The following is a 64,331-nucleotide window of genomic DNA, read 5'->3' as shown; positions in this document are numbered from 1 at the left end:
GAACAATACGTTTCAAGGACTGTTGTGCATTTGTCGTCGTCTTTGGTGACTGGTGGATGAAATGATTTATGTACAACCACATTTTAACAAACAGAAACTTCACACAATCAGGTTGATGTCAGAGCCTGAATCATTGGTTTAAATCCACAAATAAGCTACTCACGAGTTCCGTTCTCTAGTACCCTAAACAGCAATTAATGGAAGAAGTATTCACAAGAAGCAACGCTTCAAAACGGTGAAACTTTACTCTGTTAATCGCCGTACCGAGACTGCGTCATTGGTCCGATGTATTAGCGGATAGAGAGATGCGGGCGATCGCCTCCACCCTCAAACACAGAAAAGTAACTTTAATTATGGTGTATTTGCAAGTACGGATTAATGAAGATGAGGGATGTCCAAACTTTTTCCCAGGCTGGCCTAATTTGATAATGCGGAAGTTCCCTCGTGCCGACAGTTTCCGACAATCTTGCTTTGCAAAAAGAAAGGTGTAGCCTACACAATATAATATTATACTGCAGTATATCACTCAGGGATGATATCACTATTTATTGTTTAATGTCATTTTCATATTAGCCTACAGCAAAGCAAATATGCCGGTTTTATTATTCCATTGTAGCCTATACATATCATAAGTTAGGCTGTATAAGTTATCTGTTTTTCAATCAGAAATTAACACATCCAAAAATATTTTAAAACACAGCTATATTAGTGTCAAAAATAAAACTGACGTCTTGATTAAGTTGATTTGTATACCCAAGTCAAGTCTGGTTCGAGGTTAATGGATTGGTAGATAACCGTACAATATCACGTAAATGGGAGTCTATTAGCTTAGATCTCCAGCGGTTCAAGTTAATAAACGAGAACGTCTGCTCACACAAATAAGTTGAACCGAACAAGCTTAACATAGGCTATTTTTTTTTGCAAACTTTTGCATTTCTGGAAATTTGTTTTTATCCAGCTACTGATAAAAGACACGAGAGAAAGGTGTTGCTGTCGGCTTCGCAGAGAAGCTCAATTAGCCGCAGTCGTTAGATTTGCTAACAAGAAAATGAATGAATGCACGACTGTATTAATTAGCCTACTCATGAGAACACTCAGGCAATAATAGTTGATTTTGCGTTTATAATGATGCAACAATGATTTTAACTTTTCTCGCCTACATTTGTCGGTGAGAAAATACAGTCTTTATCAATTTCAAAAACATGCAAGTTGTATTTGTAGGCTATCATTTATTCTTTGTGTCTGCGGCCAAAAATAACAACAGACGCGGCCATACAAAAACATCTCCCGCCGGATTTTGGGTACCTCTGAAATGTACACCTGGCTCCATTAAAGTATTTCCAAAGGACGTGGGTTCGACACCGCTCCAGAGCACGCGGCTGTGTCTTGGCAAGGACATTTAATGGCAAGTCAAAATAAGGGGAGCAGCTGACTCGAAGACTATATGTCACTTCGCTGCTTCCGGTTGTCTGTTGTATCGCATCTGTGATCGCAGTGTTTTGTATGTTATCGCAATGGGCGCAAATAAAAACACGATTATTATTATTACAATTTTTAGTTACCAGAAGGTGCTCGTATAATTGTAGGTTTATAACAAAAATGAATGTAGACATCACTGAATAACGAAGCAATAAGAGGTTACGAACTATCACATTTTAACAGTCATCCGAATTGCATACGTTCTAATCGTCCCCGGTACTAATTCTAATTTTTATTCTCTCTCGTTTCGCTGTCCGTTTCTCCACATCTCTCCATTCAAAGGACGAGTGTGAACAGTTTTATTTTTTGTTACCTTTTTTCTATTTGGATCAGCTTAAATGGAAAAATACAAAATCTTTAGGAGATTACGCATGAGTTAAAAATTAAAATGGTTCACTTGTTAGGAAGGAAAACGTGTTCGGCATGATATTGGATTGCTGCACCTTCACAGCATCGTGTTTTGTTGAAAACACCCCCCTTATAGATTGCTTGTTGGATCCTCCTCTAGTTCAATGTCTTGCAACCAGTGGCGTACGCAGGATTTTCTCAAGGGGGAGGGGAGCCATTGAGAGTAGCGTAGCCAGGAATTTTGAAAGGGGAGTTTTGACGACCGGCGGGCAAAGCTCGACGGCGTTTTCGCTTAAGACGACACCCAGCGGCGGGGGGTCTGGGGGCCTCCCCCAGAAAATTTTGAAAAATTACTTTGAATTTGGTGCATTCTGAGAGCATTTTCAACAAAAATGTGGGTATGAATATTCCTGTAAAATGGTGCTGTCAGGTGGCATAGCAAAAGGATAAGATCATGTTTTCTTCGGCATTTTTCGGAAATAAAGCTAAGTCTCTATGTTTTCTTGTTGTTAATTCCTGGCTGAGATGTTTGAATGTTTGGTAGCCTATTGGCAAAACTCGCTCTTTAATGCAGTTTTGTTTAAAATTAGGCAAGTTTTTTTTTAGACTGAAACCATCATTCCCAAGCATAAAGAAACTGAAAGCATCATTCTCAATATCGTGACCTCACACGCGTGCCAAAGTGGGGTTGTAACCCCCAAGGCCCCCCCTTTTGGCTATGCCACTGGCCATTGATATCCCAGACGTCTTCATGATATCCCAGTATGGTTTTAGGTTAGACTTCATCTATTTCTCTCTCACTAATCACTATAATAGGCTTACAGAACACTATGCTACATTGGCATACCTGGGGTGGGGTAGGTGGATTGGGCCATGTATTTCGTATTGTCTTAGTCAATAAAACAACATTGTTACAGGAATTGCTTTGACAGAGCAATGCAAAACATATTAAATGCCTTAATCTACGTCGTTAACTACTAAAACATTTTTAAGGGGGGGGGGGGAGGCATGGCCCAATGCCCCCCCCCCCCCCTGCGTACGCCACTGCTTGCAACGATTCAAGTTGAAACACAGCCGTTGACAAAAGCAGCTATAAAAAAACAGCTATAAAAATAGGAATATGTGAAAATGCAAAGTCGCAGTCGTTAGGCCTACAGTGTTTCAAAAGGTTTCAGACAACAAGCATGCAAAATTATCAGGATCGGAAAGCTTTCTCCATCAGTTCGAGGACAAAGATCACCAGCTGAGCCAAGTAGGCCTACCGGTAGGCACTATAAATCGGAATAACGCAATAAATACAGAAAAAAAATCAATAACTTTTGATGGCTTAAAGGATTTTCTTTGTGACCAATGTTTGGGTTATTTATTCACGATTTTTTTCCTATTTCAATTTCTTTGTTTGATGAAACGTTATGTCATTTATGTCAAGTCAATTTATTTTGTTTCAATAGCGCCTTATATAAACAAACAAGCAGAGTAAATAAAGTAAAAACAATGCATAGTAAGTTAGGCTACAGCTGTTGGTAATTATGGCTCAATCAGGATGATAGCGAAAGACCATAAGCGGTCATTTAGTCAACCATTACCCCACAACAACAAATCTAACTACACATTCATGCACACATAGCCTATGTGCAGAGACAGGCACACTACTTCAATAAATAAAAAAGGTTTAGCTACTGACACTAAAAAAAAACAAAAAAAAAAACAACTAGCCTACTGGTATTGGTTTGAATTTTCATCCTCAAATTGAGAATACCGCAAATAAGGATTCAAACTAGCAACCACGATCAAGCCAACGACCAATCTGTGACTCTGTGCTAGAATTAGCGTTTGCTAAAGTTTTAGTAAAATATAACAATGGAAAAAACGTCGGCTATAGGCCACCATCACAATGTATCAATTATTATAAAAAACAAACATAAATAGGCTAGGAGGATTTGATACTGCTGTAGCCTAGATCAGGGGTGTGCAACCTTTATTACAGGAGGGCCAGATATGAATAACTGGGTGAAACCGCGGGCCGCACGTTTATTTAACATAATAATGATTTCAATTAGTTGCAGGCACAAAAGAGTAGTTTTTTGTTATTCATATTATTTTTATATTAGGGGTTATCTCCTTCCAGAAATAATAAGTTAGGACGCATACATTTCTGAAGAAAACTGCTATTCAAATTTATTGTCACACCGTCTTTAAACGAGCTCAGTGAGAAGTTTGCTGCTGGCTTCTTTTCCCGACGGCTTTTTCCAAATTTACTTTAATGGAAGTGATCGCAATTCAAAGTCCATTTTCCAAGTGTTCATCTGTCAGAACCGATCAATAAAAGAGATTTCATGACGCCGGTTTTAGAAAAAAATGTTCGCACAAATAGGGGAGGGTGGGGTAAGATGAGCACCTTTTTGCTTAAGTCGCTTTTACAAAAGAACGGTTTGTTTTGGAAAATTTTAATAGGGTAAACTTAAAGCACTAGTGAATCAGCTACATTTTAGATTGAGTTTTATCACCTTGCGATTTTTATTTTTTTTATATTGATACTTATTCGCGTGTTGCTCAACTTACCCCGGCATAAATTGTATGGGGTAAGTTGAGCAGTGACCTGGGGTAAGTTGAGCAATTCGATTAAGTTGAAGCATTCCCCTGTCAGTTAGTTTGTATAATTGCGAGGCATTATGCTTCACAACACAACACTGTTTTTTTTATCCAATACGAACCTAAAAAGACACAAATTCAACAGTTCAAACATTAAATAAGCTAAGGCTATTTCTTTTGGGGTAAGTTGAGCAATTGCTCCAAGATACAGTACTTCAACTAGCATTGCACACTTTACCCCATCCTGATTTTTGTGACAAAATTACAAATATTTAAAAAACTACAAGACTAACCAACCTGAACGTTTTATTGAATATCCTCACACTTTATACTTACCAATACAAAAAAACAGGTTTGATTTACATAGTGTAACAATAAAGTTATTCAGTTTTTGGCAAAAAAATAAAAATTTCGAATTTTCGACATACCGTATGCAATATAATCTGATATAATTGCGTGCCATTGTAAAATGCAATTGTCAGTGGACATAACAAATACATTGAGTGAAGTGGCATTATGAGTGATACATCCAAAATAAAAATAAAAAAATTCCGCCGACTCGTTTTTCCAAAAACAGGGGTTGCTCATCTTACCCCATTGCACACTTTACCCCAGTCTCCCCTACGTTGAGCCAAACAATGCCATTTTTGAAGCCATGGATTTTTCAAATGTGGAAAGTTATCTTAGTTGAAATGTTTTCGGTAAAAATCGCCAATATTCATTTTTAAATACTTTGCTTTCAAATCCGTTTTCTCTTGAAGATCAATCAGTTCAAGTTATTACTTCTGGTGCTTTGTTAATGTCTGTGTTGAATGGCGAAGCGAATATACCAAACAAATGTTCATGAGATTTGAAGTCCTTGAAACGAGCCAAAAATTCATACAACAATTTTTCAAGTTGGTCAGCAAATTCAGTTTTCTTCTCAGGATGCATTCCATAGTCTCTTAAAGTTGGAAAGTGGAAAACATTTCCTGTCTGTACGTGAGCTTTCCAAAGTCGTACTTTGTTCATAATGCTTTTTATGTGACCATACATTTTTACGTTCTAAATAATTAAATACAATGGATTAGCGGTGGCCGGTGGGAGACTTCTACAATGGTTAACAGAAGGTGCAAAATCTACAATAATCCACTCCACAATGAATTGTTCACACGTACCAGACTAAACTAAATTATAAACACGTTTCGCGGCCGCACACAATTCAAAATTGGCACATCTTCGCGGGCCACATAATTTTTCTTCGCGGGCCGCATTTGGCCCGCGGGCCGCACGTTGCACACCCCTGGCCTAGATGACAAAAATTAGGAAAAACGATATTGAGAAAAGTTGTCCGTTACATAAAGCACTATAAGGTGTGCATGTATATCTATGTAAAAGTTGGTGTTTGACCATAGTGACGTTCGGTGGCTTAAACTGTTGGGAAAGCAACTTGGAAATACGCTGCACCAAGGTAGTATAGGCACGAAGGGCGTAACCGTCGGGCAAAGCCCGAAGGTATGTTGGCGAAAACAACACTTCCAGCGGGGGGTCTGGAGGGCCTCCCCCAGAAATTTTTGAAAAGCACTTCCAATTTGGTGCGCTCTGAGAGCATTTCCAAAACAAAGCAAAAATAAAAATCTGTCAAATTGTGCTTCGCCTATGTCGTGATCATACATCCATTTAATGTTTAGAAGTCATGAACAATCTTAATTTTAACGTTGCAGGACCAAAATCCAGTGTTAGACATGGAATAATAGTTGTCTAAATATTTAATTCGTCATGAACGTTCATTCTCAGATATTCAGTTAGGCCTACACTACAAAAACTAACACTTAGGCCTAAACATTACAACCGCAAGCAATTTGTACAAAAAGCTGGATAAGTTTGCCTCCTGCGTATAGAACCTTCAATGCTTACTTGACACGCTGGGGCATAAGGGACTCTGCTGCTTGTCAGTGCGGTGCGACGGAGCAAACAGCTAACCACATCATCTTTGGGTGTCCCATCTATTCCCCTCCCAATGGAATAACAGGCCTCCGCACACTAGATGACTTGACGAAAAGTTGGCTCCAAGTCCTTCCATTCGGCTGACCACAAACTTTCTGCTTCATACGAACGACGACGAACGACGACGACGACGAACTAAATATTGCATCCGCACCTGAACGTTCATTGGAGAAGTAACGTTATATCAACGCTGTAAAAAGGGCAAAGGCATGACTATGAAAGCTAGTAGGCTAAAATACATGGCGAGGAGACATCAAAAAACAGCAACAATTATTTCGGCATTAAGATGCTGTGCTCTGCACCGTGACGAGAGACCATTCTGACGAGTTAGTCTATCCGCTCTAGCGAATGTTCGCATTGACGTCACTGGGAAAGCACAACTAACTTAACCATAACCATAACACATCTGATTGGCTAAGCAGCTGGTGACGTTTTGCAAAACGATTGAGGATTGGATAAAACGAAGGCGTTTTTTGACATTTTTGAATCTGGGAAAGCAAGTTTGATAGTTGCTTACCTGGAGCCTCAGTGATTGTTTCTGACAGAAGCGTTTGCGTTAATTGCCATTTATAGGCAAGACATGCGGTTTGGTGAGGACTTAGACTACTCACAAGCGTTACGAGTAATTCTAGTCACGAATACAGTAATTTTCAAGCTAAAATAGACGTGATAAAAATAATAAGAAGTTAAACCTAGAATTCAGTCATTATATTTTGCATAGTTTTCGCTCAGGTAAGCACTGCTTTCCTTGCTTTCCCTCACCGATCGTCACTGTGTTTGACATTGCTCACACACAAATTCACACAAGCAAAATTTACTGCAAAAATAGTCGCATCTTGATACGACCAAGACAGCTCTGTGCTAGAGTTGAGCATGGAGTAGAGTTGGAGTGGCGAAGAGCCTGAGTTTGTCCGATTTTTAGAAAGTGAGTGGATTCGGAGTTTTATTTTTTACAAGAATTCGGAGTGGATTCTGAGTTTGGATTAGCAACTTCGTATTTTAGTTAATCAAATAAATTCCGTACCGATAGTTTTGTTTGTTCAAGAAAAAAATAAAAACTATCACCACGATTTTTTACCAAGTGGTAATGCTTATTAGTGTTTGCCACTGCAAAATTTACATGCCACTAAAGCGGACAAAAGATTTTTGTACCCTTGACCTATTTCGTGTTATACGCAATGGCTAGAAGCCTATCACGTTAACTTTAATTTGGTTTTGGAATGGATTCAGAGTCTACAATGATGAAACTTTTTCGAGTCGATTTAAAGTAGAGTCTGGTTTCATGGAGTAAGAGTGGAATCGGAGTCTCAAAAATCACACTCCGCTCGACACTGCTTTGTGCCGCCTCTGGACAACTCGAAAAGCAATGCAATCATGTGTGACGTGTGTCAACAATTGGTTGGCCGCTGAATCTGGGCACAGGGGAATACAATCATTCAATCATTTTATTTTTGGTCATTAACGCGTTCGGGACGAAAAAGATACTACTAGTACTAACTACAAAAGTCGATATAGACCTACCAGCACGTTAATGAACAGGAAAAGGTGGAAAAACCTTGAAAGGTTTACAACGTGCCTGAATGGAAAATGCACAGCCACAAAACCCAAAAAACAAACAACAAAAAATAAAACAAAAACGGAGAGAAGCACACATGTAGTAATGAATGACAGCCTAATGAAAAGTGTTGTGGATTGAATTTGCCGGTTCCAATATTGATGTGGATGAGCAGTTATCATAATAATAATAGGATAGAGAAAGAAAACCGGATATAATATACGGTAGGCTAAAAGAAACCCATCCTCAGGCAAAAGCCCGTTTCGATGTGGCCCAGGAGAGCAGGTGTTCGAGCTCTTTGTATGGTCAGACTGCACATCACACAGCAGCCTACGACGATTGAGGTTTGAGATCCAGTTCAAGTTATTGTTTCTTGTCCGGGTGGGTGATGGAATGGATGAGCTGGTAGAGATAAGATGATGGTGTTGATAAAGCTCTCATCCCCTTTTGTGACGGTGTCGTGTTGGTTATGGAGTGTTGCGTTTGCTGTTAATATCTGCAAACATAAAAGTACAGCACAAGCAGTCGACATTATTGTTAGGTATTAGGCCTAATCGTTTGTAAATTATTTTGGATTTTAACTGAAATCTTCACCAGAATGCAAAACAGCCTTTTTATGTTGTCTTTCTATTGTGTAATGTGTATATATTTGTTTTGCTTTAGTTTTGTTTCAGTTTGTGGACAAAGGGTGACTTTGTATCAGTCTTTCTAATCGAAGAAGGAAATTCGTTTCATGTTTTTGCTTCTGCGATTTTTATTGAATGCTAAGTAAGCGTTTTTGAGAAGAACGGAATGTTTAGAGAATCATTATTCTGGTTTCTTGTAGACAGGTTGTGAACCTCTTTGACATATTTAAAAAGTTTGGAGAATGGAGAAGCAATCTGGTAGTAAATTGTTGTAAAATTTAAACATAAAAACATCAATTTCCAGTTTGAACAATTGCTCAATTGATATCGGGATGTTTTTACAACCATCATCAACAGGTAACGTATGTGCAGGAGGGACATAACCTTCTAGTTTATTGCATAATTGATTTGATTGAATGTATATATATAATTTTTATATATTGTGTTATCAGGAGCACTGTTTTTTTTTGTAAGCTTAAACATTTGCTGTGTAACAGAAAAATGGGAAAACGAAAGATATCTTCAGCAGCACTTTCACTAGCTGCAAAAACTGAAGCACCAATGGCTAAAAAGCACAAAGAGCAGGAAATTACTCCTGATCGTAATGCAGAAGGCAAGTTTATGTTCAAAGATTGGCCCAAGTTTCGTCCAAATATGTCACCGAAAGAAGTGATTCAAGCTGGCAGTTTTGGAGGAACATATTTTCGACCTATTCAATCTGGTGTTACAAAACAATCATATGGGGCAGAAGTGTGGAAAGAGCTCCCAGAAGACTGGTTAAAAGACTTAAACATCAAAAAATTGGTTGCCTCACCAAAATATGATGTAACTGTCAACACATATAAAGTTAAGTGTGGTTCAACTTTAGAAGCATGGGAGAGTTCAAACTGGATAAAGGCCCAAGATCCATATGGTTGGTTTCAATGGTATTGCAGATTTTTCCTGGGTCGCAGAAGTGAAGATGATGATAGGCAAGTCGGACGTTGGCTTCGATGTGCAGGTGAAACTGGACGATGGAGAAACAACCTCATTACCAAAGTCTTCAAAGCTAACACAACTTATGATGATGCTTCAATTTCACCAGTGGTGCGGCAAGTCTTGCAACATTGGGCTTATAAATTAAATGAGAAAGACTTCAATGCTAGAATAAAAAATATCAAGAAATGATCAATAGATCCATATATTTGTCCAACCATCTTACTGCAAAAGAGGATCTTGTAGGTTTTAAACTTCTTGCAATGTTGCTATAGAAAAAAAAAGTTGTGGCTTGAAATCTATCTTACCCAGACTCTTTGTGTGCTTTGTATATTCATTCAGAGGCAAGAAAATTCGTACTCTACAGGGGTCGATCTTAACTTTTTTTTTCACTAGCCCACCGGACTAGTTGCTCCTCGTTTTCACTAGCCTGCACGATTTTTCACTAGTCCGACCAGTTTACTGACTTTTCACTTGTCTGATAACGTATTAAGATAAGTGTTTTGGCTTAGACTGAAACTAACTAAAGTAAAGGCTTTCAGATTTTAGTATGCACAAGAGAGCAACAATACACACAAAAACACCTTCTCGTAGTACAGACGCGAACAATGCAATTTTAAAACATTATAAAACTTTTCATCGGCTAATATTTTCACTAGCCGATCGGACTAGTACTGCAACATTTCTACTAGTCCGCGCAAATTTTCACTAGCCATTGGCTAGCGGACTAGCGTTAAGATCGAACCCTGGTCTATAACTTTTTGACACTAACATTTGAAGCAACAGTTTTATAGGTTTACATGCTCTGATTAGGTTTGATCGCTCTACTAGGTGGGAATTCGTTTTACTTGTGATTTCAATTGAATTACATGAAGTTGTGGAATGTTAGCTTGCATACATAAAGTGTGTTACAATATTGCTAGAACTATTATAATGTTTAGAGGTGAAGTATCACTGCCATTTAATTGCATAAACCTGATAGGCCACTTTCATTTGTCACGTTGTATATATGAAAAATAAAACCAATTGTTGTGGTTTATGTTAGGTGTAAACTGAATGTTTTTATACTGTAGCATGTGTAATCAACTAATCATGTTCTTGACAATTTATACTAGATCAAGTTAGGTCTGGTATCATATGACATTAAATTATTTTGCCATCCTAAAATCAAATGTGTTGAATTTCAGTTCACATGTAACTGTAACTTTTCATTAAGAAAGTAAACATTTGATGGTGGGACCCTTTTTCCTTGGACTTTAAAATCCTTTTTAGAAGTTTCATTCTGGTAATTTCATATACTTGTGACGGTTTTAAGTCACTGGTGCAGGCCTAGTCACCGGGATTGACACAGTGACGTTTCTGATTACTGTAAAGTGTTGTTTGTGAATTTTCCTATCCACTAGGTGCCACTGGATGGAAACTGGAGAGCTATCATTGAAGTATGTTGCTCAAGAGCCCGATTGCACGCCCTTGCAGTTAACGATTGTCGCTTGATCTTGCGATTGGGGAACTATAGGGCATCACTGAATTATTAGATTGTATTGTTTTCATTGTAAACCAAGAAAATCATCAAACCCATTTGTTACACAGTTAGACACTTTCTGTATTATGGAAAATTGTTTAGTTGCATGACTGCATGTACATTGTACACTGTGCAGTACGGTATATACCGCAATTATATGACTAGTCAAAATTTGCTTCTTTTACATTGTCTTGTTTACCTAGAAGTTTAATTTTGTCTTTACATCATGTGTTTTTAGGAAAAATGTACAAAAACTTATTTATTAAATAGTCATACTTTTATATCTTGTCAAGTGAGATATGATGGAGATAGATGATGAGCAGCAACTTTTGCTCATCAGTCAATTGAAAGATCTGATCCGAGAGAAAGATCAAGAAGTTGAAAAGAAGAACAAAGTTTTAAAGGTCATGTGCATATTTGTCTCTGTTTTCATGTTTGCTAGTTTGTGAGTTTTATTTGATATCTGCTGCCAATACAAAAGCAAGTGTATAAATGTACCAGCTTTTACTATGAGTAATTTCCTTATCCCTAAACCAGTACCTGAGTGGTGTTCACTTTTTATTAATGATGTGCTCCTGTCATCTGACCCACTTTCTGTGTCTGGAGCCCAGCATAAAGTTACCAGCTTACCATGTCTTTGTGGCAAACTATTGTATATTTTAGGCAAACTATTACTGTATATAATTATACAATTGGGGACTGTGTTAATGGACTAATGGTGTTAAGTTCTATCCAGTTTCATTTGTAGTAATAAAAAAATTAAGTGTTTTTATTTTCTAGATGAGTTTTAAACGGATTATAATTCATTTTCATATAGTTGGCAATGCAGTTGACTACAACAATGATGCAGCATGTGCTCACAGGTTTCAATAATGGAAGCAATAGTACTATATTTACTTTTTTAGTAAATTGCTTGTGTTGCAAACTTAAGAAAGAAAAGGATTGTAAATATAGAAAAAAATGTCTAAAATGACATAATTTTGAAATAGGCCTAGCCCAATCAATGTGACAGACCAAATAGTTTTTTTCCAGATTGTAGATTTTTCAACAACTATTGTATTCTTTCAGGATGTGGAATCAAAGCTAAGCAAAGCCCGCTTGCAAGTGAAGGCTAAAGATGCCAAATTATCTGCATTGTTGAAGAAAAAAGATGCTAAAGACTCATCAGAGGCTGGAAATAGCAATTCTGTGAGCTTTTTTTTTTTTTTTGTAATATGGGTGATTAATCATATATTTTAATCATTTTCTTGCTATTTTTCAGCATGGCAGCAGTGAACAAAGCAACAGGGCAAAATTAATGATGCAACAAAAACGTATGGAAGAGAAAGAAGACCAAATATCGCGACGTCATTTAGCTCTTAAAGAACAAGTAACATCTTCAGGATTTATTTAAGACATTTTAAAATGTTTCTGTATTAGTTTATATATGCTGTGTCACATAGTCGTTTAACGATTTCTGAGAGTGAACATTTCTGGATTACCCAAGTATTTTAATGGTAAATAGCTGAGTTATCATTATTTAGAAAAAAAGAATAAACTAAACTTCATTTTAAAACAACGAATTTTTCTTTGCAAGATTATATTATCTTCATTTTGTTCATTAGGTAAGTCATTGAGACATGGAGATGTATCAGTAGTAAGCTTTATTGTTAATGCTCTATGCTGACAGCTATTTAATCTAGCTTTTATAGAAGTCAGTCGTTTTATTGCAAAATTTTTCAATAATATTGTCTGCGCCAAAACATTTTTTATGATCATAAGGAATTGTTGGCTTTTGGGCACATCCGCATTATAAAATGTGGCCCTGCTGAAAAACCACTGCTCTCGAAGTACTAATTACTAGAAAGTGATGTTGTTTTACTGGATACGCTAGCCTCCATAAGATAGTTTTGGATTGGTCGTTGTTACTGTAGTGTTGTATTTAAAGCATTTTGTTTCATTTGTGAAACTTAATTTTCCGTTTCAATCATAAAACTTATTGATTGCAAGGAGGAGAGGTTTTCACGCATGGAGATGGAATTTCACAGCAAGCATGCCGAACTGACCGAGCAGTTGAAATCTGTTTCCACCAACAGAGGAATTGATGTTGAAACCAAACAGCCGGTAAGTCTTTTCAGCTAATTAGTGTTGTGATTTTGTTTCGTGAATTGAAGCATGCTTTCTGATGGAACAGCTTTGACAAATGTTTGATGGATGCCAACTGCATAAATGTCATAGATTTCCTCCATTTAAATCATGAGGTTTATTTCATTACCAATCACGTCATTAGCAAAAAAATGAATCGGCAATTTGCCTTTCAGCCTGGTGAATCTCGTCTCCCACTGTCTTGTTCCGACCAACATGGAAATCAACTTCTGTTCTTTGATTTTCTGTTTAAATTCTGTTGTTTGAATTTGTAGGAAGAACGCCATGTTGAAGAATTATACGGAGCCATTGTCTCTAAAGACCAGAGACTTGCTGAACTAACTGCTAAGTTCGATGAGAGAGAAAATCAGTTGAAGAATAAAGACAAATTATTGAAGGTAATAGATAATTAGATATAATATTGATTGCATTTTCAATGTTTTTTTTTGTGAATTCCAAAACAGACTTTATATTATCACAGTTTGTTTTAAATCACTTGCATTTGAGTTTTTGCTGATTTATTGTGATTCTTTTTCTTCTATTTGATTGGCTGCTGTATATTTTGGTGTTTTAACATTTTCCCGTTGCGTATTTATTACAAATATATATTTGTGTTAAGGAAAAACAATAGCCTACTGCGTTTGGAGACTTTTAACTTCATTTTGAAAATATGCTATTTCCAAAAGAGGTTAGAAATTCACCAAAGACAATGTTGTTTTTGAAAAATAATAATTTTGTGTGATCATTGGCAATCTTTTGAGATGGTGGTTCTAGGATCTTCACAAAATTGATATTTTACTGTGTTTTTATTTTAAGGATTTAGAGAAAAATTTCCATGAATCATCATCCAATGAAGAGCAACAGCGCCTACTTTTGGAAAAACTGAGCAGCCAGTTGGAAGCGCAAGAAGAAAAACTCACTGTTACATCCGATGAACATAACAACGAAATACGTGATTTAAAACAAGAAATTTGGCGATTTCAAGATGAAGTGAGTGAATTTTGTGTCCTAAGACTCCTAATACTAATCTATTTTTCTATCCTTCCAACCATTTCTGTGGGTAAAAAGTTGTGGATTTTTAAAGCTTTGCATAAGTCTACAGATTTAGAAGCGGATTCTAAATGGTTTGATCAAAAGTAAATGGATTTGTTTCCACAGGTCGATCACCTCAAGCAACGTCTTACCGACAAAGAGGAAACTGTGGAAGTGAAAGTAGAGCAAATTCTCCAGATGAAAAGAGAACATGACGCCAGTCTTATTGACACTCAAGAAGAGTCTCAAGAACAAGATCAGGTGAATCAGGAATTTCTTTGATAAAACTTAGCAAAAGTTTGCAACTACTGTCGTCTTTATTTTTTCATTTCTCAAATGCACATAAACGAAATTTTAGCATATCTCAGTAGAAACGTACATTTTAGTTTGTTTTATATATTTAATGACGGTTTCTTGTAAAACGTTTATCAACTTTTGCTGGTTGTACACACGCATACTGTGCACCGCTTTTTTCCAATTTAATGTGTAGGTAATTTTATAGCAGAAACATTGCGTGCATTTTCTTAGGCTTTCTTCTTTGAAAACGGCCGTACCGTTCTAGTTGATAAGTACTGATCGTTGCAGGATAATTAGACAATTCCTCTCTTTGTCTCATTAATATTTGTCGTTTTTTTAGTTGATACGTTCATTGAAACGTAAACTTCATGAGCAGGACGAGGTATTGCTCGGAAAGGATAAAGTTGTCCAACTTCTGCAGAACGAGCTCCAAGATAAAACGCAAGAACACGAGGTATTGTTGTGGTGTCATGAAAGCGATTTCTTTCTCTTTACGACTCAAGTTCAGGCACGATTTGACCCGAGCAATATTAATAGTTTTCGATTTGTAGTACGTTTGACAAAGTTGATTTACCGTAATAAGTTTAACCTGCCTGGGACGAGTAGCCTACTCATAACATTAGAATTCCACTTCAACGTTTAAAAGGTCTACCGGATCTTATGTTCTCGCATGTTTTGCGCTACCATTGTTATTGCTGTATCGATACATTTTGTAAACACGTCGTTATATTTTCAAGTTATGCTTTCATTCAGGAGTTTCATAAAACGATTAATATTCTTCAACAAAACCTTCGTGAGACTGTGGAAAGTCGACAACTACTTATGGAGGAATCAAAACAATTGCAAAAGCTGTCCACTGCTGTAAGTAGGCGCTGTATTTTCATATTGCCGTTTCCAATAATTTTTTGTTTGCTGACGGTTTTTCCCCGTTGTGCTTGAAATCACAGTAAAGGGTGGTCGGTTGTGCTTGAAATCACTTTTCTTCATCGATGTAGGTCGTCTGTATTCGGAATGGCCCGTTTCGGTGAGCCCGTTTTCGGTGAGTCCCTTAACAGGGGATTTTTTCAATTTTTTGTTTTTAAATTATCGGGTACCGCAGCCTAATTATCATTGCCGTTTTAGGGTTAGGGGTTTGGGGTTAGGGGTTAGAGGTTAGGAACTCACCGAATCGGACTCATCGAATAGTAGCAGACCCGTCTGTATCTCCTCTTTGCAGCCCAAGGCTGGTATCATGACTAGTATCCATTTTACATATCTCTCTAATATGCGGCATGTGCCCAGTTTAAACTTGGCTTTCTGCTACCGTCTACTTCAAAAAGCATCATATTTGTGATCTAGCTCTATCATGCTTTTGCACTACATAGTACATACCCTTTCCTTCTCAACCACCCTCTTTTTAACGCATTTCAAAATAGATTCAACATTAATAATAATATACTCACTCCATCTTGCTAATGTCACCTTCTCCCTTTACGATGTATCAGTCACTCACCCTAATTTCTGCGTGCAGGCTATTTATTACCAATACCATTTACAGATTGCATCACATTAGTTTAAACCATTTGTTTTATTGGGCATTGTACACGACTGTATTTTGAGCAAAATGCTGTAAATTATTCTTTGTTGTCTGCTACAATACAAACAAGAGTTGACTGTTTTTTCATTTGTTGGAAAATGTCAAGTGCCATATAAGGTTTTCTATCACAATCGTTTGTCATTGTCATGATTAATAAATCAATGGCGATTTCATTTCAGAACAACCTTGGCCAAGGTGAAACCAATACGGCTCAACTGGTGCAAGCTCTGCAACAGTATGAGCAAGCATATAAGCAAGCTGGAGAGAATAATCTTCTTCTTACGGCAGAGAACAACGATTTAAAGGTAGTTTACAAGGAATAATTTAGCAAGGAAGCAGTACTTTATGAAGCTTTCAATAGCTCATAATAAGTTACTGTGATTCGTGTGTGCAGGAAAAAGTTCAGTCTTTAGAAGAAAGTTATGCGAAGATGAAACAAGCGAACGAAGCCAGCCAAAGTGAACTCTTATCTACTACAACGCAACTAAACGGTTTGTTACTTTGAGAGTGTTCTTTATTATTCTGAAAAGTTGCAATTTATTGATAGCTGATCACACTGGTGTCGGAGCCAAATAAAAGGATTGCTGTTAACATTTCTTAGGTCGTTATCGTCCCAAGAAGGTATAAGAGGGCAGTTGGTGATGCCGTGTTTGATTGTATAAATTTCAAGTCCACATTGCACATTGGATTATGAGCCATCTTCAATTCTTTATAGATGTTGCTTTTGTTTGTAAGTTTGCAGCAGGCTCTGTTGCAGCAGCACTACTCCTTACTTAGGTAAAAGTTTGTTGAAAACTTTTACAAGGAACTGGAATGTAGTAGTAGTCCAGTTTTAATTCGGTGATGTCCCCGTTACCGAGGGTGGCCGGATTCACCTCCAAATGCCGCAATCGCCTTCACACTTTGCCTCCACATCGATCTGTCTAACGCGTCCTCTCTTGTCAAGCCCACCTTGCAGCTTTCTTCTTCAAATGATAGGATGTTATTTCCCCCACACACTTCGTGCGTTGAAGTTAAAGTGTATAGGTTGGTCGGACTGGTGTTATTCCAGCTAAGCCAGCAAAAGTTGCGCTATCGTATCAACCTCACCAGACGTTGAAATGACGTGAAAATATCACGTTTTACTCGCCGACATAATTGTTTATTCATGACAGATACGATTGCATCTCTCCAAGACGAAATTGCCGAGTTGCATCGTTCGAAAGAAGAGAAAGCTCGTGCTGTCGAAGTTCGGATGCAAACGGTTCTGGATCAACTCAATGCTCAAACCAAAGTAATGGTTGCTTTGTTGCATTTGAAATCGCTCACCAACTTTTCAATTAATTAAAACATAGTCGGAAATACTGAAGCTGAAGTATTATTGAACTCGTGGGCTAACAAGCATTTCAAAAAGCACAATATTTTGTCTTCACTGATAATCTACAAGTGTTGACTCACAAGTCTTGTCGAAACTACTTTAACAGGTGTTTATGGTACCAACTTGTTGGTACCATAAACTTTGTTTCTTTTGTGTTTGCCCTTCTGTCTTTAGTATGTTGAAATGTTTATGTACACTATGGTCGCCATTTTCAAGGTTTTAGAAGACCAAACTGCTGAGTTACATGCAAACAAGGCCAAGCTTCAACATTTGCAAACCCCTGGTGTTGAGAATGACAACAAGGAATTGGAATCTGCTAGACTGCAAATCCAAGGTTTCTGTATTCAGTTGTTTCACCATATTTGTTTTCCTTAAATACATATTTGCTTTTTAACTCAAAGCATAATAACAAATGCATGATTCTTTCTACATTTTGTTATGGCTACTGTTAGTGAAAGAACTGTGTTATTGGATCTAACCACAACGAAATTTCAACCGTGTTGTACAAAGCAAGATTTTTTGTTTAAAATTTCCGCTCTTAATGAAGCTGTATTTTGAGTAACTTTAGTTGTCACGTGACATTTTTTATAGATTTGGAGTCGACGGTTGCTGCTCTACGAACTGAAAAGTCATCATTTCAAACGCTACTTGATGAAACCGAGAATCGCGTTAAAGATCTTCAAGCAACTTCTGCCAGAGTTAAAGAGAAAATGCGTGAAGAGCATTTGGAAGAGATCATGAAGTTAAAAGACGACTGCAGGATATGCACAGAACGGTTTAATGAGGTTTCTGGTGCGTTGAAGCAGCGAGAAAGTCACAATCAAGAATTACGTGAAAGCATCGTGGAATTTGAGCAGCTCACAAACGAACTGAGAAGTAAACTGGAAGTTTCAGAGAAGAATTGCGTCGAATTAGAAACCAACTTGTCCGCGAGTCAAGATTCTAATCATGCTTTGTTGACTCAGGCGAATTCGCTGAAGGAAAACTTGGAAGCTTTGGAGCAATCTGTTGAAACTTACCGAGCTGAGAGCGACTTGTTGAAAGGTGCCTTGTCGCAAGCAGAGGAAGACAGCTCTGTCTTGAAATCCCAAATTATGGATCTTACAACAGAGAAGGAATCTCTACAAGAATCCTATCAGAATCTTGAGTCACACTATGAGGAGGATAAGAATAGGATAAACAGCTCTTTTCAAGAAGCTCTTCTACAGGAGCAACACAATGTAGCCGATACGAACAAAGAAGTCGAAAGACTGAGTCAACTCCTCATGGAAAGAAATGTTAATAGAGATGAAACCATACAGAACTACATGTCAATTAATGAGCAACTGAAGAAGAAAAATCATGAACTTGAAAACAGCATCTTAAGTTTGAAAGATACGATTGGCTCTGGTCAATCAAACATTGACAGACTTGAACAAAGCAACGAATCACTGCAGCACAGTAGCCATCAGTTGCAGCAAGATTTAACGTCCAGAAATGAGATTATCGAAACCTTGACTGACGATCTTGCAAGCACCAAACTGGCTCTGCAAAGCGAAAAAGAAACTGTTGAAGCGATGGCGAAAGAAGCTGACTCTGCTGTAGAAAGAATAAATAATGTCACTCAGCAGGTGAGATCAATTTTACTTGCCGAAACATTAATCAGAAACCGAGTACTTCTAAAACCTTTACGCAAATATTTGCGTGCAATCAAAGCAAATGTTCTTTAGTTAACTTCATGGTGGCTGTATTTCAGTAATGTATTTTTATTTGTTTTATTTGAATAATAAAATATTGAAAAAGCTGCCTTGAAAAAAGCTGCCCGCGGGGAAAATTTATTGATAAATTCTTCAAGTTACAAAACCTTGCTGATTTTATTTACTCTATGAGTGCCTTGGTCTGCTTTTATATCTTTCTCATTTACAATATTTCACAGTTCATTTTGTCGACAACTATGTATACTGTTTAGATTAATTTCCTATTTTTGCATCAACCATGTTTTGGAATTTTATTTTGTTTTTGCAGTTGCATCTGATGGAAGTCGCAAATTCGTCCTTGCAGCAAGAGGTGGCTCAATTAAACGAACACGCCTCATCCAACGAAAGAGAAACCGCTTTGATGATCACGAAGCATGAAGTCCTTGTTCAAGAACGAGATATGAAGACGAAGCTGTTGGAAGAAGAATTGAAAACTATGGAAGAAAAACTGACAATAGCTGCTGGAGAATTGAAAGAGTCCAAGAGCACGACATCCTCTTTGTTGGAGGAAATTGGTGGCTTCAACTTAAAAATTACTGATCTTACACAGAGCAAAGAAACCGAATTGAGCAGGTTAGATGATCAGGTACAGGAAACTCTTGCATCCTCCCAAAGATCTTTAAATGATGCATTGGAAGAGAATAAAGGTTTAAGCAACGAAATATTTGGTTTGAAGAAAGAAAATCAAAGCTTGTTCTCTGAAATTCAGTCTGTTCGACTTGATTGTGAAAACCACAAAATTGAAAATGAAGATTTAAAAAAAAGTTTGGTTGAGCTAAGTGTCACACACAAGAAGGATATGGAAAATATTGAATCTGCTTTTACAACTGAGCTTGACTCTGCAAAGCAACAGCTTACTCTCATTTCAAATGAAAAATCCAAAGTTGAAAAAAGCCTTAATGAAATACAAACCCAATACAGTTGTTCGGCTCAAGATCTTCAAGCGCAACTGCACGCAGTTGAAAATAACTTGTCTTCGTTAAAGCAAGAAAAAGAAGACCTTGTTGAAAAATTGGCCGAAAAAGAAAAGTTTATCAATGATTCTTCAAGCAGTTATCAACAGAAAGTACAAAGCCTGCAAAGCCAGATGGGAACCATGTCGCTAGAGTACAATAATTCGTTAGAGGTTATGCAAAAAAGGTTTGAAGAGTCTCTAACACAGTCAAAAGAAAAATCTTCAATTGTAGAATCTCTAACTTTGGAATTAGAAGCTACAACTAAATCTCTTGCACAGATGGAAGAGGACTTTGAAAATGTCAACACGACTTCACTCACCGCTGAGCAAAACTTGCAGCGATTGCAAGAAGAGGTTGCTGCGCTGCAGCTGAAACTAAGCGACACTGAGACCATGTTAGAAGCCACTCGGTCGCAGCTCGATGCTTCTTTGACGAAGTGCAGAGAATGCACTCTTCAAATTGAGGAGCTGGTTGCCACAGAGGAAGACTTGACAGAAAAACTTCACATGGAAGGCATCAAAGTGGATCAACTTCAAACCGCCTTACTCGAGGTAACTTCAAATCAATCTGAAATCGAGAAAAGTAAAGATGATACCGCATTGCTTCAAAAGGCTCTTCAAGAAAAAGATGACGTGTTAAGAGAGGTGGGTGGAATAAGTCAAGACAACTTGTATCCGTAACATGAAATTGTGTATTTTTGTAAAATAAAAAGTAGTATTTATAAGAAAGAATGCTGAAGCAATGATTTAGTACTTCAGTGCTTCGAAAGCAAATAAATTACCACCATACAATGAAATTATCTTGCATCTCAGATGTCTGAGCAATATTCGAAACTGCAACTGGAAATGGAGGGAAGTAAGCAGGAGTATGAGCGATGGAAGAGTGAGAGTGAGATAATGAAAGAGAGAGACTGCGCGGTTCAGCGAGCAGATGATCTCCAAGTCACGATGGAAAAGGTAAAACTTTTTCGAATAAGAGGAAAATGTATTTCATTGGTAGAGTTATTTAATTTCAACTACTTAACTTGAGTTTCCAAAACTAGAATTTGTTATCGTAGTGAAAGTACTGGAATTATGTGAAGGTGAAATTATAGACATTGCACGTATGAGAAAAACTATTTCCGACTTTGCTTTCGAAACTTCATTGCTTTCTTCTGGTTTAAATGTATTCTTGCTTGTATATTATGATAGCTTATGTGTGTACTGTGGATCATTCGTGTGGTATGAACACTTGAACAGGCATGTGAGTGCCTTTGAATTCAGGCTTTCACTTTGTTGTTAGTTTGAAACAATCATTCTGGGAGAGTTATCTCGCTATGTTGATGCCACAAACTTCAACAACCATACTGGTGAAGATGACGAAGGTTTTCATCGCATTATTTTGTCATATTTTGAGGTAGAAGCATGCGCGGAACTGTTCATCGTTGCATGATCGGATGAGCTATCTTCTATAAACTTCATTATTTACACTGTTCTGTGAAGAAGGACATCGGTGGTTATGTCTGCTCAATCGCATGAACCTTTTGTTTTTATGTTTTTCTTGAGTGGTTGTTACGGTTAACTTTAACATTAATATCGCCAGCTTGTATGTAAAATTCAGTGGAAGATAGTCAACTGATGATTTGCGAATCCTTCGCCTGGCATGACAGGAATGCTTGCAACAAAGACGCGTGCTTTTTTGTACATTTTCGAAAAGCATGGTAATGATGGTGTTTTTGAAAACTTACCACATACTATCGCAAGTTGCATTTTGAGATGTGTAAGTTTTGAGGAAAGCAACTACTTACCTGCATGCGAACACTGCTTACTTACAATTTACAAATCAACCATATTTTTTGAGTAATGGTTGTATGCTTAATACATAGATCGATATTTTCCCTTGATTTTAAAGTTCAAAGTAATGTTTCCTCTACTCGAGAAACCTTTTGTAACCAGTACAGGGTGTGATAATGTGTGAGTAAAATCTCTGACGATCGTAATGGTTACATTTTAGATTGCAGCAGTTGTCAATAACTCCTTTTTCATATGTTGTTACCCACTTAACTGCGTCAAGAAAGCATTTTTACAATGTACGTTTTGGATTGGTTTGGGTTACATGTGACATGATTACAAAGTTTGATTTACAATCCAATCAATCAATGCGTGGGCATGTGAAGAGAAATTTTGTTACGTTTTTTTTCAATTTTTTGATAAATCGCAAACTTCAGTTTTTATCTTTGTAGTTTTGTCACGCCAGTGCCAGTTTTGTTTTTGAACTAGTAACAACCTGCTATATTTCTTGTTTGATTCATCAATTATGAAAGAAGTTGGTTTAAAACATTAACTTTTACAACACTAGCCCTCAAAATTGCACAAGTCTAACTCTAAAGTTTAAATGATCATTGTTTTGTTTGGTTGTATTCGAACTTATTGGACTCCAGACTATTGAAATTGTCTAAGATATGTTGTAGTACTGAGCAAACCATTTACACGAAAAAAAAGTAAATTTCTTGGTAAGATAGCCTACTTCTATCTGTTTACGAAACCGTGATTCAAACTTGGGTGTTCAACGTCTACAAACCCGGCCTGTCTAAAACTGTTTACGTGATGTTTTTTTTCTTGCAATTATTTCTCACTGAAAGTGCAATGTTTCTTTCACAGCACAACTCCCAACTTGAGTCGAAGCTGGCCGAAGTTGAAGATAGACTTGAAGAGGTTCAAAAAGAAAAAGACGAGATTTCTCATAAAAACCAATCCAACTTCCGCAAAGGTGAAACTAGGCGCTACAGTTTCATCGTACTCGTATTAACTTTGCTTTTGGTTTTCAAAAAGTGCTGTTAAAATCAGACTTATGACCACTTTTATTCCGACTTATTTCTCCTTCATTAATTAACACAGGAGATTATCAGGAAGACAATCTCGGAGATTTCCAACCACTTGCTTTCGATATAAGAAATGATGACAAGTGCAAGCAGGTACAAGATGATTCATCTTCTACGTGAAACAACAGAAGTCAGACCTAAAATTGTACTGTAGATGAATTACTGCGTCACCTGTCTTGCGGTGAAATTAGAAGTTTCATGGTAACAATTAGAATTTTGTGGTAACATTAAAATTTTGTGTATGGTGCGACCAGGGCATGGAGTTTCTCCAGTCACAACTGGAGGAGTTGGCACACGAGCAGGAATGGCAGGCCAGGGAACATGAGAAGACAACCACAAAGTTGAATGCATCAATTTCAAGGTATTTGAGATGGCTCGTTGTGATCATATGATTTGAAACATTTTCAAACTTACAAGTCTTCAACCCCTTTAGAACTCGGTAAACCCTAAACTGAAGTACCCAGCTTTCAAGCCTATTCTCTTAATAGCTTATACTACTTTCTCTAGACCTGATACATCACGATACATCTATGATTATTCTCAAAATGTCGTTATACCTGCAGTGTCATCAAAAATTAACTTTTTGCTTTTGAGATCGAGGTTTTATTTTTTCATTACCCCGGGTGTCGATGTGTGTTCGTATTATTCTGAGAGGACATTGCAGAGCAACTTATTTAAGTTTGATCATCAAACACATGAAGACCTTCCGCTATACTTAGCAGTCGGATTAAGTAGTTCTTTGTGACACTGTTGTTGATCCATTCCTCATGCCACACTTCTCAATTTTTTTGTTTGCACGATGTGGGGATAGCAGTGTTTTTGTCCACAGTTAGTTCACATTCGATGAGTTATTGTAAACCTTTGGGTTGCATAAAATGTTTTTATACACACAGCATGTTGTTTACAAGCTCTCATGCTGTTTGCCTTATTGCTTTGTTGTTGTTTGTCCTTTGTTTTTGTTGTTTGTTGAGGAAAGAACAATTGGAACACACTGCTTTTTGTGGAAAGATCAAAGGAAAACGGACTCGTGGAAAACAGCGCCTCACTTTTCTCAATAACCTCAAGGGTCATTCTCACGTTTCAACCGCAACAATTTTTAATACAGTTCAATACATGGATAAATAGAAAGAACTGTACTTGAACGCCTAAGCCTGGAGCAGGCATAGTAGCCTACACAAAGAAGAAGTTGCCACTAAGTTCGCAAACCTTCCACATTACGTTTGACGTTACGCACGAAATGGACGTAGAGACGCAAATTATTAAACGATTCTGTGTAGTCAAGTTTTTTTTTTTTTTATAAGCTGTGCTCTAAGATCAACGTAGCAGTTCAGCATTTATACTTCCTTGTAGCAAGAAATGGATACAACGTCGCAACCTTGCACAATTTGCTATTGTAATGATTTATTGTTGTTATAGAGTGAGCATTTGTCTGCAACCTGAATGGGGAATGGGGATTCGATATTTTTGTATAGTATTTCATTACAGTACAATCTCTCCAATACAACTGATTTTAAGCATTTAAATCTCCCACAGAAACATATCTTTTCTTCATGCTTGACCGGTTTCCTTATTCGCATGATTGGCGTCTGTTTGCGATATTTCCTCTGCTCTCAAGAAACTTCTCATTTTTTTCTCTTTATTGCTGTCTGACACGTTGCAGAGCAGGTTTGTGCGTGAGCGATAGAAAAGATCAACAGAATGGTTAGAACCATGTCATTCCCTCGTCATATCATCACGTATCTCAACAAACTGCATTGTGCAGGCTAAGGTCAGACTTTTGAAGTCGAATTGTTTTTTATTGTTTACTTGTCATGCTGTGACGTCAGTTTTGCTGAGAAAGTTTTTTCAAGTCAGTTTCAGATTTTAGTAGACATTGATTTGGTTATGATGTGATCGCAGGCTAAATAATTAAGTTATCTTGTCAGCTGGTCTTCTGTTGTCTTAGAGTTAGACGATCGCAATACTGAATAGCAGTTTCTATAACCCAGATCAGTCATATGTGTCTTTTCCAAGAGATCAGTTAGATTAAGTATAATGTCGTACTTTCAATTGACTTAGTATGCTCGTGCACACATTTTGTTTTGTTACCCAGTAGAGGTATAGTTTAAACAAATTTTATAGATTCGATGTACGACTAGTAGTCTAATGCTCTTTTAGTTGGTTGACCAAATGTTTGAGTTCACTTGGCCGCTCGCTTTTATTCCGGAAATGTAAGCTAACACGATGTACAGCAGCAGCACAACAACAAAGTAAATTACCATGAAAGCAAACAAAGTTGAAACGGATTAAAACATTTCAACGCTGCCTCTCACGAGTAAAATTGCTGTCAGTAGTTGATAAAGTTTTAAGAAAAACCAAATAGGAAATGAGCCAAGACCGAAGAGAAAACTGAGGCTAGCTTGAAGGTCTGGGGAAAACCCACATACTTTTGACAACATGGCCCTATTCACTTGCAGCATTTGGATTTTTTGTTTTTAGGAGCGATTTTTAACACACACAATAAAGTACCCTCTAGTATAGAGTCTAGATCTACAACTGCAGTCTGTGTTCTGCAGTATCTGACCATCATTATGCATACGTATAGTACAGAAGATCGCCGCCAGACCTATTTTTTCTGAAAGTTAATCGTTGTAGACTGAGCTCTTTGTCAAAGAGAGTGATATGTATTCTTTAGCTTGTTACAGCCGCTACATTAGAGCATAATTGTTCATTTTTATTCAGCACCTTTAACCACAATGCTTTCGTAAAACCTCTAACTTGCAATTACATAAATTTTTGTGTAGACTGCGCGAAGAAAAGCAGCAATTGCTTGAGGCATTTGAAAAACAATCAGAGAGCCTCAATGATGTTCTGAAAAGGTACGTGCTGATGATGATGATGATGATTTAGCTTTTCAGTCCTTAGCCTGTTGGTTAAACGTTTTCTCACCGTCGGTGATGTTTTTCCAATTTATAACATTTTATAAACTGTTTTTATACATAAGCGCCATTGCATATCCGATTTCATGTCAAGCTAAACTTTTCAAAAAAGAGCGTTTTTGCATTTGAAATTACTAATTTCTAATTCAAAATGCAAACCTTTCCTAGTAGTATATCATATGCAACACAATCGCTTCCAGTACTACAAAACTTAAACCAGTTTTGAAGTCAATTTTTACTCCGAAATAGCTGAAGTCGATAGCATACAATTTACAAACCACATAGATATGAAGAAAAAGATTCAGAGTGGAATAAGCTCACCAAGTTAGTAGAAGAACAACAACGGAACCTAGTGCTGGCACAAGCGTCCCAACAAAACAGCAACATCAGCTCAGAAAAGAGCAGCAAAGACCTACAAACCGTTGAAGCCCAACTTTATGCTCTGCAAGAAAAGTACAAGGTGGTTTTTTTGGGTTTAATAATTTGTCATTGAAAATGTAATTCTGTTTGAACGAAAACGAGCAAAGCAGACGTATGGTGCATTTTTTATTTCTCATAGTGGAATTTTGAAGATAAATTTGTCAAAGGCAAACAAAAGTAAGACTGAGCAACTTTAGTACATATCCCTTTGATGGTCATTGAAACTTCGTTTATCGTTTTTAATATGTACAGTACCACTACTACAGTATCATAGCCGATGCGGCCTTTGATGAACTAGATGCTCAGTTCGTAAATTCTTCCAATGTTCCCTTTGTCGTGCAATGTCCCAAAGTGTTCTTGGTTGGCTGATTGATGTATTTCGTTGAAAATTAGATGCAAACGTTGTTCGTTGCCTGCCACGAGCACGTCTCCCGAGAAGGCGACCGCTTAGACAAAGATTTTCAAAGACAGTACAAGCTTGTTTAAATGAAACCCCTTCGGATATTGCCAGGCTGTTGTGGAGCATATAGCTTGGGTGCTTTGAAAAACACTCTATGCAGTTTCTAATTCAGTTTTATTTGCAGGAAAAAATGGACGAAATATCGATCATGAATGATGAAAAAGAAAAGTATGAATATGAATTGCCAGAGCTCAAGGCGAAGTTAAAGAGTTTGCGTGAAGAAAATGAATCTCTAGTCGAGCAGGTCAGTAGAATAGTTTGCAACGTTCACGTATCAGACGTATCACCTCTGCACACGTTGAATCAACAAAAAAGGACGGTTTTTGTAAATGGATACATCTGCTTTATGTATATCAACCATGATTATATCTGCACCAGGCCAAGCAATACTCGAAAACGGTAGAAAATCTCCAGCGAGAGCTTGATCATTCTCTTGAGAATGCTGAAACGAACAACTCCCGGCATCAGGAAGAGAACGAGAGGCTGAAGAGTTTGCTGAGGAGTAAGGACGAGGTGAGATCTTGTTGTTGTGTCATCAACAACTTGCTGCATCAAAATATCTAATCCCATGCATCAAAATCTGTCATTTTTACATTGATTCAACGTCTGGCAGACGTTAAATTAATGCAAAAATGACGGATTTTGTCGCCTCGCTTGCAGCACAAGGCTAAATTAGTTTGCTGAACCATTTGTAGGATTTTTTTCAAAATTTTCTCGCTTGCTTCATCGCTTGATTAACCTCGCTACTGGTGGCACTGGCAGTGCATGGTTTTGGCAAGGGATTGAAGGAATATTAGTCAACCGGTGAAGTTATTAAGGGCCACTCAAAAATCAAAATACTGGTAACTTGAAGTATATATGTTTAAACTGCTGTAAAAATTAGATCTATAAGCATAAGTGGATGCCAAACATCGCTTAAATTCCTATGCCGGTCCGCGAGGCTGTTTTTATTTTAAAACCGGTCCGTGATAAAAAAAACAAAAACATTAGGGACCGTTGCTATAGATAATGACGTTTGGAATGAACACTAGAAACAAAAAAAAACCATCGTAGCCTTGGGATGTAAACCGTATTAAACTTACCAGATAGAAAATAATCTCCTACAACCAGTCGACTTGCTTTCAAATTATTTTGTTTCACCAGTAATAACGTATCGGATTTCTAACTCAGGAAATAACGGCCTTAAACGGAGATATCGCTGATCAAAATCGTGACTTAACGTCACTTGGCCAACAATTGGTGGAGAAGAATTATGAGAATGAGCAGTTGGCGAGCAACTTAACTGAGCACCAAGAGAAGGTTTGCGCATTGCGAGGGTTAAAGTTGGAAATAATAAAGATGCATTTTTTAAATCTTTAACAGTTTTAAATCGTCTTGTAACTGCATTGTTTTAGGTTGAGCTTGTTTGTCCCATACTCTAGTTTGTAAGCCTTAATGCTGCGTTTGCGCGATTAGGTTTCAGCTGGAAGCAGCAGTAATTAGTTTTTTAAACCCTATGCCACATTGGCGCAGGTTGCTCATTTGATGACCGAGCTTCGTGAACGGGACGCCGAGGCAGCTGCACTTTCACAGCACAACGATGGCGCAGTTGAAAGTGCTCAAATCAGGGCCAAGGATCTGGCTGAGTATGTGGCCATGCTCGAATCTCGGATCAAAGAAAGAGACGAAGAATCTTCTGCTTTAAATTTAGAAGTGAGAAAATTTAAGTTAACAAGTTCATGTTAAGTAATAAATACAGTAAACTATCTTGTACCTGCCGGCTTTACTGAAGGGGTAAAAAAGTGTAGCCGTCGTAATATAGCTATCTTAGTTTGTGTAAGAATTGACGTACTTCATCTTGAAACCCAAACTGCAGTATGGCTGGTTCCACTTCTCTTTATGACTATCATGGCCTGTTATAGCTTACGTAATATCGGTTTTGATATGAGGCTATCGTCTTGCTAAATTTTTTTCTGGATCGGCAAGCAATTACCTTTTGTAATTGTTTGATTTGTTTTTTATTATAAAGGTTGAAGATCTAAAGCAGAAGCTGTCTTTGTCAAATCAAAAATTTTCTGATTCGAATCGCAAGCTGCAGGAAAAGGAAGAAAGGTTTCAGACAAAGTTGTATGAAATAGAAGAAAAGTATCACAATCTATTGGTGAGTGGCTCGTTGCAATTTGAAACCAGCTCTATTTTTGACGCTTGCGCAGTGGGTAAGTGTGAGTTGGAATTCTACACGTTTGCACTTTCAAAATTTCAAGCTCTCAAGACGCTTGTTGCTGATTTCAACGATTTTAATCAACAGAATGACCACGAGGAAGCCAAGGAGAAATTCACTTCTGAGTTGAACCAGGAAAAGGAGAACTACAACAAATTAGAAGAAAAGTATGACAACCAGGTTGGTGGGCTTAATGCATGTACCGTTTGCTTGATTAGTTGAGAAACCAAATGAAAACACTTGGTTTTAGACTGCTCTGTTTGTTCAGCTTCGCAAGTTAGGCGGGCGTGTAGAACTTAACTACTAGTGGCAGTGACTTTTTGTTCAAGCGTGTACTGCACATACGAAGACTCCTCCTCTGTGAGCGGAAAATACCATCCAGACCAAGAGTACATTATTGTACAGTTACTTTCCACATCAAATCTTTTTTTGTAATTAGTAAAAACTGCGGCTGACCACTAGGGTGGCACAGGCGCCCCTCAAAAATTAAAATTGCGTCCGATACACCTGAACTTTTTTTTATATGTGACACTTAGTAAAAAAAGCATGTGTGAGAAATTTCAATAAGTTTTGATAAAATTTGGACGTGCAGACTAGGTTTAAAGTTGTTAAAGGTAAATTTTCACAATTTCAATAGTAAAACCCTCTCTAGATCATCAAAACTCAGACATTTCTTCTCAGTTACGGAGTATTTGAACTTCGAACACTTTCTGGTGAACTTACTTACTAATTTACAATCGTACAGACCATGTGTCCATTGTATATGTTCAACAATTTATGAAAAATGCCTAAAAATATGAGGTTTTATGCATTATTATATAAAAAAGGATCCATGTAACGAAAATGCCTATTGAGATGAAATTACTACAGCATTTGAAGAATCAAAAGTAGGCTACATTCATTAACTAATCGTTTTTGTTTATTGAAAACTTTTTGGTCTTTGAAGATCAAAATCTCAGCTGTGTTTGTACGAACTTGGACTAAAAAAAAAATTTTGGATCTTTACACACTAAACATAGTCAGTAAAAACGTAACACAGAAAGATAAACACAAAGCACAATGCTTAGAGTCCAGACATCCACTACTTAACAACAAAATCACAATAGAGTAAAATTTATGGAGACCTACATTTATTTTAACGCTTGCAATAATAGTGAAATGGTAAGGTAAAATGGCAATTAATAACACACAACTATCTAGTGTCTAAATACAAAGTAAAATGCAGCATAATAGGCTACCGGTATGCTATGACAGGCTGCAAATAATGCTGATTGCAACGTTGTGTAAGTTGACAACACTTTATAGAGTTATACAGTCAGTACTTTGACAATTACATGGTTAAAAACCATGTGCCCTCAGACTGTAGTTGTCGAGTACGTTGATTAGGTAATACCTTCCTCGCATTTTCGACTACTTGGAGAATGTTTTGGTAGCGTTCTTCAAGGTTTGAAGTTGACAAGAAGTCATGGGCCAACTTGACGCCTCGCTCAGCGGCATCATTAACGACTCTGAAAGCATCAACTTTCTCTTTCGCCTCAACATATGTAAACCACCATGATACATAGAAATAAACTGTAAATTGTAGAAACCTCTTTAACTTTTCGAGTTGAGATGCTTTCATGATGGCATTTTTTTGGGGCAATTTATGAATTTCGTCTTGTAAGAGCACAATTTTCAGTGAATATATAAGTTTGCTCATCCACCTGGCTCTGTGTAATGCACCAGGTCTTTGGAGAGACATATCCTTACTGGTAGGTGGCTCAATGTTTAAGTACAATTGATACAAATTCAAAAGTTCTAATTAGTCGCTTCTTAAAAATTTGGATGATTCTGGATGGAGCTTCATCTGATTTATCAGCTCAGACAATTCTTCGCGCTTGCTGGCAAGCAGATCAATTTCCTCGTGCGATTTTGATGTATGAAAACAACCTGATGCGCTATCAGAAAGAGTTTGAAAATTGCTTTTAAAGCGTTGAAATATGGAAATGTTGGGTCCACTGCTGCTTTCTATTTTGAGTTCTTCCCAAACATGCGTCAGTATTATCTCCCCAATATGATGCCTGCATGCTGCCCAAAGTAGGCCTTTTCCAAGATGATCTTGTATTTGGATACAGGCAATGCTGTATTTGAGGGTATACGGCGGTATACGCAGTATACTCTCTGCTTTTTTGAGCAATTATGGTATACCCTCTGGTTTTCCAAAGAGAGTGCTTATGCTATCCTTACTGATTCTTGACAACTACTAACTAACTACTTAACCATTTGAGGACCAATGGTACCTGGGTGTACCATGAACTTAATTCCGTACTCGTATAATTTTGATGTTGATAATTCATGTTATGGTAGAATAAAGACTATTTTGTAAGTTGTGTATTATTTATCATTTTGGAAAATCTGACAGTATACCCTGTGCCTTTTTTACGAATACAGCACTGGATACAGGCCGCAGTTTTGTGGCCCGTATTGCTACTTGTGGTGTCAAACACCATTGCAGCAAGACATGCAGTACAGTTCCAATTGTTTAACAATTCCATGCTTGCATTGGCTATTTGCTTTCCGTTTGGATCGGATGTTTGTGCAGGCAAATAAGGAACACCAAGCAGTTTTGAGCCTCCAATACCTGATAGTAATATCGGAAGCCTTTATTCCAAGACCCTGGGTGAGGTCAAGCCAGCTATGTTGATTCAATGTTGCAAGATGGTAAATCAATGTAACAGGCGCGGAGCTGTCATGCTTGACCTCAATTGAGATCTTGACATACTGGCACTGGTCTCCTAACCTAATTCTTGAATTTACCTTGTTTCAATGTGGAGAAAAAGATGAAAAATAGCAAAAAAACTGATGTTCAAACTAAGGAAATCCCCTAATTTTACTGTATTTCAGTTTAGACTTTCGTTTTCAATCTGCACATCCAATTTTTGTCCAATCTCAATCAAACTTTGCAAAGTGCCTTAATATGTGAAATGTCACATCAGAAAAAAAGTTCAGGTGATTTCGGCCACATGAGGGCGCCTGTGGCACCCTACTGACCACCTGTCGTAGTAAGCTGCGCCCTTTTGGGGCAAATTTTTAATTTCAATTGGGGGGATATCTAAATATCTGTGTATGCCTGAAAAATAAAGGCATGTAAAAAAATTTTTTTGGTCAATGTTTAGACCCTGCTGTTGGCCCCGGAACATTTGCAGGTTACCAGAATTTTGAAATCCTTATAAAATCTTAATCTTTTGTGCTAGGTATGGCATGTTGGTATTCATTTCTATTGTTTTTGGATACTTAATCCATTTATTGAGTCTACAGATAAATTTGGACATGTTTTAAAATTTTAATTTTTGCAACGATGACACATTTTCTTGCATTTTATGTAAATTTTTGTGGTTTCTGAAGGTTATGAAAGTAGCAAGTTGGATTTACTGGTTCTGGTACATTCTGAAATAGTATAAATAGACTCATTAGTTAAACATTTTAACAAAAACAATGGCTAAGGAAGTCCAAATGAAAAAAATAGTATTATATTTCTTATATATGTAACAAATTATATGACAGGCATGTAAGCATGTATTCTGTTTCTCCACCCATTAACTTGATTCCGATTTTACCTTCTAGAATACTACAAAATATACCTACCTGACTTATTCTATTGAGTGTATTGTATTAGCTGAGTGTAAGAATGGCATAACGATCTTCAATAAAGGTTGATCCTTTAGAAATAGGAAAGTATGAGTCGATAAAACATCCGAACTTCCGCTTCATTTGAATGTACTCAGACATTTTCTCTATCTCCGTACATTTCAATTTACGAATTACACAACATCTAGTCAACTGCACAATCAACTCTACGAAGACATCATCAACATATATTTATCTGCATTTATAGCAGCCACAAAGTGCAAGAAGACCATCATAGGCCAAATAAAAGAGCTTGAAACCAAAACAAAGACTGTGACCAAAAACAAGAATAACCAGTAGATTCTTAGGTTCAATAAAAAAAATTTAGGAAGTCTTAACTTTAAAATTTGTATTCTACAGAAAAATGTGTTAAACTCAATGAAAATTAACATATCAGACATATATTATGTGTTATTTGAGGAGATGGTACAAACTCTAATACTGGCTGGAAGGATGGTTCAATGGTCCATATCGAAAGAAGTCTAGGAAGACCTTGTCAGCGTGTAGTTTGCTAACTTCACCATGGCGAGTTACCACTTTGCAAACTTTTTGAACACATTTATGGATCAACTTCAGGGCCAAACAGTTTTAATGGCCCAATCGGAAAAATGCTTGCCAAAAATGTATGGGAAATGGAGCCAATACTGTTTGAACCACTAAATGATAAATATACCAAAATATCCTGAAATTTTGGATCAAATTGAGCAGAATCTCTCAAATGATGCAAAGCACCTGCATGAGCTGGGAAAGGCGACCAATAGTGGAAATCTTCCAGAAAGTTTGATCAAGAAAAAAATTGGCCCACTGTGTCACTCGTGCTGGTTAACTCTAACTTATATGTTGATTATTATTGCACCTAAGCATCTGCTGCTTATTCTTGTTTTTGTTCACAGTCTTTCTTTTGGTTTCAAGCTCTTTTATTTGGTCTATAATGGTCTTCTTGCACTTTGTGGCTGCTGTAGATGCAGATGAATATAATGACGTCTTCGTGCAGTTGACTAGAAGTTGTGGAATTCATAAATTGAAATGTACGGAGATAGAGAAAATGTCTTAGTACATTCAAACGAAGCGGAAGTTCGGATGTTTTCATTGACTCATACTTTCCTATTTCTAAAGGATCATCCTTTATTGAAGATCGTTATGCCATTCTGGCACAGCGGATAAGGCACTCGCTTTCCAATCATGCAATCCTGGTTCGACTCCCGGCTGAACCTGGTTGTTGAAAATCACCGCTCACCTCTACCCAGGGTGTAATAAATTGGGTGGGCGTAGTTACTGAAGTAAAGGCGGCCGAGAAAAAGGAACTGGCCACCCTACTCTCATTAGTGCCGAAGGCTTAGTATAATGAGAACCTTATCTTCTCATCCCCCGATGCTTGGATCAAGTATGGGACTCACCTTTTTATGCCATTCTTACACTCAGGTAATATTTAATACATTCAATAAAATAAGTCAGGTAGGTATATTTCGTAGTATTCTGGAAGGTAAAATCGGAATCAAGTTAATGGGTGGAGAAACAGCATACATACTTACATTCCTGTCATGTAATTTGTTACATAAATAACAATTATAATACTATTTTTTCATGTGGACTTCCTTAGCCATTGTTTTTGTTAAAATGTTTAACTAATGAGTCTATTTATATTGCTTCAGAATGTACCAGAACCAGTAAATTCAACTTGCTACTTTCATAACGTTCAGAAACCACAAAAATTTACATAAAATGCAAGAAAATGTGTCAACGTTGCAAAAATTAAAATTTTAAAACATGTCTAAATTTGTCTGTAGACTTAATAAATGGATTAAGTATCCAAAAACAATAGAAATGAATACCAACATGCCATACCTAGCACAAAAGATTAAGATTTTATGAGGATTTCAAAATTCTGGTAACCTGCAAAGTGCAAATGTTCCGGGGCCGACAGCAGGGTCTAAACATTGACCAAAAAAATTTTTTTTTGCGTGCCCTTGTTTTTCAGGCATACACAGATATTTAGATATCCCCCCAATTGAAATTAAAAATTTGCCCCAAAAGGGCGCAGCTTACTGTCCTAGGGAATCGAAGTCGCGGCATTGATGCCAGGGCGTCAACCACGACCCTTCCTGCCACTGGTTATTCTGTTTTAATGCTTCACATTTATCTCTCATTTAAAAACTTTTTCAATGTGATATTGGAATGTAGAGAATGCGATGATGTCTTCATCCCAAAGAAATAGACAATATTGCACTTAGCTGATAAAATCAAATTTATTCTAAAGCTTTCGCCATACAAGTGTGGCTTCGTCAGTACCAGATCGTTGTTGTCAAAGTAGATCATTCTACCGTGATAAGGATGTTCAAAGTGGTGCTCTTTATTTCATTGGTTGATCATACTGCGCATCCATTTGGGTCTTTAAGTTCAAGGGAATTTATTTTACGAAAAGTTTTGTGGTGAAGTTACGCTTTACTTCATTTCACCGTTGTCAATTTGAATTTTATAATTTGAATCCAAGCAATTTCATCTATTGCGAGATTATTAGGGCGAGACTACAGAAGGCTTAGTCGTTTTTTTCCAAAATAAATGAACTTTTACCTTTTTAATGTTTTTACCTTGGTTTTTAAGGTTTCCGAGGTGCGTAGTTTGACTTCAATGCTGGAAGGTCAAATACAAGAAGTAAACCAACACCACCAAGCGGCTGCAGCTAACATGGAACGTAAACTCGTCGATGTGGAAAACTTGCTGGAGGTCGAAAGATCTAAAGTTGAAAATAACGAGCGGGAATTGTTGAAGAAAATCGAAGAAACATCACAAATGAAACTAACGGTATTGGATGGTTTTGTATTCAATTAATTTGCAATTTATTCAGTGTTTGTCGTTTGGGTTGCACCTACACAGGTGCGGTAACCGGTAGTGTATCGTAGTTGCCATCTAGTCTAGATTGACCTTACATGGATATCTCACTAAGGCGAAAACGCTGTGCTCTGTTAACGGAAGAGTTTTATTTTAGATCAGCGAGCAAGAGAAATGGCAAGTTGAGTTGGGAGAAAAGGATAAACTTTGCGAAGACCTGAAGTCGTCCTGCAGGTGTGCTAGCTATCTACGAATAACGGCACTAACTACTAATTACAATAACATGGAGAGAGAACGAAAAATGTCTCATTCTCTTCATCAGTCCTTTAATCATGTCTGCGATCTTCTTCGTGTGCCACACCACCGTATCCCAGAGCATCACGCCAGCTCTTACTCTATCGTATCTGTGATCATAAATACCGCTGTATCTTCTCGTTTTAGAAACTGATGCTGCATGTTAACGCACACGAGGTTGCGCTTGTGGCTTTCTGAACCAGCCTTTGATCTTGGCTAGTCAGGCTTGCGGCTAAATATTCATCAAAAACTGAAACGCAAAGTTATTAATAAGCAAGGCCAGTGAAGCTATTTGGCTGATTATTTCGGAAGCTTGTAAATTACAAAATATTTCATACATTATGAACAGGTTTAAACTTAATACAACGAATTACCTTATTAAACGCATCAGGTGGTTTGTAGTATCAAGTTTTAATTATGAAATATATGCAAGCTGATAAACCGCGATGGGTTATTTTAGCCTCTTGGAAGAGAGATTGAGTGATGCATTGAAAAGAGCTCGAAATGGCGAAGAAGAGTCTTCCAGACTGGAGCAGCAGCTCTCTGGTGTCTTGGAACGGCTGCAGGAGCGAGAGGAACTTGTAAAGAGACTCGGTTCCGAAATAAGTAAAAACAGTGAAGAAGTGAGATCTCTGAAAGAAGCTCTCAGAGTTGAAAGCGAAAGACAGGTCAGTAATTTTGAAACGGAGTGTATAGGTTTCGGAATACCGTAGTGACGTATTTTTCGTAACAACAAGATAGTCACTTTCTGACCGCTAAGTGATTCTATTTCGTGTGAAACATGAATATCGAAATTATTGAAAAATCAATGCTATTCATGTAATCAAAGTTATTCTTACCTTTCACAGCAAATCATTACCGTTTTTTTAGCTGAACGAACTTAACTCTGTGGTTGAGTCACGCATGAGTGAACGTGATCAGCAAGTATTAGCAGCGACCAATCAAATCGATCAACTGAAAGACGTCATAGAACAAAAAGATTTAGAACTTGAAAAATTGCAAAAGGATTGCGACAGTAAGTAAAAGGTTTTCAACTGAGCATTTGAATAAGTTTAATCTATTTCTTTAATGTAAGGTATAACAACGTCAGCCTCCGACCATAATCGCCTCATAAAATGCACTTTGGAGAAAACCGACAAAACTCATTGTCTAAAATGCCTAAATCACACACCTGAGTTGGGCAGTTATTGCTTTTGATACGTAGTGAATTTTCTGATAGGTTAATGAGTTAGAAATACTAGCTATGTGATTCTGCATGGTTGTGAGTGCTGAGTTACACGTTTATCTCAATTTGGAGAAAATATGAGTTAGGCACATGCTATGAAGCTGACGACAAGTTACCAGCAATATTAGTTACTACTTTCGTACTCCGATATCTTTTTTCGTATGGTTCTTCACAGTTGCATTTGATAACAAATGCTTGAATTTGTATTTTTTGTTTTGCAAATGTTTTTGTTTTATTGTAATGTTTCTTTTCAGCAGAAGTTATGCAGCGTAGCCTTGCTGCTTTCATTATAAAAGTTTTTTTCTGCAGTGTACAAAAAATCGAATTCTGAGATTACGGATTCTATGAACGAATTCAAAGAAGCTGCATTAGCTTCAGGAGAGGAGATGGCACAATTACAAGACAACTTTCTAAGGAAAGAAGAGTCTTGGATGGCAACATGTGTGCAGATGGAGCAGCAGGTATTGCAGATTTGTGTTGGTAGGTAGCTTTTCTAAGGATTGGCTTCGTTTTTGCTGTTAGGGTATGTTGCTGCCAAATGTCGACTTCCCTGAAAGAACGAAATGCGCATTTGTGACGATACAAATAAAATAAAATTTTATGCTCATCGTGCAAACGAGTTTAAAATTCAATTTGTGTATGATTATATCTACGTTAACAAGCGCTTGGTTTATTATACAATAGAGTCAGTTTATGTTTAGCACGAATAATCTTTGAATTCGATTTAGGTCAAAGATTTGTCAGAGGAATCTAACAAATCACTTCTCGAATCTTCTAAACGAGACGAAGAAATCTCAAGCTTAAGTCAACAATTGAATCAGTCGAAAGAAGAAACAGAAGCCCTTAAAGAACAGGTGCTGTGACTAAGAACCAGAAATCTCATTTGATGTTTAACCGTAGTTTAGACTTGATAAATCCATGTTGAAAGATTAACTGTTCTTCTCAAAACTGTTTTTGTTATGCGTCTAGCAGAAATTGCTGTTTCAACAAGTAACTTTCTTGAGCTAAAATATTATCTAATTAATGAGTAAGAAGCCTCTCCTAACATGTCATATTTTCAGGCGTCTAAACATGATGCGCAGAAGGAAAAAGTGAAAAAGATAGTTCGGGCATTGCAACTTCAGCTAAAACATGCCAAGGACGAAAAACAAGCATTAGAAACTCAGCTTGCTGAAATTAAAGGCGATTTGTCGTCCAAGTCCCAGATTGTGGAAGAAAAGCTGCTGAAACAAGAGGCCACTGATGATAAAATGAAATCTCTCCTTGACCAAGTACAGGAGTTGGAGCAGGTACGGTATTTTGAAAAATATTTTGCATTACAATGACAAAATTATTATTGAAACAATGGCTGTGAATATGTTTTTCTTTAGTGATATGGCCGTGCTGCGTTGATCTTACTTGTCAATTCTGTAATTTCATATTTTTGTATCCTTCTACAGCGAAAATTTCCGACAAAAACTGTTTTCTATTGAACCAGTTTCTTTTGTATTTCAGGAACTCCTGGCATCTCAAAGAAAGTGCGAGGAGTCGGAAATTCTTTCTTCATCTTTGAAAGATCAAATTGCTTCAGTAATGATAAGCTCCAAGGAGGACTTAGATGTCAAGGATGACATGGTTGCTCGTTTGAAATTAGAGATCACAAACTTAACGGAAAAACGAGTTGAAGAAGATCAGCTTTGGAAGTTGAAGTTGGAAGAGCTTTCTGCTCTTCAAGAAGCCAAAGATGCTGAGAATTCTGAATTATTAAAACAAGCTGATATTTTGAAGAAAGAACAAGCTGAGTTGGCACATTCAAGCCAAGACACGTCAGATCAGATCAAACAGCTGAAGCTTCAGGTCGAAGAATTAACTTCGTCAAAGAGTCACATTTTAGAAGAAAGTTTCCTCATGAAAGAAACTTTAGCTGCTGCTCAAGAAGACAAAAGTTTATTGGAACAAAAAATGTCTCTTCTTTCGATGGAAAAAGCTGAAATTCTATCAAAGTTTGACGAAGCAGAATCATTAAATGATGCCCTAGAACTCAAAATAAAAAGTTTGGTTACAGCAAATGAAGATTTGGAAGCAAACAAAAAACAGACTGCTCTTCTAGAAGAAAAAAATAAATTGCTGGAAACGAAATTAAACGAGGTAGAAGAAGATTTGCAGAAAAGCAAAGAAGTAAATACAGAAATGCTGAAGGAACTGAATGATATGAAAGAAAAGATTTTTGAGGCTGACAATTTGCAAACGGAACTGCAGCAAACAATTCTTGATCGTACGAAGATGCTGGAGGAGCGGAATGACATTGTTTCTTCTCTTCAGGAAGAAAATAAGTCTCTCCAAACACTGATAAGGGAAAGAGATGAAGAAAACAAGGTCACGAATGAACGCAGTTTGCGATCAACGGAAGAACAAGAGATGTTGCAAGATTCTCTGCGTTCCAACATCCAGCAGCTCAATCAAGCGCTCCATGATGTCAGCAGTGAATCTGAAGTTCTAAAGCAGGAAAATCTAACACTTAAGGAGGATTTGAAGATGAAGGAGGATGACATCTTTGAGCTCAAAAAGGAAAAATTGATCAAAGGATCACTCCAGGAAGCAAAAGAAGAAGAAGTGATGACACTGCTTGCGGAAAAAGATGAACTTCTTCGAGGTATGGCAAGCAAAGAAGAAGAAATGTTATCAATGACTTCTCAAATGACTCAAATAAGAGAAGAAAAACGTATTTTGCAGGAAAACGATCATTTGTTAAATGAAAACATTGCTTCACTGAATGAAGCTGTTATTCATCTAAAATCTGAACAACAGCGAACCAAGGATGCTTTGCAAGGGAAAGAAGACGAAGAAAAGAGTGTTAATGAAAATATGGAACATTTCATTGCTGTTCTCAACGATCAATTGGCTGCTTTGCAAGAAGAATGTGAAGTGCTGAGGAAGAAAGAAACTGAGTTGACCGAAGCGAATTCATCAGTTTGTGAAGAAAACAATAAGTTGCTGACACAAATGTCTGAAGCAAACGAAAAACTGATGGACAGTGAAAAAAAATTAGAAGAACTTCAACAGCAGATGTTGGAGGAAGTGAGAAAAAGCGAAGAAGCACAAAATCGTTCTGAAGAGACACAAATCCTTCTCAATGAAATGAAAACACAAATGAAGGCATTTTCTTTATCCAGTCAGGAGAGAGAAGAAAGGATTAAGGAAGAGAGTGACGCAAAGATCGAAAGTGCTGAAAAAGATTTAAGTTTAGGGAAAGAAGAAGCATTGCAGTTGCAACTCAAGCTTGAAGAATCGCAAACTCAATATCGGAATGTTTTTAACGAATACAAAACCTTGCAAGAAACGCTTGAGAAAGAAAAAATAACTGTTGGTGACCTAGAAATGAAATGCGCCACTCTCCAAGAAGAGGTTAGAAAAATGACGGAAGTTAAACTGCAAACTGATGCTCAAGTAAGTGTTCTTATAGTTAAACTTTTGTGCTTAACTATCTTTATACGCTGTACTGATACAGATTGTTATTTTATAGCGGCCACGACTAAGTTTGATCAAGTGATAATGAGGATTTTCTGTGATGTTGTTTTAGTTTGTACTTTCGGTCTCGGAGCACGTAGTAAAACTAGAATTTAGCTGTATGGTGCTACAACTAAAAAGGAATCCTTTATCCTTCTGGCTAATATTGTATGTTAACTTTTTTTAATATAGTGCTTACTTTATTGTAAGAAAGGAATCGTGGAGTTATTGTGTAGATCACTACAACAATAATTCATACAGTATAATTATCAGGTTACAACTTGTACTGAATTTAGAATAATTAAACTAGATATGATGTAACAATGAGGTGTAAACTTAAGCTATTTTTAATTTATAAATTTGTTTTCAGTAACGCAATAATTACTCCAAATACAACTTGTAAATTTGTCACCACACCAATGAATAACTTCCAGCGTGATTTTTGACCATAGCATACAATGGCATAGACATTATTTTCAGTGTTTCTATGATTCTATTTCTTAATGTTGATCTGGTGGTTTATTTCAGGTTGAGGAGTTTAATTCTTCCATCGCGACGAAAGAAGAAGTGATGGAAGCCATGCGAGCAGAGTTACTCAATGCTAAAGCTGATGTCGATCAACTCAGCAAAAAGCTTCAAGAAACAGATGTCGCTTCAAATGAATCCTTTGAACTCGCTGATAAGATTCTGAGCCTTGAAAAATTGGTTGAAGAAAAGGAGAAACTATTTTCCGAATCGCAGCGAAAGATGAAGGCTTCGCTTGTGTCGAGGAAGTCGCTGATGAACAAAGTAAAAGAATTTGAAACGCAAAAAATGGAAATGGAAACACTGAATGCGTCGCTTGCTGCAGAAAAATCTGATTTAGAAAGTCAATTATCAGAATCGATGAATTCTTCTCAATTGATGGAAGACAATTTGTTAGAAAGGAAACGTGACGAAAATAAAGCGATAGAGGAGTTACAAACTGTTAAAAATGATCTTGATACAAGCAATCAGGCATTGAACAAGTACCGGGATGATTTAACTAAGAAGGAAAAAAAGATTGAAGCACTGACTGAAGAAAATACAACTCTTGTGAAAAACAACCAATCCTTGCAAAGCAACATGAAAGAAATGGAAGAAGTTATTTTTCAACTCCGAGATGCCAATGTCATCAAAGAAGCACTGCAGGAGACTGTGGAAGCTAACAAGGAAGGTATGTTGGCAATGATGGAGGAGAAAGAAGAACTTATTCATCGATTGAAAGTTAAAGATGAAGAGCTGCTCTCAATTGGAACTGAAATCACTCAGATTAAAGAAGAAAGAGTCCGGGAATCTGACAATATTAAATTTATGCTTGATTCCAAAGAGACACAACTTCAAGATCTGATCCATAATTTAAAGAAGTTTCAAGAGGATTTTGACAAAGCGAATAAACAAAAGGAACAAAGTGAATCGGCATTCGAAGAAGCAATCTCAGAAAAACATATTTTGGAGGAAAGTATCCACCAATTAAATGAAAACATTGTTTCCTTGAACGAAGAAGTTGTTCATCTGAAGTCAGAACAACAGCTAACCAAAGGAAGAGAGGACGAAGAAAAGAGTGTTAAGGAAAATCTGGAACACTCCATTGCTGTTCTCAACAATCAATTAGCTGCTTTGCAAGAAGAATGTGAAGTGCTGAGGAAGAAAGAAACTGAGTTGACCGAATCGAATTCATCAGTTTGTGAAGAGAACAATAAGTTGCTGACACAAATGTCTGAAGCAAACGAAAAACTGATGGACAGTGAAAAAAAATTAGAAGAACTTCAACAGCAGATGTTGGAGGAAGTGAGAAAAAGTAAAGAAGCACAAAATCGTTCTGAAGAGACACAAATCCTCCTCAATGAAATGAAAACACAAATGAATGAATTTTCTTTATCCAGTCAGAAAAAAGAAGAAACAATTAAAAAAGAGAGTGACGCAAGGATTGAAAGTGCTGAAAAAGATTTACTTTCAATGAAAGAAGAAGCAGCCCAGTTGCAACTCCAGCTGGAAGAATCGCAAACTCAATATCGAAATGTTTTTAACGAAAACGTGAAGCTGCATGAAGCATTGTCAAAAGCTCCAGACCCTGATGTGATGTTGAAGAGTTCAGATGAATCACGCGAGGAAATAGAACAACTTAAGCAGTTGGTTGAAGAAAAAGAGAAGTTGTTTTCAGACACCCAGAGAAAGCTAAAAGCCTCGCTTGTGTCTAGAAAGGGTTTGATGGCCAAAGTTAAAGAGTTTGAAACACAGAGATTGGTAATGGAAACACTGAACGCCTCTCTGACAGAAGAAAAATCCGCGTTGGAAAATCGGCTGTCAGATTCAATGAACACTTCAATCGAAGGAAGTTTGTTGGAAAGCCACAGCGATGATAGCAAACTTTTGGAAGAAATGCAAACCCTCAAAGATGACCTAAAAGCGAAAGAGCAAGATTTAGACACACTTCAGACTGGCCATGATAATTTATTGACTCAAACAAAAATTTTAACCGAAGAAAAAGCTTCTCTTTCAGCCTCCATTGAAACTTTGAAAGTGGAAAATGAAGAAATACCAAGGCTGCAAGAAAGGCTTGAATTGTTAAACCAGGAGTATGAACGTCAAACTAATTCGAATTCTGAGCAAATATCCGTTCTAAATCAGCAGATTTCTGAGTTAAATCAGGAAGTGCTCAGCCTTAAAGCAACAAATTCACACTTGGAAGAAGCGACTGCTTCAAACGCAGAAGAAAATGCTCAGTTACACAGACAGTTGACTGCAAACAAGAAATCCCAAGAAGATCTCAAAGAGTTGGAACACAAGATCGATTCTCTGGAAGAAGAAAATCAGAAACTTTGCAACGAGGTGATAACTTTGAATGAAGCACGCGACAATGCATCAGAAAACATAAATGACTTGCAAGCTCAACTCACGTCATCATCTGAGGAACTAGAAGCTGCCCGCACTGCAGTGGAAACATTGACACAAGAGCTGAAGGATATCAAAGAACGTAACGATTCTGTCACAAATTCTGAAGACGAAAACGTGATTGAAATGCTAAGGCAAGGGTTGAATGAAAAGTCCGCACTTCTAGATGAGTTGCAGCATCAGCTCAAGAGCGAACAAGCATCTTTTGAAAACGTTCGAGGTGAATTTGCTGCCGAAAGGTCGGACTTTGAAAAACTATTGCAACAAAATCAAATAACGATTGAGCAACTTACGATTGACAAGGAGAGCTTAGCTAAAGAAACCATTGCTGAAAAAGACATTTCCCAAGCCAACATTGATAGTTTGAATGAAAAAATACTGGAACTCCAAACTGCAGTTGAAAATGAAAGAGAGAAGATGGCGTCACTGGACTGTGCTCACATGAATGAGGTTCAAGAGCTTAACAAGAAAATCGAGGAATTGTCCGAAAAATCAAAGGCCGATTCTGTTCAATATGAAACTTTGAAACAGTCGGCGGTGTCTGATGACAAGTTTGCGACGCTACAGAGAAAACTTAAAGCTGCTTTGCTGTCAAGAAAAGAATTAATCGCCGAGACAAAGAAGCAAAGTGAAGAACTGAACGCCAAAACACTGCAGTTGCAGAAAAGCAAAGACAACATTGACACTTTGCAAACATCGCTGAACGCTGGTGACGTCACCGCTGCCCAACTAAATAGCAATATCAATAACCTTGAGAAAAGCTTATCTGAGAAAAATGATGAATTAGAAAATTTGAATAAACAATTAAACAGCCAGCATGATTTGGTGAACAAGTTGAAAGAAGAAAAGTTAAAGCTTGGTAAAACAGTCGAAGAACTAAAAACAGAAATTTCAACCTTGCAAACCTGTAATAAGGACATGAACGAGATGGTCTCCGCTATGGAGACGAGGACATCAAAGTTGGAAAAAACTGTTACAAGCCGAACAGAATCGCTGCGATCAGCACAAAAGTGCATTCGGAAACTGGAAAATTCTCTTGAACAAGGAGAAGGGAATGGCCGTGACTCTAACGAATTGAAAAAGAAAATCAAAGAATTAGAAGATAAGTGTGACGTCATCACTTTGAAATGCGACTTGCTGGAAGCGGAAAAGCGCGAAAAAATTGTCATGCTTGATCAGGTAACGACTGATTTTGAAAAAGAAGTTGTAGCCAAGGAAGATTTACTTCTACGATGCAAAGGATTGGAGAAGATGTTGAATTCCAACGAATCAAGTGGTGCTGTTCAAACGGGGTCGATTGCCAACGATGATGACTTAAACGAGTTGAAATCCAAATACAGTGAATTGTCGAAGGAATACGATATCTTGAAACAGAAATTAGTTGAATTTGAAAAGCAGCACTCTGCCGATGAAGATGCAAACAAGGTACAAGAAGAATATAATGAATTGTTGCACCAAAATATTGAACTAAAAGATGACAATGAACAGTCCAATGAGAAAATATCTCAACTTCAATGCAAAATTGCGGATCTTGAAAGTGAACTTTTTGAAGCCCAACAGTCTAGCTTGGTAATAAAAGAAAATCCTCAATCTGCGTCTAGGTTGTTGGATGAACGATCCCAAATTGAGAAAGCATCTTTGCAAAGATCGTCCGCTCCTGAAGATGACTTGCATTCAGCAAGGAAGGAAGTGATTAATGAGACATTACGCCAGTTGAAAGCTACGCAGCCTGAAAACTGGGAACAGGAGCCAGGTATTAAGAAGTTGATTAACAAGTTGGAAGAAACCGCTCAAAAAGCTGCTGCCAACAGAAAAGAAGCAAAAGAATGGAAAGCAAAAATGCAAACGATTGAAGAGGAAAGAACAAAGCTTTCAACAGAATTGCTACAATCAAACGAAGTTAACCAAAAGTTGCAGCAAGCAGAAGAAAAACAAAAAGATGAGATGAAAGAACTCCTGGCTGTGAAAGATGAGTTTGAAGCTTTGAAGAAGGTTCACGATGCCTTACAGCGAGACTGTGACCATCTCAATTCTGCTCTTCAAGTAGAAAAAGACAGTTACGAGCAAATACATAGACGTATTGAGCATGAAAATACTCTTCTCCGAAAGAAACTTGAAGAAGGAAAGGACTTGAACGAGAATCTTCATCACCAATTGCAGCAAGCATCTCTCCACTCTTCTGAGGTGAAGCAGCGGTGCAACGTTCTGGAGGAGAGCAATGCAGATCTCCGGACGAAGCTAACTTCCTATTTGTCAGAGTTGGAAAGTGAAAAGATAAAGTTTTTGAACACCAATGAAAAAAGTAAACTTTTCCTCTCTCAAGTTGAAAACAAGTTAAAAACTTCAGAGGAGGAAATACAAAATCTGAAGAAAGAAGTGGAAGAACTTCAACAAGAGAAGGCAATGTTGCAGGTTTGGAGTTATATTTTTGCTCCGTGCACACCAATGCTATATTTTCACTAAATAAAAATATACCTTTTTTTCGATTCTGTTAATTGTAAAGTTGGTTTTTGAACTAAAATATACATAAACTTGTATAATTTTAGGATCAGATGCGTTGTAGGTTTCTACAGAGACCACTAACACCTGTTTAAGTTTGATTGAAACCATTATCTCTAACAATGTTTTAACTATGCTTCTCTAACATGCCTAAAGGTCAATTAGAGAGAAAGCTACGATTTACTTTTCTAGCTTAAATTAAGAGCAGCCGTAGTTGCTTGGGTTGTAGCTGAAATCCTCGCAAAATTGTTAGCCCATTTGTGTTGGTTCATGACAGCTACGCTTGTCTTGATTTTAAGATCAAACTGTCGAGATGACGTATAATATCCTACTTCAGTGGTAATCTGCATCGGCTTATTGCGATATCTTTTGTGACAGTCCTTTTTTTTTCAGGAAAGTCGAGAGGAAGCAGAGAAAAGGTTAACTCTTCTTACCGAAAAGCTCATCTCGGAAGTTGGTCAACTCCAAGAGAGGATGATTTCAGAAAAAGATCAAGCTGAAAGTCGTGCCAAAGAACTCCAATTGAACATTTCGAGTTTAGAAGAGGAAATTGCTTTGAAAGACACCAATTTATCCTCTGCCAATGCGAAGGTGGAGGAATTATCTGATGAGTTGGAAAATTTAAAGAAAGATTTTGTGAACGCAGAAGAAGACATTCAAAAACGTGATGATGAGATTAGTGATCTTACCCAGCTGCTCAATGTTAAAACTGAAGAAAACGTCAACCTCAGTTCTCGAATTGAAGTTGATGCATTGCAAGGTGCTGTGGAGGAAGATCGTGAAGATATGCATGAAAAAATAGAAGAACTGCAGGAAGAGTTGGTGGAGCGCCAATCTCTAGTGGCTGATCTTGTGTCCGATTGCATGCGATTGAAGACAGAACTGTCGTCCATGACATCAGAAAACGAGAAGAATAAAGAAGATTTGTCTGCACTCGTTTCTCAAACCCAGTCATTACTTGCTTTGAAGGCGCAATACGAAGCCAATGAGAATCACTTGAAATCTGAACTTGCCGACAAAGATCGCGTCATTCATAGGCAACAAGAGGAGGTTGATGATGTTAGAAAGGAGCATATGGCCCTTATTAAAGAATTTGGATCCTCTTCTATTCCTGATATTCAAATCTTGCTCTCTGCTTACGTGGAGGATATTAAATTACTGAAAGCTGAGGTCCGGAACAAGGAGCAGGAGATTTCTGATTGGAAAAACGAATTGGAAAATTTGTCAAGAGAAAAAGAAGATTGTGATTTGAAAATTTCAGAAATGTCTTTAGAAATGGAGAGTTTTATGGAGAAGTCTGAAAAGCAGGAAGAAGACTTTTCAGCGCTAATGCAAAGATGTTCTTTCGCTGAAAAAAGTGCATCTGTAATGGAGGAAGAGTTGGAAGAATCTAGGAAAAGATGGGAGAAAGAAAAGATGTCATTCATCATGAAAGTTGATGAGGAAGAAGAAAAATGCAAAGGAGTAGTTCTCCAAGTAGAAGAATACAAGCAACATTTTATGCAGATAAAACAAGAAGCCGATGAGTTTTCGAACGAAATTGAACAAAAATCTTCACAGATTGAACTTCTACAAGATTCTGTTGAAAGATACCAAAGTGAAGCAGAAGCTGAAAGACAGCGCTCCAAGCAATCTCGAGATAACATGGAGCGATTGCGACATGATTTTCTGGAGGAGAATTCAATTTTCCAGCAATTAATTTGTCATGAAAACCCTCAGTTAGTAACTGAAGTTTACCAACAGTCATCAGATGAAAAGCAAAGTGATGATTGCTTCAACTTCCTCCACGTTCGTCTAAGGGATTTAGAAGCAGCTGTCAACAAACAATCCTCTATCAAAGAGACAGAAGAAAAGTTAAGATTGATGAAAGAGCAACTCTATGCCGCTGACGAAAGGCTGCAAGTACAAACCAACCAGGTTAGAAAGTTGTGTCTTGTTATTGCGTTTTAAGTCGTCTGCTTCTATCCAGCATTGTACGTTTGATATTATCTCCTGTGTAGTTGTTCTATCTCACTTAACGGTCACTGGCATATAACAGGTATACTATAGCTCTAACAACGGTTATAACGCATTCGTTTATAGTTTCGTGTAAACTTTTCAATTTGTGATTGTTGCTTTCATATTTGACAAGATAAACCTTTGACACTCAAAATGTAACGTTTTTGTGAACCAATATAACGTTATTTAGCGGTTCTGTCTCACTTCATCTCGAGGTCGTCATATAAGATTTGATTTTCTCCCATCCAGTAAACAACATTGTTATGTTTATTCCAGCTGCACCAAGCTTTATCGGAACGCGAACAACTCCATTCACAACTGTCGACGACCACACATGCCGTACAACAATACGAGGCTCAGTACAAGGATCTCCATGCCCGGTACATGCAATTGAACGAGCATATGGCCCAGCAAGCCGACAACTCAAGTCGGAATACCTCAAAGGTACAGTGAGGAATCTTCTCTCTGTTAATGCAAATCATAACGAATTCAAAGCATTTTAAAAATGTTATTTTTACATTGATTCAACGTCTGAAGACGTTAGTTAATGTAAAAATAATGGGTTTTGCTGTGAGGTGTGCTTAATTATCGACATTTAGTTCAATTATGATCTGTGACACAGGCCGATGATGCTTCTGCACCTGTAACTGCTGCAGAAGAAGCTTCGCTTGCTCGATTTCAACAACTCGAAGAAAGGTACCAAGCTTTCATTCATTATATCGACTTTCTGTACACACATTTCCAAATAATCTTAATAAATAATGTGATCAGATACAGCGGTCGGAATGCAAATATGCCTTTTTTGCCCCATATGTTAATGGTATAATCGTCTTGTGTTTATGCTTTGTGCATTAAGCGTGTTATTTGATGTTATTTTAAGATTACAAAATGATTACTTACCACACGCAATGTAACACACACTTAATAAACTTACAGAAGTTTATTAAGATTGGGCTTCTGTAAAAAGTTGACCGTGTACCATAATCAAGCACACAAAGCCAAGCAACCTTACCCTGGTCAACACGCCAATTTTAAACACAATTTTTTGGTAAGATAACTAGGCTTTGCATGTTTATAATTACAAAACAAGTAATGCATTGTTTGATAACAGATTAGAGCAAGCTGTCAGTGAAAAAGATGCATTGGCGGAGAGGTTTCTTCAAGTTGAGGATCGGTTACGAGCGGAAGTCGAGCACAGCCATCAGGTAAGTTACGACATTAAATCGAACTTGTAACATCGGCCACAGAGGTGAAGGCCACTAACCCAGACAGCAATTTCGTCATTTTTACATTGATTCAATGTCTGCAGACGTTGAATCAATGTAAAAATAACGGATTTTGCTGTCTGGGAAGGTGTCACTAAACGTCAGCCATTGAGATGAAGAAAAGTTGTAACTTTGTCTCCATTGCTTTAGATTGAAGACCAATGGAGAGAGGAAGTGGCAACGATGTGGAAGGCCCAGCGAGGCTCATCAACTGCTATCAACGTTGGTAATCCCAACGAAGAAGAAGCTGTACTTCTTAAACCTTCCTCGTTTAAGAAGAGGGTGAGTTGTTAAATGGGATTTTTAGGTTATTGAAAAACTGCAATGAAAATAAAAAATGATTTCACTGTTTTTTTTTCTGTTTTGTCGTTTAGTTTTGGTCGAGGCAAATTTCACATTGTTTTTTTTTTTTTTGCACATCAGCACTGGAGTACGTAATACTTGGGTAGTAACAATAGGGTCCACAAAGCCAGCTGCTACCTTCCACCAGATCGCTTGCATTAAAAGCTGTGTTTTCGCTTTCAGGTGACGCGGTCGAAGAACATATGCGCTCAATGGTTGAAAGGGAGATCGCTCACCAGGGGTCGGGTCAGACCTTATTCCATGCGCGCTCTTGTTGTCCTTTATTTTATTTTCATACATGCTTTTACTATCAAGTGTGCTGTAGGCTTATAGCTTCAATATTACGTTGCGCAGTATTTTCTTTGTGACAATCCTTGAGCTTTTTTTTATCCATAAATAGAAGACGTGATGTTTCTTCATGTGTGTGCCTTGGAAAAAGCGTCTAATCTAAGCTGTACCTGTCTCATTGGTTTCTCCGCTACAATCATTGAGAATTTTTTTGATTTGTTTTCTTGAAAATTCTAAGGCTCTATGTTCTTCCAAGCTGCTTTTCCGTTGGTCTTTGGGCATTCTCCAACTTTTATTTACTTTCTACAATTCTTCTGTATGTCATATTTCATTTTCTATCCTTGTTTGTGGGTTGAAGGTGGAGAGAGAATGCCAATCGGTTTCAAATAAAATTATATTTGCGACTAATGAATCCAAACGTCAAGTTTTTATTTCTTCTTCTGCAGTTGGAACAGGAGACTACTGTAATTTCACATCGGTCAGAATCGAATTCTCTCTTTAGAATCTTGTGGTTCTGGCAAAGTAAATTCATACTGTAACTGTTCTGAGTCGCTGTTGTGCTGGCAATACATGTTTAATTGATTAATCATTGTGCAATATACATTGAGGTGCTGGAGTTATATTTCTTTAATGCAAACATGCTACTGATGAATGCCAGAAATCGTACAAGACCGAAGCTTGTCACCTTATCTTAGGTTGCGTTCAACGAAAGTTTGTTTATCTTAATTTTGTGTTGAATAAAGTTTCTATGTTAAAGAACTTTGTTTGGTCCAAAAAAGTTTATCCCGGTACGCCTCTTACTCCACATTTGGTGAAACAGCCAACTCATGTCCATCATACGATACAGCCAGCAAATCAGTCTTTTTTACATTGATTCAAATCGAACTTTGCGAACTTTTTGCATTGATTCAACGTCTGCAGACGTTGAATCAATGCAAAAAGGGACTGATTTGCTGGCTAAGAGGTGAAACGTGCACTTCCCACTGCGAAGTGTTGGGTCGCTGTGGGCATTCGGACGTTTTCCAACCTGCTGTCTCGAAGCTACAGCTGGACGCTACGTCGCTTAAGTTGTACACTGACGTAGCTTACAACTTAGAGCTTAATTATGTGTAGTTCATTTTCTTGTTAGTATCACGTGGTATATTTATATGCTTCCCCCATGTACTTGATTTTACATTGTTACAACGTACGTGCAGAGAAGCTATTGTACTTTAAATCGATATTATCACAATAAACATTATTTCCAGTTGGTTGTTATCAGACTAATTGTTTGTTTGTTTGTTTTATCTTTATCCTGCATTGCGGGAAAGCGGACTTGAGCGCTATGCATCGGTGTACGCCTTCCAACGTACACCTGACCCACGCTGCAGCCGACGGCAATGTCTGTTTCCGGTTGTCTACTCTACTTATGACTTAAATTTGGTACTACCCATTACTCGAAATCGATCACTGAGTAGAGGCAATTATCGTAAAGTTTCTTGCCCAGAGAAACAACAGCAAGTGAGGGTGGCTGGAGTCGAACATGCAGGCTCTCGACTGCGAGCCCAACGCGCTAACCACTCGGCCACTGCTGCCTACTTTTTATAGTTTTGTGACCTTTATCCGGTATCATAGTTAAAAAAAAGCTATTTGTCTTGTGGTCAAAATGATGAGGAAATGGAGCTATGTTTTAGTCAAGTCATGCGCTGTGTAGAGAAGGTTGTGTAGACCTACAGCAACTGAGCAGGAGCAGCGAATGTAAGTTGGTGACTGATTAGGGGCATTACTTAATGGGTCAGCCGTAAAACATGCTTGTTGTAAATGGATCGATAACTGGATGCAAGCTGCCGCTCATTGTGAGTGTATGAATCAGTCTCTCACAAAGTGGCAAAACGATCAAACTAACCTGGGAATTAATTTGCACATGCACTCGTCTCTGGCTTCGGGAACCTGAACCTCACCAAGGAATACACATAGCCTACAGGTATATGCTACTCTTCATTGTAAAACAATTTCCGCTCGTTGGCAACGATTGGGTGCTGGTTTGACGAATTGAAGTAGGCCTACGGTTTAACTTTGTATGTGATTCATTCCTTTTATATTTTATCATCAGCGTATGTGAAGAGAAGATTACTATTAGGTAGCTAGTTCTCACATGGTTAGGACTTGTGTCATACGGTTGTCTTAGGAAGATCAAACCAGCAGAAAGTTTGCTGAGTAAACCTTATTGTACCAATTGTATGACAAAGAGCTATGAGTTTTTATCTCCACATCTTCGTGATTGAGTTTGGTTACCCTGAAATTATTTGAGAAGTTCTTCCTCAACATTATCTGGCCATTAACTGCTTATCAAGGCCAACATTATCTGACCTTGATAAGCAGTTGCCAAACTAAACGTTTTCGATACTTTAAGGCAAAATTTTTCAATAAGAAAGTAAAACGAAAAAGTTTGTACAGAAACGAAATATTTTTGTTTGGGATAATGGCACTTATCACCAGCTACACCATTTCACTGTAGTTGGCTACGCTACAGTCTGTTACACGCTTTGCGAAGTCGAGTAGCCGATTGGCTAGAACTAAAGAGCAAATAAATTTCAAACCATATGAAGAAATGTTTATTTAACAAATGTAACCCACACATTATTAAAAGATTGTGCTGTGCTATCGAACTGCAAGCAATATCGATATCAGTTTAGAGAGCCAAGTAAGCTATCACAGAAATTTCTACTTTGTAGGCTAGTAGCATAAACCATTGTGTTTCAAACTTTCTTGGCCACGGAACACTTCGCGCATTAAAAAAAAAATCTTGCGAAGCACAAAACGAAATTGTTATAATGATGCAATAAAATAGACAACACAACAACAATTTGTTCTGTTTCATCTGGGGCTGCTTGGGTAGGTAATATTATTGATATTGATGCAGGTATTGCAGAAAGACAAACGCAAAGCTCTTGATTTTCGACCGGTATTTCATGTACACTATTTAAACTAATAAATTTCTTGCGAAACACCTGACGCTCTTTCACGGAACACCAGTGCTCCGCGAAACACCGGTTAAAAATCACTAGCCTAAACCGATATGTCATACTCAGCTATGAGTAGTTTATTATTTTTAACATACTGTATAATGTATATATTATGTCAGAGTCACAATATGGCTATTGACTATTGTATTTTCCTATAAATGAACATAGGTCTCAGTGTTTTGAATTGCCGGTAAACTATGTTTTTTCTCAGCAGAAAAGGTATTCCATTCTTAGTGCGCATGACCCATGACAAGTGACCACAGTCAATCGGAAATATTTTGCTGTGACTGTTTCAGAAAAGAGATTGGTCACTCTGCCGTTTTTGTTCTCATTTCCATCAAAAATCTAAAAATATATTGTTTATTATTATTATTTATTTGTATCAGACAAGGTTATAAGCGATAAATAAGTAAGTAAAGTAACTGAAGTGTAATTAGCTTATTATGATCCATTTTGAAAGCACATATTTTTTACATTGCAAGGGGTGATCCAACAAGAAACCTAAGAAGGAGCATTTCAACAAAACATAGTAACGTGTATTGTGTAGGTAGGTCTACATTAATCCGACCTTGCAAATACGCCATAAAAAAATTACTTTTTTTGATTGCTTATCCACCACTGGTAGCCTACTTGTTTCTCTATTTTACTACTTACCATGTCAACACCTGGCTCTTTTTCGATCGTTTGCAAATCGTTTGGAGTGTTACCATACGATATTTTATAACTGGTCACCCATTGATCTTCAGCACTCCCTCCTTGTGTTATTACTCCGGTTACTGGGATATGCATGGGTAATTTTACCTGGACCCATTCACCAGCTCCTTGAAAAGCTGCATCATAAAACAACACAAAGTCAATTTTCAGCTTTTGGTGAAATTACTATTACCTACTTGAAGCGAGCGATTAGGCTACATCAACATCATTAAGTTCCTTCCTCTCGTCGAGGATTGAAGGCAATGAGGCGCCAAGTTTCTCTATTGTGAGATTTTTCTACGGCAGTTTTGTAATTAAGTCCTGACCAGTCTTCAATATCATTAGTCCAAATTCTTGGTGGTCTGCCCCTATTTCGTTTGCCGTTCATTTGTCCTTCTAGTAGTTGTCTTTAAATAGAATTATTACGAATCATGTGGTCAAAATATTAGGCTACAATTTTTTTGATTTAATTTTTTTTAGAAGTTCCAAGTTGGTTTGTATTCTAGATAGTACATCTTTGTTTGTGATTTTATCCTTCCGTGGAATTTTAAGCATTCTTCTATAAATCCACATTTCAAATGCCTCAATTAGGCTACAGCCTACTCTGAACTACTCACGTGGACCGCTTTCGTGCCAATATCCCATTGAATCTAATCTTGCAAAATGAGCTTCATAGTCCGACCCCAAAGAGGATGAAGATGTCAGGGATTCATTTGCAATTCGTTCATCTCGGATTCCCACACCACAGATCAAAGCTTTAAGACAATAATGTAAGTTAAATGTTAATTGCTTGTTAATTTTTATGTTTTGTTGGTTTGCTTGGTTTGGTTTTTGAATCTTTATTCTCGGACTGACAAAGCCTTGATAGGTTATTACTGATAGTTTCGCATAATTGTAGAGGCTGTTGACGCAAGGCTGGACTACACTTTGCCAATCTCGGTAACCGACCCTGCGTCAAAAGCTTCTACAAGTAGGCTTGTGCGAAACTACCAGGAATCACCTACTGTATCAAAGCTTTGCCAGTCCGAGGATAAAGATTCAAAACGAATTAACCAGAATAGCAGTTTAGCAGACTTTGTAGCATTACACTATGCTTGCTAGCAAACAAAAAACAACAAATGATTGACATATATGTAACCAAATTGGATTAAACAACATTATGCGAAAAACAACAAAATTGCCGCAACATTGCCCGTGTCAGGAAAAATACTTTATTACAAAATATTCTTCAGCCCAAGTGTTGTCAATCATCTATTTTGATCAAGAAAAATAAATGAATTCTTTTCAAAGTTATTCTTTGTAACAGTAATTACTGTATATTAGTACTTTGGATGTTTTGCTCCATACCCTGGGTTGTCATATTGATGTGATTTTTGCCATAAATGTAACCGCTATGTCAACAGCTTAACCTATGTACCATGCTATGTACTTATCATACATTTCCTTTCGACAACAACAAAGGAACTTACGACGAGCCTGCACTGCTACAATCTCGAGCTTATCAACAGCGTCTGCAAAATAAAAGATAGAGATTTTGAGAACAATTTCTTGCTGGTTTGCTTGAAATCTGTTTTCAATTATGTGCAAATCAAGTCACTGGCAATGCATTGACTTTTGTCAGCAATCAATGAAAACTTTAGTGAAAACTAATCATTTGGTTTAAATTTATTTTGAAAACGTTTAGTCGATTGTCTTCCTCAAATCACGGATTTTGAACACGACTAATTTACCTGTTGCTGGCCCAGACGTGCCACGAAACTGCATCAGACGAATTCGGCTGAAAGCATTTTGTTGCCGAAAATAACATTTATCAAATTAAAAAATTAATCTCGGTACCGGTGGTCATCTTACTTGACAAACAATCACCCAGCCAATTCCACTGAAAGATTTAAAAACGAGATTTTAAAACAAAAATTTCTGTTTTATGTTTGCTTATATTTCTAGAAACATCTAGTGATGTAAAATACGTTAATGACACGAGTTTTGCTTACTTTGTAAGTCAGTCACTTCTGCAACAAGTGTGTCAACTTCAGCTGGATCACAAGTGCACTGGCCATCAGCTCCAGCATCGCCTTTCAACCCCTGGAGGCCTGGTGGTCCGATCATGGCGGCAGACGCGAAAGGATGGTCCACCAATAAGCCGCAAGACATCAGACAAATTGCAAACAACAATTTCATTTTGAATTTTAAGGGAAATGAGTCACAAAACAAATGAATGCTATTGGCTGTAAATTTAACACATTGTTTTAAAGGCATATTGACTTGCATAAACGCTGTTTTACTACCACATTGTGTTCATTGTACGAGTTTTATTTAATAAAGTTGTCTCAACAGAACTAGAATAGTTTTATTTAAAGTTATATTATTTGCAGACGATCTCAAGCGCCGCTATAGCAACAAAGCTGAACGCATTTTAGCCAGATCGTACACGTTTTAGGCCAGAACTGCACAACATACGGCCCACGAAACATGTGCAGCCCGAAAAATTTTTTCATGGAGCCCACGAGATGATTCAGATATATTTTATTACATTTTGTAATAACAACTTTTGGCTTTTTAAATCCATTTTAGGTACGAATTAACCATTTTTAATAGCAACAATGACATATTGTACAACGCAGCGTCTGCAGCTACCTTTAAGACGATTGCTTTCGATTTTTTTATCTGAATGATATCTGTTATCCGATGGTCACTTTGTAGAAACGTTACAGCAACGTTTGTATGCGGCCCGCGAAATAGAACTTTTCTTGTGTCCCTTGTACCATTTTGAGTTATGCATGCCTGTTCCAGGCTATTTGCAATGACTTTTTAGGCTTTGTGTGTGCAAAATAATATCCTACCATAGTTTGACTGCATTAAAATTTATCAAAAAATGTTAACAAAATGTCTCTGACATCAGTTTTGTTTGATTATTTCTAAAGTTATTGACTTTATAACAGAACTCTTCACAATATTACGAGTTCAGCTTCGTCTTCTTTACATTTAGACTTTTTATATGAGCATCACTCTCTATCTCACTGCTTTAGCGCTGAATGCTCTCACCCCTTTGGAGGTTGAATGGAATATTGTCATAGCTGCATGCATAGCCACATTTTATACCAGCCTGGTAAGTGCCGTCATTTATTACATGTCATTTGTGTTCAATTTGATGTATTGCGTTGTCTAAAAAATTTAACCTTTACAAACCAGACTATCGAGGTTCTGCAGACAAACTTTAATTACATTGAAGTTTGAGAGACAATGTAGGTAAGACATTCACAAACGTTAATTAATCTATATCCGCTAAAATTGTGTTGGTATTCTTTAAATATAAGCCGAAAACACTTGGAAAGTCGGGTTGTCTTACGAGTTGGGCTAAAATTGTCGCAAGTTTTTAAGAGGCTGATTTATGCAAATTTGATGATGATAAATTAAATGGAAAACGTTACGTAATGCATCAGCAGAAGAGTTTGACAGACTAGCCATGATATGTGTCAATATTCCAGATAATTCTTGATACAAACAACAAAAAACATGATTAAAGTTTGTACGAGTTGTTTTTCAGCATTAAATTATGATGTAATGAAAATATTATCACTTCCAATCGAGTCAATGGCGCTTGTACAATGAAGTAGATTTTTTTTTTTAGCCAATCGAAAAAAATGTTGTCGAAAATGTTTATTGAAAAAATGGTCTCAGTATAAAAGTTGCCTTTTGAAAGACAAGTTTAAAATGTTAATTGGGTAATTTGAATTTGCTGCTAGTCTGTGATGGGCGTTTCGTTGTAATTCGAGTATTTTTGTATGAAAACCTACAGTAGGTTATGGAATTGGTTGGTTTGGTGTTTGTTTGGTGTTGAATCTTTGTCCTAGGACTGACAAAGTCTTTGATAGGTTATTTCTTGTAGTTTGACATACTTGTAGAGGCTTTTAACACATGGCCGGTTAATGAGGTTGGCAGAGTGTAGTTTTCTGATTGTGGAAGTGTTGTTGCTGAAGAATTATTCCATTCACTAAGTCAGGGGTCGAGAACCTATGGCTCGCGAGCCATATAGGCTATGGCTCTTTTGACGACGGCATCTGGCTTGCAAAAAAATCCAATTTTCTAAACTGCAAACCGCAAAAGTTTTATCTTAACTTTTCATTACAACTTCGAGCTGAGAATACGCTCAGAATGCACCAAATTAATTGTAATTTTTCATTTTTTTTTGGTGGAGGAGACCTCCCAAACCTCCCGCTGTTTTTCTCCTCTTGCGAGTTCCCACTTTCAAAACTTCGTCAGTGCCACCACGTGTTAATTGTATTAAGTGTTAAAGCATAACAGTATAACCTATGACTCTCACGGAAATGTATTTCCAAAAATGAAGCTTTAATGGCTTTCTTACTCAAAAAGTTCCCGACCACTGCATTAAGTGCTACTGAATGGAGAGCTTCTCTGCAATGCGTTACTCAAGAGCATACCCCGAGTCAATTCAATGATGACTAAGGCTAAGTAACATTTGATAATTAATTCGACAAATAAGCACATGAACACATTACCACTTGGACCTCTTAATCTTTTTGACGTAATGTTGATCTTAACATTTGCTCCAAAATAACGCTAACCTCTAACGCTTTTAGTGGTGATCATTACTCCATTTTTAAATCTTAATTATTTTCGTCATGCCAACAAGATTAAAAATTGCTTGATCTTTGGGTAGTAAAGTGTCCTAACTATTTGATGATTAAATGCCAGTGATTACGTTAATTTTATGTGATTAAACGATGCATGCTTCAATACTGTGTAACTTTTAAATTTAAACCGAGTGAGATTAATTGTTTGTAAATTGTTCCTCAGCCAACATATTTTTATTTTACATCGTTTTAACGTTTGGAGACGATATAAAAATGGAGCTTTTCGCTGACTGGCTCACAGACGAATAATAATTTGTTTCACCTCAGATGTACCAGACAGAAGTTATAATGCTTCAGCTAAGTCCATTGTTTGCTTTGTGAAATCAAAATTGTCAAGCACTGCACTCGCAGTTCTTCACTTGCAAGTGCCTACTTTACATGTATGTAAATATTTTGACTGCACCAAACACCCTGTGTATCATCGTATTAGGTAACAATTAAGTGTCAAAGGCGTGGCTCAAATAAAAGGAACAGATGACACAGATTTATTTCAAGTCACAATTTTAGCTCTTAATATCGTATATAATATATTTATACACCTACTTCTTTTCACTGTTGGTAGCCTAATCTAAAGCGTAAGCCAATAGATGCCATCACTCAAAATACGAATGTTTATTAATAACAGCGTATATTTATTTTGTTGCATAGTTTTTTAATTTTCTTTTTCCTTTGGTTATTTTAACTTTTTGGGCCCGCGATTGCTGACACTCTGTATTTAGTATCATATTTATACATTGGAAGAATCGGATTCTAGACAAGTTTACTTGTGGCTATCGCAATGTCGTTTGCTACAGGTATGGCTGCACTAGTGCACTGTGACTTCACATAATTTTAAACATGTTTAAAGTTTATAATGGTTTCATTTTTAGCTCGTGCTTTCAAGTCCCGTGTGGTTGCAGTTGATATGATCCTAACCCGAACATAAAAAGTTGATCTATTTGCATTGTTTCACCGTCAGAAGACTTTGAAACAATATATAACATGCAATGTTTGACCAATGTACTGGAGATTTAGATTTTTCAGTTTTAATTTCAAATAGCCCATCATAAATCTTTTTCAACAGGTGCTGTAGGTTTGTCATTAACTTAAGTTGTTGTATAAATACATAGCAGGGATCCCCAAACTTTTTTCTTTGAAAGCCGAATTGCTGCGAGATTAACAGGTGCGGGCTGGATGCAAATTGCGAAAAGGTATAGCCTACAGTACTACAACTATTTAGAATCTCCATTGACTTGGATTGAGCACAATAAATAACAAAATCAGCGGTAGAATAGCAAAGTTGTGATGTATATCGAAAGGTTGCTGGAAAAGTTATCCCCTGCTGTGATACACTACAGTCCTTGACAAAAAGTTTGGTAACTTTTTCCCTTAACAGCAGTTGTAGTGCAGCTGTTATTTCCGCAGCACGTGCCGGGCCGGATGAAATCAGTTCGGGGGCCGGTTTCGGCCCGCGGCCGTAGTTTGGTGACCCGTGATATACAGCCTACTTAATGTTAAGCTGTTACATATACAGTGCGTTTAGTATCTAAAAAATGTAGCTTGCGTCATCGGTTTAAAACACATTCGTTGTTAAAGTTACTTTAATACTTTTTGTTAATATTGTATTTAACAGGGAAAAACAATCCGAAGAAAATGAATCCTGAATTATTTGTTCCTTTCATTGACAATCAGTATCTTCCGCAAAAAGTCAGAAACTTTTTTCGATTTGGAGTACCGAAAATGTCTGAAAGTATTGAAGTGAAAGAAAGCAGATTATAGGAAATATCCATCTCCGAGCTCTACAAATCAAACCGTTGCAATTTTATAACTGGCCTTAGCTTGCTACTCGCAAAGAAAACATAATATCATAATCTGTACTTAGAAGCGTCAAAACTTGCAATCCAATCATGAGCTGCCATGCTCCAGTTTGTGACCGGTGTAAATCAAAGTTCAATTCAAACATCAATAAACATCTTATTTATAGGCTAATTACTGCAGATTGAAAAATGTTGACATAAAAACGCTTTATATGCTACTGTACATATGCGTTGTGTTGTATTAACCTATCTTCAAATAAAAAAATAAAAAAACAACATCAACGATTCTTCCAATGATTCTTTTTGAGTTATGTTAGTTATTCCTGTAAACCACTGTCCTCTGATAAAAATCATTGACCTCGGTTTGTACATCCCAATTGGCTTATACAAATCTCAATTTAACTTTGAAACTCGCGGCTGTGCAGTCCTATGACGCAAATATTCTTCATCGCTGTAACTGTTGAATGTTGTTAAATTCTTTAGTTCTAGACTAGTAGGTCTATCATGAAAGAAACCCACTAAACTATTGACTGGATCGTTATTACAAATCAGACTTGTCGTCGTAAAATCTATAGCTAGAGAGTAAAGTGTGACTCACTGCATTGAAGGAGTGTGCAATCCCTTGATAACCTATGCTTCTAACGTTTGTTGTTGTAATTTTTAGATGAACGAAAGTGGTGCATGAACTGAACATGGACTGGTTTCATTTCTATTTTCATATTTTAACTTGGTGCAAGACAATAGCATAGTAAAGCGTAGTAGTACTATCTATAGCAAAAACGCCTTTTTGTGGGGGTGCACGACTGCACGTGGTTAAGCACTCCTCTGAATCCGCTACTGGTGTATTTTATTTCATTTCTATTTTTGTATTTCTCATAATTTCATCTGTTCTACTGTATCATATATATCTGATAAACAGCAAAGTAGGTTATGCCTAAGTTGGTCTAAGTGTATAGCTTACAATGCTAAGATCGCGAGCTTGATCGCGTTTATTGGAGTTTAATTCATTTCTTTTCAATTTTTGAATTGAAATTTTGAATTTTTTATTTTTAACTACTGTATTTACCAGCTTGTGTTAGGTGAATCCCTATCAAAATCAAATAAGCCCTACATGGCATGTTGAGCCTCTGTAGTAAAATGTTTAGCTTAAATTAACAATTCTTGTATTCGTCTCTGCTAGTAAAACTTTTACAGCTGTAGTTTCGCGCTTTTGTGCTGTACATTGGTAGTTCATGTGCTGTACGGTATTGTTTGATATAATAAAACTCTGTGTTTTTGTGATCAATTGCTAATAATCGCCAATTGTGAAATGTCATGGAATGTCACTGCAAGTGATATTATAAACACTAATGATTAATCCCAAAAAATTAATAACAGAAGACTGAAGTCACAAAGAAAAGCTTTTAAGAAAAAGGCGAGCAAAGTTTTAATTTACATAAAGTAAGCAAACCACGTATTGTTTGATATTGTATGGGCTAGTGTGAGTAACTCGGAAATCCATTTTCGAAACAAACTTTTTCAAAAGTGCTTTGATCAATAAACCAAACAATTTTTAGCAATTTAAACTCAGTCTTTCATTTAATTTTTTGAATGCAAAAGCAGGGCGTAAGTCATAGTATAACCTTGCGCCAAGAATATTTCAAGTTGAACGAAAAAATTAGTTACAGTATATAAATGAGCCAATACAAATTAGGAAACAACTATTAATATTCAGATTTAACTTGACGAATATACGGAATTATTAATAATGAACTTACCGTACTTTCGCGACTACGGACGTGTGTATACGTCTCAGGATTTTTGTCATGACGACTAAAGGACGTACCCATCTGTTCAAGGTAAAACGACCTTTCGGGAAAAAAATTTTTCAACCTCCATTTTATTTTTAACCATTTAACCTTGAACGTATGGGCACACTGTTGGTCGTCATAGCAAAAATCCTAAAACGTAAACACACGTCCGTGGTCGCGAAAGAGTTAGAGTGGTAGAGAAACTTTATTCAATGATAAACCTACAGCCGGAAATTTAGAATTGTATTTTTATCCAGACAGTGGCGCACGTCATGCATACGAAGGAAGCCAGTGATAGCCACTCGACAAAAGTCTGCCATAGCCATTGGCCATTGAAACCTCGCACCAATCATAAGCTACGTTTTCCATGACGTGAAAAGGGCGAAAAGGAGATGATACAAAGCAAATCAAGTGATGGGTCTGTGATGTCTCTGTCAGCTGGTTGGCTTAGGGGTTAGGGTTAAGCTAGACAGTAGTCATTTCATGACATGCGTTTCATGTCATTTCATGACATGCGTAGATCACCACCCCTACCATTAGGCTACTCTTTTGCCTTCTGTAACTACCAAATAAAGCTCAAAACAAAGATTAACTTTCTGGCTGAGTACTAGAATAGTCACAATTGGACGGTAGGCTCTTATAACATGTTCTGATTGGTTGGCGGTGTCATTAGGGTCTGGTAGAATTTCTTCATGTTAAAGTGGCTTCCGCATACGAAATCTTACTTTGAACTGATATGAGGTCTAAGATGTCAGTTTATTCATACTGCAGTATTTCCGATGATGTTCTTTTTGTAATCTCAAAACATTGCAAGCAAGAAAATGAAATAAACTGGAAAATTTGTTTAGTGATTTAATTGAAAATTATCTGAACTGTATCAAACATACTTAAATTGAAACCCCACATGCTATCTAAGCTTTTGGGTACTCTGCCAACAAAAACGTACACCATCTTAATGATATCACATTTCAAGCGTATATACTGTACGTTGTTGTAGTGTACAAATTTAACCAGCTTTGTTTAATTCGTATGTCTTCATGGTTTTTTTGAACTAGTGGCTAAGGTAAATTAAAATTCGCTCGATCAAAACCTGCGATGTCGACTGACTAGCCGAGTGATGAGAGCCCTGGTACGGCACTCGAAAGAGCGAAGGTTCGACATCGCTCAAGAGCACGAACCTTTGGCGAGACACTTAAAGGCATACCTAAAAGTAGACACAAAGATTGGCTTCATTGCCTTCCCTTCTACTTAATCTAAATCTTCAATCATCGGGGGTAAGTCTCGATACGACCATGGCCACCTAAAGATACGGCCTGATTTGTCACATTTTGCAGAAATTTCCAGGTTTTTCTAACTTTGTGCGAACGTTTAAATAAATTTTTCTAAAAAATACATTTTTACGCTTTCTTTATTCTTTTCTCCAGATGACACAGTAGGTTTTAACATCCTCACATGTTGAAAAACAAAGAAAATTTGATTTCGAAGATTTTAGTCAGACTGTTAATTTTCAATAACAGTCTGATTTTGCGTTTTTCAACTTACTTTTTTTCATTTGCTATTGCTTCCCCAAGGCAACAAAAAAGTTTTATATCATTAGGAAACCGCAAAAAGTAAAAACATCTCAAAAAATGTCAGTCAAGCACTAGCAGTAGCTGTAACCAAAATCTGCAAAATGTGACAAATCAGGCCTCATCTCCAGGTGGCCATGGTACGACAAAAACTTGCGATAGTTCGATTTTCACATAGGCTACGTGACTTTTTAATTTAATTCGTTGGCTTCTTATTCTTTAAGCAATTACAATGCTTCCATAATAATGTAGTTCTAGCAACTATAAAAAAAACTGTAACAGAAAAACGATTAAGAATAAGCTGCACAAATGTTAAACTATGCGATTGCTGATCTGGGGTAGTTGCAAATTCAAGTTAAGTAACGATATGTTGAGATTAAATGAAATATTTCTTATTTGGCTGCATTTGTAAATTAATCTTTCCAGTGTTTCCTTATCGCCTATGGAGACTGAATTGTGCAGCCTACACCCGAAAACGTTTACACGTTTTTTTCTATCTTGATAAATCTGTGCTGTTGCTTGGTTACGTACGTTACGTAGATTACGTACTTACGTATCAGCAAAGTAACCTTTCCATCAAAGTTGTATTTCAGAAAATCCAGAATATATCCTAAAACGTCATAAGGAGAACTTGGGCTGCATGAAATTCCAAACGGTTGCGTCATGACGCCGCATATTTTAAATTGTGGCAAAACTTAATGCAGTTAACGATTTTTTGGATTGCAGACTTTCAAGCAAATAAATAGCAGAGAGCACGATGTTAAATTGTTAAGTCAAATTTATTTCAAAGCTCTCGCCACACAAGCGTAACTTTAGCAGTACATTTTTCTCACTCAAAGGGAATGTGTGTTAAATGCTTCGTAACGAAATAGATTTTATCAACTTGGTGTGGGTGGCCTTTTCTTTTTCTTTAATTGTAATAGGCTATGCTGAACTACGTATCCATACACAAACAGCATACATTTAATGAAAAAAGATTTAATTCGATCAACTTTATCTCGAA

At 37.2% G+C, this 64,331-nt stretch overlaps 3 protein-coding genes across 3 annotated transcripts; 2 read left to right on the top strand and 1 right to left on the bottom strand.

Annotated features, from left to right (window-relative positions):
* Positions 1 to 9,054: 9,054 nt before the first annotated feature.
* On the top strand, positions 9,055 to 11,315 carry LOC145786682 (uncharacterized). The gene has a single exon (XM_082598395.1). It carries the CDS (start codon positions 9,088 to 9,090, stop codon positions 9,751 to 9,753), a length of 666 nt encoding a protein of 221 aa, XP_082454521.1. The 5' UTR covers positions 9,055 to 9,087; the 3' UTR covers positions 9,754 to 11,315.
* Positions 11,316 to 11,385: 70 nt separating this feature from the next.
* On the top strand, positions 11,386 to 51,086 carry LOC145786230 (uncharacterized). Its single transcript, XM_082597873.1, has 43 exons — positions 11,386 to 11,487; positions 12,152 to 12,269; positions 12,349 to 12,452; positions 13,073 to 13,186; positions 13,483 to 13,605; positions 14,024 to 14,197; positions 14,366 to 14,500; positions 14,877 to 14,990; positions 15,290 to 15,397; positions 16,292 to 16,417; positions 16,507 to 16,603; positions 17,267 to 17,385; positions 17,686 to 17,803; positions 18,061 to 19,121; positions 19,474 to 20,805; positions 20,974 to 21,117; positions 21,443 to 21,556; positions 22,801 to 22,909; positions 23,038 to 23,114; positions 23,276 to 23,382; positions 25,805 to 25,879; positions 26,225 to 26,399; positions 26,944 to 27,063; positions 27,198 to 27,332; positions 27,990 to 28,118; positions 28,332 to 28,511; positions 28,828 to 28,959; positions 29,107 to 29,199; positions 35,287 to 35,487; positions 35,672 to 35,748; positions 36,269 to 36,476; positions 36,679 to 36,823; positions 37,343 to 37,494; positions 37,762 to 37,887; positions 38,095 to 38,322; positions 38,528 to 40,459; positions 41,048 to 45,844; positions 46,325 to 47,848; positions 48,206 to 48,373; positions 48,552 to 48,625; positions 49,041 to 49,134; positions 49,345 to 49,476; positions 49,720 to 51,086. The coding sequence occupies exons 1-43, from the start codon at positions 11,386 to 11,388 to the stop codon at positions 49,867 to 49,869; spliced, it is 15,543 nt and encodes a 5,180-aa protein (XP_082453999.1). The 3' UTR covers positions 49,870 to 51,086.
* Positions 51,087 to 53,036: 1,950 nt separating this feature from the next.
* Positions 53,037 to 55,700, bottom strand: LOC145786229 (lactadherin-like). Its single transcript, XM_082597872.1, has 5 exons — positions 55,514 to 55,700; positions 54,992 to 55,033; positions 54,140 to 54,277; positions 53,484 to 53,659; positions 53,037 to 53,174 (listed from the first exon to the last, which is right to left on the bottom strand). The coding sequence occupies exons 1-5, from the start codon at positions 55,698 to 55,700 to the stop codon at positions 53,037 to 53,039; spliced, it is 681 nt and encodes a 226-aa protein (XP_082453998.1).
* Between the last annotated feature and the right edge of the window lie 8,631 nt (positions 55,701 to 64,331).

Source organism: Aplidium turbinatum, chromosome 17, assembly GCF_918807975.1.
Source record: "Aplidium turbinatum chromosome 17, kaAplTurb1.1, whole genome shotgun sequence".
Classification (NCBI taxonomy): Eukaryota; Metazoa; Chordata; class Ascidiacea; order Aplousobranchia; family Polyclinidae; genus Aplidium; species Aplidium turbinatum.
Note: the sequence above shows the minus strand (reverse complement) of the source record. Positions and strands in the feature narration are given on the sequence as shown.

What these genes read in the sequence shown, in the direction of transcription:
- LOC145786230 (XM_082597873.1), top strand. Translation starts at nt 11,386, where the DNA reads ATGGAGATAGATGATGAGCAGCAACTTTTGCTCATCAGTCAATTGAAA. An exon ending in AAACATTAATCAGAAACCGA is followed by an intron (nt 19,122 to 19,473) that starts GTACTTCTAAAA and finishes TTGTTTTTGCAG; the next exon opens with TTGCATCTGATGGAAGTCGC. An exon ending in CTTCTGCTTTAAATTTAGAA is followed by an intron (nt 28,512 to 28,827) that starts GTGAGAAAATTT and finishes TTTATTATAAAG; the next exon opens with GTTGAAGATCTAAAGCAGAA.
- LOC145786682 (XM_082598395.1), top strand. Translation starts at nt 9,088, where the DNA reads ATGGGAAAACGAAAGATATCTTCAGCAGCACTTTCACTAGCTGCAAAA.
- LOC145786229 (XM_082597872.1), bottom strand. Translation starts at nt 55,700, where the DNA reads ATGAAATTGTTGTTTGCAATTTGTCTGATGTCTTGCGGCTTATTGGTG. An exon ending in AGAAGTGACTGACTTACAAA is followed by an intron (nt 55,034 to 55,513) that starts GTAAGCAAAACT and finishes TTTATTTTGCAG; the next exon opens with ACGCTGTTGATAAGCTCGAG. An exon ending in TTGGCACGAAAGCGGTCCAC is followed by an intron (nt 53,660 to 54,139) that starts GTGAGTAGTTCA and finishes TTTATGATGCAG; the next exon opens with CTTTTCAAGGAGCTGGTGAA.